Genomic DNA, 72,089 nt, shown 5'->3' with positions numbered 1-72,089 from the left:
CTTGCTGATCAAGAGAATACAGTTTTTGCTTTTACCGTTCAACGTTAAAAAAAACTAAGTTAAGGAAAGAAAAGTTAAGAAATAACAATAAAAATGGTTTTATTTCATTGTTATTATGATTAATATTATTAATTAATAAATTAATGTATGTAAATGTGTAAAATACACCCACATAAATGCAACCGCTATTTTATACTACTTGAGTGTATTTTAATTTTATATTTGAAATTACCTCTCAAACAGGGTGTACAACGAAAACTTTAGTGATTTTTAATCGAAATCTAGAGGGATTTTACTTTGGTCCTAAATGGGAAAACTCTGCAGGAGTTGGCATCACTGGATGAGATTTTAGTTGTGTGCCATATTGGTGGGACTTGAGAACAGTTTATACTTTTATCAGTCACATTGTGGTATGTAATTGTTGAGATATTACAATTTTCAGGCAATTCCTACTTTAAAAATTAATTACTTATTGCAATTAACTTATAAAATGTCACAAGCGATAAATGTAAATAGTAAAACTTAAAAAAGTGTGTAAAAGTGTGTGAAAAAAGGTATATGAATGTATACAAAAGTGTGTGCAAAAGTGTGTATGAGTGTGTATAAAAGTATGTGCAAATGTGTGTAAATATGTGTATGAATGAGTGTGTACAATAGTGTATATGAGTGTGTGCAAACGTATGTGCAAAAGTGTGTGCAAACATGTGTATGAGTGTGTACAATAGTGTGTATGAGTGTGTGCAAGTGTTTGCAAGTGTGTGCAAACGTTTGTGCCATCTGTTGCCTCTCCCGGTTCACCCATCACATACCCAGTAACTTCCCCTCATACGATCGGAATTTTCGTAACGCTCGAAAAATTGTTACCCCCTCAGCAAAGATGTTCCACTTCAGAAAGTTTTCATGGTTAGAATTATTATGTTATATTATTTTACGAAACCCAATTAATTAATACGTTGAAAAACTCATGTTCACAGTGTTGGCCATATGTCACGAAATATTCATTTGGTAGTCAACACAGTTGGTTACTAACACTACCAACAGATTTCGGTACACATCACGAAAATTTCACTGGCTGAAATTAACGGTACGATTTCAATTGTGAACCGATTTCGCACAAGTCGTGTAGCATGTCCTGCTGTGCACTCGCTTGTGATTATTTTTTTGAAGTGAATCTTCTAATGCGACTTCCAACCAGATTGCGTTGAACTTTAACGCTACCATGGAGGGGGTATGAAAGCAACGCTCCTGGGGAGGGGGAATAGAAAGAGACAGAGCGAGAGTGAATGCGTGGCACTCGAACGCATGCGCGTAGTATACCTGTTACAGGCCAGCGCGAGCGTTAGCAACGAGTAGCGTCCAATATTCCAAGCACATGCGCGTGGTATTCTTGCTATGCAGCAAAGTAAACAGTGTGAGCTTCGTGAAATTAGCTGAAATACGTACTTGTTGTTCTATTTTATTGTTCTATTTTAATTTATAATATTCATTATTTCATTTACTTGTTTCTTTAGTTTGATTTGATACGATATGATTTCACTAAAAATCAATTTCTACTCCTTCCTTTTTTCATTTCCACATTACGAAGTTTCACTTCTTCCTCACGGAGGGACTCCACGTACTTTTTTTTTAATAATGCACACGGCTTATTACGTGCAGGAGGAAGATCGTAGACGTATTGTAATCTACTTCCTTGCATTTCGGCACGTCACTGCGTGCAGGAGTCGTTCTAACTTGGTCTTCACGGTCTACAATGGCACGTAACCGGAGGCGGATCAACCGGAACATTTCGCAATCGCGTGTGCAGCTTCCACGATGCCCCTGAAGCGTAGCAGACTTCAAGCCATGAGATTGCATTTCAAGGTTACTAAATGTTAATTTAATTTATATCTGTACTAATAATTGAACTGTTCGAGACAAAAAGGCCGTACATTGGATGAAATGATTAGGAAAAAAATATTGGAAATTGCTATTTTCATTATTGAGAACTCAAAATTATAGTTTTAAAAAAAATTTCGATAAAATTATAATCCGTTCTTTAATGGGGGTGAAAACGGTGTAAGTCTTGATTAGTTAAAAATAAGTATCTCCGAATCTAGTTAAGTAAGGTGTGAATTTTTGAAAAAATAATAAACTATAAAATATTATTATTTAACTTATTTGCAGGTGAAGGGAAGTAGTATAAATTGGCAGATTCTGGTCTCATGTTATTGTTATGGGACTATGGCTTGGTGGCTTACCAATCGTGAGGACTCGGGCATGTTCGGACGTTTCCGCCGCTCGTTGACTATGATTTAATCCAGACCATCCTCTGTCTCCTGTAAATTCCTACACGTAATGCATGCCAATTTGCATCCCACATGAATTTGCCCAGGTTTTTTTTTTCCCCTGTGTCTATGCAGGTTTTACCTGGGCCCAACATATCTCTAGTTATAGTCTAGATTTAAGAGTGAGGGGAGTTAGTCATGGCGCCAATCGCTGCCATGGCTGGCCAATCCCCTCCTAGCACATGATGCATGCAACCCTCTTCCTGCATGGTTAATCCCAGCATGACTAGGCGTATAGGCTTCGGCCTGAGACGCACCTAGGTCCCTCCCTAACCCGGACCCAAACACACTTAGTTTTAGTTAGGTTAGAAAAAAAAATTAAAATAATCAGGACCTCGATGCTTATTGTTGACGACGCCACATCCGCCATATTGGAATCCACAAATTTTGAAAATTTGAAATGATTAAGCTAGAAATTCGGGAAAAAAAAGTTTCAAAAATCATTTTAAAAATTCGCTTATTAAAATAATTATTTATTCTATTGATTTCTATGCTTGTTGCGATCCTTGCTCGATGCAAAAAAAATTGTAATATCAGGTAAAAGTATATTTATTATTTAATGAAATATGGTGAAAAAATCCTAAAAGAGGTATACATTTCTCACCTACCAGCCTCCAACTAGTTCGATCGATTCGTGTTCTTGGTTCGATCCTTGCTTGATAAAAAAAATTCTAAAAAAAAACTTAATCAAAAAAATCGTGAAAACTCCTAAAAGCGACTTAAATTCCTCATCCACCAGCCGCCAGTAAGCTATCGATGCATCTTGGCCACCATCTTGGAAATTCGTAATTTTTTAGCTAGAAATTCGGAGAAAAATGTAAAAATCCTCAAAAAAAATCAACTGATTTAGCTACTGTTTTTTTTTTCTCGATGTATCCCTGTCCTATATTTTATCCGTGCTCATTGCAAAAAATATAAAATAAGGTAAATAATTTGAATTTTACATTGAGGTGACAGGTTCGAGAAATAAAATAACAAACCTACAAATAAAAATATATTATGTAATTTCTACAAGAACAAAAAAAAAACACAAGCGAATTACTACCGTTCCTCGATTTCTGAAATCTTCTTAGAGTACGAAGCAAGACCTTTACAGGCCTTGACGTGTGTTTTCAGGGCAGATCACGTCCAAACGGTGGCCAGTTGGTTTTCTAGAAACGTCAGATAGATTGGACAGACACAGACACACAGATGCGGTAGGAATTGTGTTTCCAAGTACCTAGTCTATATTTATTGCTGCTTTGCATGTATACTTTTGACTTGTTTCAGCAAAATCATCAAATAATTTACAAGAGAACAAAGTATGAAAGACAACTGAATGAAAACCGAAATACCTATATTAATGTTCAGTTTTGTTTTATCAAACACAATCATTTAATAGGTAGTAGGGGGTCTGCGAGTACTCGAAAATTTAGAATTTGAATCGATTAATTGTGTATTCTATTTGACTTTTGGAATCAAATAATTTTTTTTAAATTATTCCTTACTCTTAGATACACTAAAATAATCTATGTAAGTTCTATGAAAGTTTAGTTTCGTTAGCTGTCACACCTGTACAAAGATCGCATCATAAATCCTGGCCTTGCATGAAGTGAAAAGCCAAAAATAACTTTACTATAACTTTATTATAATATTTTTCACTTTTCTCTATGTCAAGGTCATATTATTGCGATCAATAATACCGGAAGTCTTGTTCACTAACGTCTGTCAGCCATCTTTCAATACAAGCAGTTTTACGAGAGATAAAAAGCATTTACACAACTGAAACTTTTAACATGCTACTTAATGTTTTTCCTTTACCAAAGTAGTACCTACCTACTACTCCTGTTTCAATTTATTTGTGCACTTAACCTCGTTTATCATTACATCTTCCAATATTTGACGTACATTGTAGGAATATAATTTTTTTAAAGTATAATTACATAAATATTTACTCAGCAACGCTTCTCTGCAAGGATTGTGATTGTTTCATGGTAAACGGACAGTAAACTTTTAACTCTGTGTGTCCTCAAACTCAACGATGGCGATTTGTACAAACACAAGTCAAAAGCTTTCATTCGTGTGCGGTTATATTACAACAATCAATATCTCGACCATATATCGACTAACTATATCTCGAGCCTCGGCATGAAACGACTGTTAATATCTCGGCGTTCTGCTTAGGGATGCAACATCGCTCTTAAAAACATCGATATCATGAACATCGATGTTCAAACGAAAAAGCATCGATGTCAAAAAACATCGTTCTGACAACCGATACATCGATGTTTTAACCGATGTTTTTAAATATCAGGAAAAACATGCCAAAATGATTTAAATTATAGTATGTAGCCAAAACCATACCTTCTGCAGGTTCCTGACCTCAATATCCACAAGATAGATGTGAAAGTTGAGCGGTGACCGTAACATTATATAGCGGAGAAATGAAGATAAAGGTGTACTGCACTGCCCTTAAGTGGTTTCAAGATTCAGTATCATGCCTAAAAATTACTCCGAAAACACGCCTTTTAGCCATTTTCACTCTACTAAAAACACAGTTTAAAAACTTATTCCGAATTTAAAAGTAACTTTCGGCATTCCGCGAAAAATTAATGCTTTTCGTAAACAGACCCCACTCTGATATCCTGAAGTTCTGTGCACCGTATGTGAGCCCGGGCATACTGCAGCCTTAAGACACAGGCTTACTTAAAATAAAATTACTTGTTTTTTATGTTTTTAGTTATTTCATGAATATATTGTAAATAGTACAGATCATGAGAGATCTATCTATCTAAAAACCATTGCGATACGACATTTAGTTTTCAAGAAACTTTTTATTTTATTTTCGATACTTATAAAACTTACATTTTTAAGTATAAATAAATGTTGTAAATGCTAAACCATTTTGATTGGTAACCTTATAATTTTTTCCCCAGTATTTTAAGAAGTCTATAATAATCATTAAAAAATAACTAGGTATTTTTTTACACAATTTATTTTTAATTGAAAAAAATAAGGAGAAAGCATGAAGTGTATGTGCAGGTTTAAAATGTAACATTAATTTTCTTGATAGAGCTAGCGAGAACGTAACGGTACCAATCAATAGCTTGTATGTACAACAAGCTAAGAAATTGTTCGTAAAGTCTCGCTGCTTTTCCCCTATATTTTTCAAAATTTAAAAGAAAATTCTTTTATAAACAAATTTTTTTAACGGTATTTATTTTTTCCAAATGATTTTACACATCTTAAAGTACAGGAAAAAATTTGATACTGAAATCAACCAAATAGTTCAGTATTTACAACATTTTGTATACCTACTTAAAAATGTAGGTTTTTATAGTAAGTACTAGCTGACCCGGCAAACGTTGTTTTGCCATATAAATTATTTCTAAGAAATTTCTAGTGTAGAAAAAAAACTTATTGTAAGTGTGTAAGGATGTGGTATATGAGGATGTGGTGAAAGAGGCATGGAGCGCTATGAACGATGAGGGAATATAAAAATAATAAAACACCAAAAAATAATTTTTATAACTTATTTCAATTTACTATTTAAAATCATATATAATTAATTAATTACGATAGTAACAGTAACAATCAATATCAATCTTTTAATACTATAGCATGAACAATATTTTTTGCTAGCCCATCTTTAGCTAACAAACAAACTGGATGGTTTACCCACTCGAGAGCATGCACGTATAATTGTCCGTGAGTAAAACATGTTGTGCTCAAACCTAAGCCAATAAATATAGTTTAAAAAATAAAGAAACATGCTTTTAAAGATTATCAAACTAAAAAGTAAAAAATAATTTTAAAATTAAATTTATGACAATAGTATATAAGCAATACTAGTAATGAGAAAAAAGCTTGAGGCGCTTTGTGCCATATTTTTTGAATATTAAGCGCCCCATGCTTTTTTCTCATTTATACTAGTATTGCTTATATACTATTGTCATAAATTTAATTTTAAAATTATTTTTTACTTTTTAGTTTGATAATCTTTAAAAGCATGTTTCTTTAGTTTTTTAAACTATATTTATTTTTAACTTTTTAGTTTGATATTCTTTAAAAGCATGTTTTTTAGTTTTTTAAACTATATTTATGTATAATTATCATAGGGAAATGAGTTACCGACACTACCTATTACCATCTGAGATAACTATTTGGAGTTGCAACGTCACAAAGAAATGGTAAAGTCTCTACGAATCATTTGCAGTTAGATGTATGGATATAATATTAGAATTTACCGGGGAAAAAAAAAAACATTTTTGTTTTTCGGCGTGGCCGGGAGTAGAACCCACGATCGCTGAATCCGAAAGCTGACATCACAAAAGTCGCGCGCCTTAGACCGCTCGGCTAACAAACGTAATGGGTGAGACATTTTACATTGATGAGTCACTCACTCTTAGTCGAAAGAGTTACAGACGGACAGACAGAGTTACAGACGGACAGACAAACATACAGGTGAAGCTAATATAAAGCATGTAAAAATAGACATCGTTTGGCCTTGGGACTTATTGATAGTCATTTCAAATGCAAATCTAATCAGAAACTGAACACTTTAAATTTAATTCGCACATCTGTAGGTATAATAGGGATTTGTGGTATTAATATATTTTCACCTCGGAACTTGCCATTTAAAATGCTGGCTTCGATAACGTTTTTCATTAATATTTTAATGTCTAATCGTGTACCGTTGCACAGCCGTGGTGGGTTCAAGTTACGAAGTAAAATAATCGGAGATCCGACCTTCAATTGTAAATTATAGGTGGCATTCCTGGCAAATCCGGTGAGTTCAAAAACTCTGTTGGAAAATTTACAGCTTCATTGGTATCGCAAACTGTATCAATAGATTTGTATGATACCAAGTTACCTGGCAACAACTGTTGTATCTTTAGATTTAAATCGTCAACGTCCACATTTTTTGTCGCTAAAATTGCTCTTTCTGCAGGCCACTCATGATTTATGTACTGTGTGTGTACATCAGGAAATATTTGTTCAATGAGAGCATCTTGAGAATCAATAATTGTGCAAAATCGGTCGGTAATTTTACGCATCCAGTAACTTTTCCATCGCCGATATCTAAGAGTTGTTTTGAGAAAGTTTCAGCGGATGGATCTTGAAGCATTTGAACGCCCATATTTACTTTCAGCTGTAGTTTTTCAACATTACGCCACAATGGTGATGATTTTAAGCAAGCGTTGATCTCATCAGCGAATGTTGAACGTGGAATGACGGGAAGTGTTTGTCTGAAATCACCTGAAAGGACTAACAGAGTGCCGCCAAATAGTTTGTCGTTTTTAATATCTTTCAATGTCCTGTTCAACGCCTCAAGCGAATGTTTGTGTGCCATAGTACATTCATCCCAGATGATAATTTTACACTGTTTCAGCACTGTAGCCATGGACGATTGTTTTTTTTTTATGTTGCACACTGCGTCAGGGTAATTTTGAATATTTAGTGGCAGCTTAAATACTGAATGAGCTGTTCTGCCTCCATCCAATAAAATAGGAATAAATAATTATAGTCCAGCAAATTAATAATAAATTTACTTGAGAATATAGTTAATATGAGAGTTACACTGAGATAGTAAAATTATAATTGTAAACATTACTACTACGCTTGATGCATAAACAATAATAATGGCCGAAAACTGTGGAGGGAGTGAGAGAAAGCTTATTGTGTGAGAGAAACAGGAGACCGGCTTCGGTCTCATCCCTACTCCGTGCTGTTTACGGGGTGAGAAGTGACATGGGTAGACCCCTGGCGGGGAATGTTGATCAAGTGTTAATTGATCAGCTATCGACCGGGGTTGAAAAATATAAAATTCTGTTAAAAATAGGGGTTGGTAATGAAGGGTGAAAAATTAGTGTTGTATGTATTTTTTAATGCTACATTATAAAAAAATTAAAATAAAAATTTTTCCAAAAAATTAGAAGTGGACAACCCTTATCACTTAGGGGTATAAAAATTAGATAGTAGCCGATTCTCAGACCTACTGAATATGCATACAAAATTTCATAAAAATCGGTCAAGCCGTTTCGGAGGAGTATGGTAAAACATCGATGTTTTGAAAACATCGATGTTTTGAAAACATCGATGTATCGTTTGCATCCCTAGTTCTGCTTCATTGAACATAGAGGTGGGTTGGGACAGTAATTTTCGGTATCAGTCCCAACCTGACACTGATACAGTAATGTACCTAGGTACAAGTCTCTGATACTTCTGTATCAGACGGTCCCAGGAGGCAACAAAGCTCCGCGTACGCAGACCGTGCGACCAGAAGGAGAATCTGATACATTATTTATCACGCCCGGTAATTCTCTACCTCTGATACTCTCATGACCGCCTGATACAACCAGTATCAATCAGTTCAACATTCACTGCAGTTCGTCCTGGCCGTGTATCACCATGTTGCGGGCTGTCATGCTTTGTAGTTAGTATCATTATAGTGAAATAAGGAATTGATAAGTGCACGAAAAAGACTTCATTTGTGTGGAATTTTTTCACGGAAAATAATGAGTTTGCTAATTGTAATTTGTGTAAACAAAAACTGAGTTATAAATCATCGACTAATCTGAAGAAACATTTGAAACGTAAACATTGATATAGTATGCTCACTAATATACCTATCTGTTTTTTATTTTTTATTTTTGATAAAATCGTGCATTTTTAATGTATAAAAACACTAGTTACTAATTGTTTTCGAAAAAAGAAAGTCCATATGTTGATTACATCTGTTATTAGTGTCAACTGAGAATTTATTTGCATTTTCATAGCTGTTAGGTGCACAAATATAAATATTATATCTTGTATTAATGTACTTTTTAATATTAAATTTTCATTAGTTTTATTATTGAACGAGACGGTGCACGCACTGCGCACTGAGCGTACTTTGAAGTAGGAGAATAAACAAAACGACTTGTAACGAGGGCTGCCACTCTGATATTCATGAAAAACCTAGATAACCTACAAAAAAACCCAGACACATGGGTAAAAAACCCAGATGCGTCTAAAATGCTATCGTTGAAAATGTTTGCGTACTAATTCAAAAATATAAACATAACTGGTTTTAATATAAAACAATTAATTACCTTACAAGACTGAAAACGGTTAAATACAACCAATACAAGAAAATTACACTGCAGCAAAATGGCTGTATAAGTAATTCTTGGACCAGTACATATCATAAAAAAACCTACAAATATATACATGACAAAACAAACACCATCACTGCATCCTTTAAACGTTTAAACCGGTAATTGTTTTTATAAAACTGCATCATGTACGTTAGTCTTTATTCAGAGTCTGATTCTACAAGATTGGTTTGAAGGTTAATTGTTGCATTGGTTTTGTGTTCTGCAAGCCTCTTTGAAGAATGTGTCTAATTTAATATTCGACTTAGCTTCTTGAAAACTAGTTTTGTGTTTATATGTATTTTTGTGTGTGAAACACATAGACTTGTTTGCATTTATCAAACAGATATTGCAACAGATACAGTAGCTACTACCTTTATTATTGTTTTAGGTATAAAAATAATTAAAATTATAAAAAACCTAGAATTGTTGGAATTCATTATTTAAAAACCCAGAAACCCAAACACCATTGTAAAAACCCAGATCTGGGTGGAAAAACCCATGAGTGGCAGCCCTGCTTGTAACAATATCGCTTTGCGCCTCTCCTTCAAGGCTTCAACGCCTTCCCCTGCGCTTCCTCCCCTACATTCTTTCCCTTCTTTATCCCTTATTCGTCGTTCCTGCTCCCTCCCCTTTCACAAGCTCCGCCCAAGTGACCGTCATCTGCGATCGGGTACTGTATTCATTGGCCGTGGTGTTGTTCCAGCTGAATTCTGAACTGATACTAAAGTCTCTGATACTTTTCAAGTGTACTCGTTTGCCGTTCCTGATACAGGCGCGTATCAGTGACAAAGTATCAGGTTGATACTTTTCGACCCACCTCTAATTGAACACGTTTTCATAATTGTTTACATGGTATCAGAGACCAAATAATTTGTATATCGTTATCATGGAAAGCGTTTTCAATTGAATGGCCTAAAGTATTATTATTATGACGGAATCAAAAACGTTAAAGAGAGAGCGCAGTTTGTTGTGGCAAGATTACGAAGAAGGCGATGGTTATGCAAAATGTTTGTATTGTCCACAGAAACTAAAAACACCAACAGGTTAGATAACTTAACCTCAAATTATGACTTATTTACGTTAATTCCGTTAGGGCTCTGTATATTTAATAAAAAATTTAATTGCTATTTAAATAAAAATTAACTCATTCGGTCCGCATAAAAAATAACGAATTTTATGTAATTTTACAAGGTGTGCTATGGGCGAGGTTAGTTACTACAGAATGCTTTTATACCATTTAGGCTCACCTTTGTGTTTTATTATACCAAATAATTAGGCTTAAGAGAGTATTTTTATTTTTATAGGCTCACCCATATTATTGAAACTCAAGTTGCTAAAAGATTTCTTTGATTTAGGGGTAACCACATCTCTGAAAAAACATATTTTCCATAACTACTTCACCCAGTACCAGGAGTTTTTGAAACAGACACAATGTTTCAGCCACCCCATCAACTTCAAATGCTGGAAAGCAACAAACTGTATCAACCTTCATGGAATTACCATGACAAGGTAAAGAAGCCAAAATCATAAATACAAAAATTGCCAAAATGATTGCAACGTGCCATCTCTCATACAGTTTTTGTAGAAGAAAAATGTTTTGTATAATTAGTAAATAACTTGAAAATAAGTTAATCAAATACCAGTAAGTCTGAAAGGCAAAAGTTATAGTTGGTACTCAAACACATGATGTGATAGAGGTAGCATCAGAGCATAACCCCATGAATGATTGCTCTCACAACTGATAACTAGTCATCAAGAGCAGGTGATGGTTACATTTTCACTACCCTGCCGTTATCTACATCACTTTGAGTACAAGGAAATTACTGTGCATGAATCTCACACAGGAGAGAATCTCCAGCGAGTGTTAGCTGACATGAGTATGTAAAGCCTAGCTAGCTTTGGAGCATTGGGATGGATGGCCAGAACCTGGCAAGGACTGGGGTTTACGTGAATGGAGCAGTTTAGGTAAGTAAGGTAAAAGGTATCAGGTACACAGACATTTTATTCAAACAACAAATCATAACATAAGGTTACTGATGAAGTTAAGTCAATACAAATTTAGGCAAGGTTAAATACAATAATCAAAAACAATGATTCTAGACAAAACGGGCTTCAAGGGTAAGCCGGCTACACCGTGTAAGCGTTCCCATTATACAACGCGCCGTTAAATCGAGTTAAAAGCAGTGCCAAGTATGCATTACAGTTCAAACTTATTTACTTTTACAAACTGCTGCAAGGTGCAGTTACAATTACGGAAAAGCGTTACATTGACAAAACTACTGCAAAGTGCAGTTACATTTAAAGAAAATGTTACATTATAAAGAAAAGATCAAATACGTGCGACGACGTCTCAGGGGAAGATAGTTACCAATAAAAATACTAAGTTTCCAGTTAAGTTACGTTAAAACATTAATCCAAACAGAATGATTTTCAAGGTTACGGCCGAAAGGGAATTTAGACAAACCAATTTACAAATATATGACTCTACATTAAGACAAGGGCTACCGCCTCACAGACAACTCAAACCAACTTACATTTTTCCCCTGAGGTCGCACACACACATGTAGTTCTAAGTGAACCTAATCGACTACATGCTCGTAGATTACAACGCTGACAACCGAGCCTGACAAAAATCAAGAAAGAACGAGGCTCCTGACCAATTTACAACTCTTTATATAACATCGCGCCGCAGCGCGTGCATGCGCCAATCCACGAGGGAGGGGTGAACGAGTAGACATAGAACCACTAGGAGGGGAGGGGAGGGAGGGAGGAGGATGCGGCGCGCGCAGTTCAAATCGCTACAAGTAGAAGCTAGTGCTTACCAGCATCTACTGAGCCAAGTCCTATAAAAATATTCATAGTTACAGACAATGCCACCAGCATGAAAGCTACCATTAATGGGACAAATTATAATCACGGGTTCTGTTTTGCCCACACGTTACAGCTTGCAATCTCTGATGCTAAGGCTTCAACAACCAACATAGTACAGCTTGTATTGAAAGCACGTAAAATAGTGGGTCATTTATAACAGGAGTTCAGCAGTCAGACCTAGGTTGCACAAAGTTCAGGAAAACATGCAACTTCCTGATTTGAAACTTATTCAGGATGTTGAAACCAGAGTAAGCCTTGTTCGAGCAGTTATTAGTTTTGAGAGAAGCTATTGCTATAGATCTTAGCTCGTCAGATACAAACATTGAGTCTCTATCATCAACGGAATGAAGACTGTATGAAGGCATGGTAAACGTTTTAAGACCTTTCACAGAAACGACTAACGAGTCCAGTGGTAACCATTACCCGACAGTGTCAATGGTGATACCTAGATGATTCACTGTCTTAAAGCAGCAGCAGAAAATTATGTCAAGAGAAATATTTGTGAACATGGTACAGTTTGTCCCTATTGCAAGAAATCTTTTGAAGGCACTCAGTGGTAGGTTTCCACTATTCAAGGTGGATGATGCAAATTGTCCATCGAAGAAGTTGCAGTCAATTAATTATCTTGCTCTGCCTTCAACGCAGGTAGCGAGTAGGTTTTTTCAACAGCCAGAAACATAGTTACCTGTCAAAGAGAGCTATTCTTACCTCTCACCATATAGATGAACTTACCTTCCTTCACGATAGTTCTGGGTGGGAATTATTTGAAGAAGTTCCGGATTGTGTTATTTAAAGTTTATAATTGTATATCAAACAAATAATTTTGTTGCCATCCTAATTTGTAATTATTTTAAAATTATTTTTACTGATAGTAAGTGTTTAATGTAGTTCATGTTTTGGTAAGTAATTTTCATTGTTATTTTGAAGAACATCAAGTGGGACTCATAAAGAGTTAATTTAAAAACTGTAACATATATTAAGCAAAGAAAATTAATTTACATTTTGATTTGTTTTACATATACATAGCTATGTAAGTTTTCATGGTTAATAACCAGTTTTATAACTTAAAATTGTATTTGTTCAGGTATTTAATTTTATTGTATTTTACACCACACTATTATGGTTCATATAAATATAAGATTTTTCCAGTTTTTCAGTACAAATCTAGCTTTCTTTTAATTGTGTTTGCTATCAATTTTTTTTGGACTCCTTAGATTTGCAAAAAAAAAAAAAATTGTGAATTTGATTCGAAAAATATTTGTTATTTGTGAATAATTTGATATTCGATTCACTAGCCACTATCAAGGGCGTCGCCAGCCGATGGCCTGGGGGGGGGGGGGGGGGGCAAGTTGTGGGAAATGTATTTTTTTTTTTGCATTATTTTACATTTTTTTGAATCTCTAGGGCTCTAGGGAGAGGGGGCAACTGCCCCTCTACCCCCCCAGGGGACGCCCTTGGCCACTAACCTGTTTTGATAACAAAACTGCCGAGTGGAGAAGAACCAGGCCGTACAATGGACTGCATGAGCAAGACCACAAAGTCCTGGACATGGCCCGATGAAAAGGATCTTCTTGTTTACGAATGGACTGACTGACATCAAGGGATAAAATCAACCCTCCCAAGCTAATGAAACTAGGACACTTGCCGAGATGGTTGGTTATTATTTAGATTGAATATTTAAGCATTGACCAAGTGGTAAGAACTAAGGACATGCTTTGAGGAATTTTTTTTATTACTACAGTTGGTTTATCATGTTTCAATATGATAATAAAAACTTATTTTTTTTAGCTAATTTGCAGTTTTAATTCATTAGCAGATCCTTAAGGTAGGGGTTACAACCATCCAACATATGAAAACAAGTGAAGCAGGGGCTATTTCGGTCCAAAACTTAAAAATGGTAAATAATTTAATAAAAGGGAAAAAATATATATATTTTAAAAATACAGATTACTTCTTTATATTATTTTTTTAATAACAATAATGTTAGTGAACACATGAAAAAGTGGCCCAAAGTAGCAGTCGCTGACAGAAGTTCTAAGCTGTGTGTTTCAAAAGTTATAAGTTTCTAAGCATAATGATCACACCCCATATACACTGTAAGTCTGGCAAATACTCAACGTTGCAGTAGAAATCGCGTGGTTGTGTAGTTCTAAGCGGTGTGTCTGGAAGTTACAAGATCCTAAGCACATGACCACACCCCCTATACACTGTAAGTCTGATAAATACTAAACGTTTGCAGTCGAAGTCGCGTGGTTGTGTAGTTCTGAGCGGTGTGTCTGGAAGTTACAAGTTCCTAAGCGTATGACCACACCCCCTATACACTCTAAGTCTGACAAATACTCAACGTTTTCAGTCGAAGTCAGGTGGTTGTGTAGTTCTGAGCTGTGTGTCTGGAAGTTACAAGTTCCTAAGCATACGACCACACCCATGTACAGTGAGTCTGGCAACTACTCGACGTGGTGTGTGTCTGGAAGCACATGACCTCACCCCCTGGCGCCGCGTGTCCCAGGTGTGTCTGCGCGAGGGCTGGTCGGGCGCGCCCGGGGGGCAGTCGGCGGCGGAGGGGCCGGCCCCCAGGAGACGCTGCTCGCTGGTCGAGCTGACGGTCAGCCGGCACGCGCGCCGCGAGTCGGCGCTGCGCCACGCCAGCTCCTTCGACCACGCCGGCGGGCCCCGCCCCACGGGCGCACAGGGTGAGTCCCGTTCCCCGCGCCCCCCCGCTTCAGCTCGGGGTGCGAGCGTGTGTTGGAGCGTGAACAATCGATGCTTACTTAAGGGCCGAATTCAGAGAGATCTTTCGATGGTCATCCACACACCGAAAGGCTTTTCCATTGAAGCTGCTCGGCAGAGACGTTTTTCAGTGGTTGGTTGACTGCTGGATAAGGAGAGCCAACCACTTGAAAGTGAATGTGGTCTGAAGCTCATTCGAATGCCTGTTCAGTTGAAAATCGGCGGAGCAGTTGATGGTTTTAATATATAATTCCCACATAAAAATGTGTTCATGTATGTTTGTAATTGTTTAAAACATTTTTGTCATATGGCAGATATGTAAAATATGTTCTGATTAAATATGCGTTTTTAAAGAAATCGTTTCGCCCGCAAAGTGTGCATCAGACACGTGTTTTGTAGCGATAGAAGATTTGGATGAATTTCCAAATCACATTGACGAGGTTTTTGAATTTTTTGATGATCTTAAAAATGAAAATCCAGTTCCGTGAAGGTATATAAGAAATTTAGCAGACCCGTTTGATTTTTGTTGGGATCAAGAGTTCGAAACACAAATTTTTTTTCTCTGTAAGAAACTGCGTCTGTTTTTTTTTTGTTTTGTTTTCGATTACGGTTTTGTGCTTTCTCACGAGATCAAAAATAATCGCCTTTTCATCTCGAGAAAACACTATAATTTTAGGCAACGTATCCATCTTAAGAAAATTTCTCAACCTCGTGTAGGGTTACCAGACGTCCGGCAAAAGGAGGACATGTCCTCCTTTTTATGTATTTTTTTGCGTCCGGCCGGATTTTCCTTAATGCTCCAAAATGTCCGGCTTTTTTATAAAGTGAGATAATTCCTGCAGTTACACTCTGGGCAAAGCGCGCGCTGTCCGCAGAGTCATCCCACTAGTAAGTAGTACTATGACAGCTTGACAGGTAGCAGCACATGCAGAAGCACGTGTTTTTAATATGCTGTATATGCGTAGTTTGTTTGATTCTTTATACTGAAACTGTATTAAATGCCAAAACATTGTAAAATATCGTACTCCATTGTAATTAATTCATGGCTTTTTTAAAAAAATATATATTGTCCTCCTTTTTAGTGAAATGTCCTCCTTTTGCGAGATGAATGTCGTCCTTTTTTATTATCAGTGTCTGGTAACTCTAACCTCATGTCCAATCCAAACAAAATATTATTTTCAGCGGGAGAGCAAACAAAAGACATTCAAAATGAAATAGGGCGCTTTTCCACACACACTCCAAGTACTTGATCTAAGAAAATTTTTGTGCCAGATTGCCAGATCTTCACTGAAAGTGGATGGGAACAAGCTTTCAGCTGGCAGTCATTCGAAAGGCGTTTTTGAAGTATGAGAGGTGGAGAGTCTGCCAGATGAATGAGAGTTGGATGCGCTTTCGAAGGTCAACTCTGAATTCGGGCCTAAATCATCTCGAGTGAAAACTGGTCACCCAAAAAAAAAAAAAAATGCGAAGGAACATCGGATTATAGGTACCTATAAGTACGGTAAAACTCCTGTATTAATATGGACTGTCTCCGGGTAAAAGGTAACGCGTCTCATTTTGGTGATTTTTTGTTTATTTCAGCAATATATATATACTATACTGTATACTTAGAATATGTTATGCATTTTTAATCATTGGCAACTATGTTGGTAAATATATTGGTAAATAAAAGAATAATGCAAGAAAAATTTAAGTATTTAAATTCAATTTTTATCTAAATGTTTTTTTTTTTTTGTTTCTCCTGCAAAAAGTGAATTCTAGCTTGTTGGAAGCTGCCTGTTGTTCGCGCGCAGAGCACTGCTCACCCAGTTAATCTTCGTCATCGGCCGAGACTGTTACCTTTTACCCGGAGACCGTCCATATTATTCAGTGTCTTTTACTTATATATTCCGTTGAGCCTTTCATTATGGCAGGTGCCATAAAGCTGTGGAACATTTCAATTCTATGTGAATCATTGTAGTATTTACAGTTTATATACATATCCAAAAGCACATTAAAATCGAAGTGAGGCGTTGATGGCGTTGATAAACTGAATTGTACGTTAGTAACAAAATAAATATGTACATGTCTTTTAGAGATAACACGTTTAGAAATTTTTTTACATTTGGTTTGTAAAAAAATTGAACAATTGAACTACCCTCCGGCTGACATGTCAAGTTGGTTATTTTATATTCTTGTCGTTCCATAGCACAGTTAAACCTCGTATATCCGGACTTACTGAGACCAAAGTCAATCTGGACAAACAAAAATCCAGATAATCCGGGTAATATGGGTAGGGGCATGCAGATTTCGCGAAAAGATTTCGAGACTAGCTGAAAGTTAAAACACTGTAGCATCGTCTGTATTTTGTGATTGGGTGGGTTTCTCCCAGATACATATTGATTGTAACAACACCAATCACAGTAATTCAGTGTGAAAGTAACCGCGTCCTCAGTGGCTCGGTCAAATAAGGCAACGACTTCTCTGGCAGATGGCCGCCAATCACATGGAAGAAACCACAGGTTCGGGTATACCTTGTTGCAGTCTATTAAGCGTTCAGATATTTTCGCGAAAAACGCCTGCCCCTAAATATGGGTAATGAGCAAAACAAAATCCTTAAATAATCAAATTATTACGATAAAAAAACTAAAGTTTTGTTACAAAAATATATATAGTTTACCTACCCTATATTGTTTACAGGACATTAAAAAATATATAAAAATAACTTTCCACGTCATTTCTTATATCTTAACAACGAATGCATCCACTTTCTTCTGTTTTGAACATGCACGGCAGTTGAACAAAGCACGATCACGTAAATGCTGGAGTGGTGTCGGGCTGATACCCCAGTAGGTACGCCATGAGGTGTGTCATCTGGTGAGTGTTCTTAAACTCAACAAAAAGCATTGTGAGACCATAAGTCTACCATCCATGCAGAAACTGTACATTGAATCAAACTAAAAAGTGAATATTTGGCGTATGTATAGTTACGATCTTGCTAACGTAGTTAAATATTTTTATGTGAACATTAAATAAAATGTCTACAAATCTCATCCAGATTCAATGAGGGCTGGATAAAAAAGTTTTACTGTATATATTTAAATAGTACTTATATTATAGTGTTTTAAGTCCATGTTTAGCATGCATAATATAAAACAGACAAGAGTGTCCTAATAAAATAATTTTTAAATATGTAGGCCTGCAATCTAAATGTAAAAAGTTCTGAAACCAGTTGTCTCTTTATGAAATTATGTTTTATTTTATCAATGCCTCACTATGATTTTAGTGTGCTTTTGGATAAGTAAACTTTAAATATTTACAAGGATTCATGTACAAATGTCATGTTTCATAACTTCATGGTACCTACCATATTTAATAAACATTATTTTCAAGCTATAAAATGTCACGCAAATATCATACATGTATAAAGAAACACTTGCGTGACTTTTTATCGCTAGTATATAATATTTAGTAAATATGTAATTAGAAAATTTGACACAGAATATAAAAGTGAAAGAGAGCTATAGTGAATAATTAACAGCAAGAGCCCTCAATAATTGCAATGATGAAAAAATGAAATAACCTATGTGGTGGGTGAAGTGTATCGACATCGGAATCATTAGTGATGAGGGGTTACGAGATTGGAGCACTGACTGGAATGAATGAAAACCAAACAATTCACGGAAACATACTCCACGTTTCTTACACGCGAAAAATCTGTGCCGAGAATTGAACTGGGATCTCCATGGTAGGAAGCGATCAGACCATTCAACCACTGTGGTCGAAGCAGACGCCGAGGTCTTTAGAGACGGTAACACTAACACACACCAGGAAAATTGGTGAAGCGATCTGCAATGGGTTGAACTAAGAAACCAAACAAAAATACAGTAGTGTCTCCATTAACCGAGTTAATAAGGATCACAGCAACCTTGATAAGCAATACGTCGGCTAACACGGATAGAATAAGAAAATTGTCTTGGTTTAAAGTCAGCCCAAAGGTATCCTATTTCGAGTTGATGTTTTTCCAGCTTTTCTTCAGTGTAGATGTTTTCAAGTCACTCCATGATTCTCCCAACAAGTAAATGTCATCTCTGACGATAATTTGCTATAGGCTTTCGACAAGTGAAAGTTTCAACAGTTTTTGCAGATAACTGCGATTCACATTGACTCGGACAGTACGGAAACTTTTTTAATCGAAGCTAGGTTGATAGACACACTACTGTAGAATGAAATATTATTTAATAAAATTTATGAACACATCATTGTATGCAAATGAAAGTAAGGGATATTGTTTTAACTTTAAATAAATGTTCCAAGTATTGATTCACCTTGTAAGACAACAGCATTGCCCCACCACAACCCCCCTCCCCCTGCCCATGCCTAGAGCACTGCTGTTATCCCCAGCACGGCGACCGGGATGAAAGGTTCGCAGACAGTGCTAGTCAGTTAAACCTCGTTTGTCAGGACTAACTGGGACCAAAAGCAACCCTGGACAATTAAAAATCTGGCTAATCCAGGTAATATGGGTAATAAGCAAAATAAAAATTTATTTTAAGTAAGCGGACTTAACGTTTACTATGACAAAAACAAAAACCATGTTTTGCATACATTGCTTTTATTTGTTGCTTTTTAGTATACATTGCTTTTATTGTTTACAAGTTAATTAAAAACTATAATTCTAACTTTTCACATTGTTTCTTAGCTAAGTATTTGTCGACTTTCTTCTGTTTTAAACATGTATGGTGTTTGAATAAAGCACTTTCAGGTACATTATTGCGTTGTTTGCATAGATGTAGAATACCATTGTCATGTTTATGGGAACACAAGCTGGAGTACCTGGCATTGCCCAGGTTTTAAACACATCGTAATATAAGGAACATAACTACCAAGTCTCAAGTCTGTAGGGCGTACACTTGAAAAACGGGAAATTTTGATTTGAAAGCCCCATTGATTGCACAATTTCAGTTCACCAAGGCTATGCACGAGCAAATCTTCAGATTCATTTTGGGAAGCAAGGTAATCCCCAAGGCAAGACGTGATGGATGCACAAAACGATAGCGCGTTACAAATTTAAGGCCTTCAGTTCGTTACTTTGAATATATATACTGTATAGAAGTCGCGAGTGGATAGGATTTACTCTACGTTTTTCAGAAGCGTATGATGAGAAGCTTGGGAACTTCACCGCTGCAGTGCGATGCTGTAACGCCCTGTATCGTCTTAGTTGTTATTTACACGTTAGAGCGAAGCACTGTCGCCCGCTGTCATTCCCCGCACCCCCCACCAATCATTAACTGCAGATCAAGGTCGTTCAACGGGAGGGGGAAGGGGTGTTTGAAGAGTTCGACACTTGTCCGCTAGGGACCACCACAAGTCGATGCCCTAGAGATGGTGGCAATTGCGGCGGTGAATTAACCAACTACCTCAAAACCGTATTAGAAATTTTAACCTGGGCTGGCGACTTCTATACAGTAAATATATTCAAAGGTTCGTTAGCAGCCGCGAGCTTAACTAAGCTGAAGGGGTTTTCGCCAAGGAGAAGGGATAGGAGGTTGCCAGACCTTAATATTATGACTGTGTGGCGGACATGAGAGAAATGACACACACTAACATCCCATGCTTTTCTATTATGAAAGTGAATTTATCCTCTTTTTCTTTTGCTTCTTTGGGGATGGAATTTCACCCACCGGCCCATAAACAATCTTGTCGATCCATCGCTCCGTTCCTGCAGGAAAGTAGGACCGACGGACAGACACGCTTTCACCGTTGTAGTGTTAAGGACCGCGTGAAGGGGTGTGTGTATGCGTGTGGTCCGGACCGAGGTACTGCCGCAGGTCCCCGGCCCGTGCCGCTGCTGAGACGCAGCTCCTTCCCCGCGCACCAGTCGGCGCGGCCCGAGACGCCTGCGTCGCGCCGCACGTCCGTGGACGCCAGCGAGGGGGACTCCTCCCCCGACACGGCGCGCCGGCGCGTGCGCATCATCCGCAGGCACTGACGGTAATCCCGTGCGAGGGCAAGCCAGGGGCCCCCGCGTGGCCGGTGCTACCGTCGCTACGGCAACGGGGCCCGCGAGTCCGGGGGGCCCCGCGAAGGGAAAGTAGAAACAAATCGAAACTAAAAAAAAAGTAGATAATTTTAAAATAAATCATAGAAAACAATAAAAACAATCAGGCCTGATTTCAGTTACCGACGAAACATCACACCAGAGAGTAATATGATTCGGAATATGCTGTGGCGTACGGAACGTGTCTGAATAATCTACAACTGTAACAAAACCGTCCAACATCCGACGTGACACCATGTTACACTCGTTTACTTGCTGTTATTCAACATAAATTTACGTTGACAATCTAAACACTTGACTTAAAGCTAGTTTCAATGTGTGTTTGAAAAATAATTGTGATTAAGGTTGAGAATTTATGCAACTTAAACAATACACATAGAAGCCAAAAAAATTTTAAAATCTTTTTAGTATAAAAAAATGGGGGGGGGGGGGGGGGGATCATCATGACCTCTAGCAACGGGGCCCACAAACTGATGTGGGGGGCCTGGGGCAAGCACATCCACCTTCCACTGCTTCCAAGTTACCATCGCGGGAACATTGGGACGTGTGGAAAGCTGGAATCGCAGTGACGCGAAAATGGCTATGCCGCAGCAAAATAATTGCGTCGTTGTGAACGTACGGTTTTCACCCACGCAATAAAACAAAAAAAAAGTTTAATTATGTTTGCAGGCTCTCACGGCCATTGTCTGAAACAGCTTGGCTTCTGGGTTGTAGCCCTGTCCTTGGCGAATAATTCACCAACGTTTCGGTTGACATTGCAGTCACCATCATCAGGGAGCAGTAGGTAACTGCTCCCTGATGATGGCGACTGCAATGTCGACCGAAATGTCGGTGAATTAGGTAACTGCTCCCTGATGATGGCGACTCAATGTCGACCGAAACGTCGGTGAATTATTTGCCAAGGACACTGCTACAACCCAGAAGCCAAGTTATGAAAAAAAAATAAACGATTGTATTTAAAAATCTTCTGGCTGTCACATACGCATCGAACATACGTGATAGCAGGTGTTTGAGAGAGTAATTTTTTTTTTAATTCATATTTAAAACTCAATTGTAAACATCATTTCGGAGACTTCAAAATAAAATTAGTATACAAAAAATTGACTGCACCAGTCAAACCATCTTTCGAAAGCAAAATTCTGACACACCTTACAGTAACGCCATGCTAGCGACATGGCGGAAATAGAAAATATTTATAATCAGGAATTCTGTTGCATCTGCCATTTTTGTCGCACTGACATAAGATGTGTCGAAAGTGATTGGCTAGAAACGTTCTCGTCACCGCAACTGCAACAGTCCATCGCCAAAAAATTTAATTTGTCCGCCTGTCAAAACTTTGGTCACTTAAAATTTTTTAAGGACGGATGGGTAAAATTATAACCTCAAAAAGTCTGCAACGTATTTATGCACGTCAAATCTTATTACATAAGGAACGTTTTTAAGTTTGTAAAAATTGTTAAGCGCTGGCATGATTCTTTTTAACATATGTTTGAAAACTTTTGAAAGGAAATTTTTTTTTAATTTTCATATTCATAGAAGTGATATTATTTACACATGGTAACACAGGACATGTTTAAAATACATACTGGAGTATGAAAAAAAATTGATTTTAATGAGTAATAAATTAATAATTTGCATGAATGTCAAACTATCTAATTATATAAAATAAATAACATACAATATTTAAGTTTTCTCAACAGTTGGCAACGTTAAAACTGAATGAATATAATGGCGGAGGAGCCAAGTGTTGTAAATCGCCTGGTGGCTGGAGGACGTACGAACACTCGAACTGGTGACAGGCTGTTGTAGTCCCAGCCTAGATCTCAAATAGGAGTTATCCTGTCTACATTTGCTTTTACGAACAAATCATGGATAAATGTTATGCAGGCATCTGTGTCATTTGAGGCAACAGGGCAGTCAGTGGTACTGACTGACATTGCGGCCCTAAGTTACTTTAAAAATTGGTGCAAGTCAACTGGAAGCCAAAGTAAACCAATTTTTTTTCCCTATTCATAAATATAGATACCTATGCACATACACATACTACATATACACACACACATACATAATAAACATTTATGCTTTTCGTTCCCAAAAAAAAAGTTGTGTTATGAGGCTTTTTCAAACACATAAATTTGACAAAGTTATAAATTGCTTGATCACTTGGGACTTCAAACAATTAGGGTAGTACCATTTTGAATGTGCACACACTTGATTAGGCCGATTTAGACTTGCGTCAGAAAATAATCTGTGTCGGCAAAATATGGGCCAGTGTTAATTTCCTACCATTATAATACCAACCACTCACCCAGATGTTGGGAACAAAAATTAAAATAAAACACAATATTCAGCACATTCACTGCTTAATAAGTTTAAAAAAGTTAAAAATTATTTTCTCTGAACATTTTTTTCAGGTTCTAATTTTTTTACATGTATTTGCTAACTGATGTAAATAGTATTCAGTCGCATTAAAGAAATTAAACAATAGCTACCTGCATCCCTACTTAAGAGTAATGAAAATTAACTATAAAATTTCCTCACTCATCGTAACAATTAAAAACTTTTATGGTTTCTTCCTAACCACATAATGCCAGTTATAATGTAAGAAGTTAAGCCACTTAAAACTTTTTCATATTTTTTTTAATGAATATGCGTCTGCAAACACAAGCATAAGTATGCATAACTACTAGGGACAACATTATATGGTGAATTGCAACAACACTGAAAATTGTGAAACGTGTCACTACACCATATAACACCACAATTCAAGTTAGTGCACCACAAACCACCAAAATGTTATGAAAATCGTGAAACTAATCCGAATTTTCAATCGAAAATTAACTCTAATGACAAATACATAATCTTTTAAATATTAAATTCACTAAAAGTAATTTATTCAGCAAGACGTTTGTAACACAATTTAATAAAAAGCAGACTGGGAAAAGTTTACTCCACCATTAAAGAACTAAAAGCCACTATGTGTAACATCTAACCACAGTTAACGAGTACATTCACCCGTTCTGATGTTGCATATACACTTACACTTTCACAGACTTACAGACAAGCGGATGGGAGGTTGTTTACACATATGTGGGGAATACAATTTGTGATAATCAGTGGAAACCTGGAAACTAATGACAAAAAGAGCTATTCACAGTTATAAACCGTTCGTGACTTTTGGCCCATTATGTATAATACGAAACTCAAACAAAATATAACGTAGAATTCTCTTTATAATAATAATAAATAAAGGGATTGTGCACTAATAATGTAAATGTTAGAAGTTATACATTTATGGCATTTAGGAAGAAATCATACTCTTTTAATTGTTACAATGTGTGAGGAAATTTTATAGTTAATTTTCATTTCTCCTAAGTAGGGATGCAGGTGCATATTATTTAATTTCTTTAATGCGACTGAATATTTACATCAGTTGGCAAATTCGTGTAAAACAAATTAGAACCTGAAAAAAATATATTTAGTTTGTATAGTTTTTGCTTAAAACAACTGAAATCAGTCTGTAAATACTTCCCTACAAACAAACCGTAACCTTAGTGAGCCGATTTAAGATGTATCAGTAACATTACCATCAAAAAATTCTTACATTTTTCATTGGCATTGAATATAAGTTGGATAACAATTTGTTGTGTGTCTGCAGTACGATGAAAAGTTAACTAAGGGTTGTCAGAATTGTAAGCGTATTTTATTATTTCTTCTTATGACTAGGTATAAATTATAACCTAAAGTGTTAAAAGTATTGTTGTACTATTAAAATGTTTTATTATTTAGCGCACATGCACGGAGTAAATTCTGCGATGGTCAGGAAAGCAATGAATGTGGATGAAACATGTGGGTCCGCCATCTTTTCAAGATTTCTGAGACTTCCACAGATGACAGAACCAGTGGCGTAGCCAGGATTTGTGTATAGGGGGTATTAGGAAGCATGCCCCCCTCCCCCCCCCCCCCCTGTATTAAAGCAGGGGGTCCGGGGGTCCTACCCCGGGAAAATTTGGATTTTAAGGTGTAAAATAGTGCTATTTTAGCAGTTTTCGGTACTTAAATTTAAATATTGGAATGGTAAAAATTTTATTAATTTTTAATATGAAATTGTTTGAGTGATGAATAAGAAATTTAATTAAAGATTTGGTGCTGGGGGGGGGGGGGGGGGAGGTTTCCAACCCCTAACCCCACCTACGCCCCTGGACAGGAACCATTGTGACACACTTCCGTTCCATTCATGAAGTTGCTCCTGCCAAGAGCTAAGATGTTAAACATCAGTGACTGGGTATCTTCAGTGAAGGGCCAACTGCCTAGGATCGGGTGACCGACCAAGAGAACCACTGGCTTGTCGCAGGTCCGGCCATCACTGCACGGGAGGGAAACGAGAGGTCACCATTGGCCAGCCACTTGACGAGCACCTGCTGTCAGAACCCGACTCTTCCGAGAAGGAGTCTCTCCTCTCATCCCCCGCGCCCTGGCGGAGACCGGGAACCCAGTTGATGAGTGTCACGTGAGATGCGTCTGTGCCTGGATATTGTTCACGTCACAGTAGCTTCATTTTAAAATTGACGATTGGCTGTGATTAGGGACAAGATTTTATGGTTTTATTGTTTAGGCCAATTGCCTTTCTGAAACACGAAATTTCGATGTTTTTTTTTTTATGAATCTTTTTTATTCATAAATATAGCATATTATTACATAAATATGACACGTAAATGTTTCTTGATGCTTATTTCACCAGACAGTGTCATTTTGACTGGTGCATTATGAACTTTTACATTAATTTTTAATAAGCATGTCTAACTTAATGGAATAGAAAGTATTTGTGTTCGTTTCGAAAAATGTACCAACGCAATGGGAAAATGAGTTAGTAATGTAATAACAGCTGCAAATTGAAAAAAAATATATACAATCAATCAATTTAGTTAATACATTCTGGTACAAACTTCATGCTAAATGAATTTCATTCATTGAGTTTCATACGTTAATAATTTTGTTGTGGTTTCATTTAAAATGCTACTAGTGTTTTATGATTTTAGTTGCGTGTCGGTGCTTTGCGGTGAATTAACTTACATTGACATTCTTTTCTATGTTATTTTGATTTTATCGCAATTCACCATACAATCTTGTCCCTAGCTACGATGTAAAGTTTCTGTGGCCAATTTTGGCTTTATTGTAATGTGTCCAAGCTAATATGAACAGTTTGAAATACTTTCTATGACCAGTGGTGGATGGTAGGTGAAGTGATATCAATGTTGTGAAGTGCTAAGGAAAAGGGGGAATAGTTGGTATTTCTATTAATATAGCAGGGGTTCCTTCCCCCGAGAAAATTTAGTATTTACAACTTTTAATTTATTGAAAGTTTGAGTAAAATAAACATAATCATTGAAAGCCTAGAAATTGTTTTTTTTTTTTTCCTCTACAGTTATACAACCAATTATCTTTATTTGATGGTCAAAACATTGCTTGATTTCTGTTGAATTTCAAATCCTTACTATTCGGCTTCAAAATAGTGTCGGTGAAACATCAAAATGTAAATGTTTAAACTAAAATTGGCAAACAATCGAGCTCTGGCCAATACAGGTTAAAAAAAATTCACTACAAATACTGTTAGAATAACAGCTAAAGTATTATCAGAGGATACACTGCATAACTAAATAGTCGCAATTGTGCATTTAACTTTAATAGACTCTAAAACTGACTATCATGAATGCCTAAATTTTAAATCGGTAACGTGTTGATTGCTTACCACATAATCCTACCAAAATGGGGCATTAAATTCAGTTTGCACATGGCTGATACGGTGATAAACCGCATGTCACTGTCACGTGACAGTCACTCAGGCACTTGTAAACTACTGCGGGAGTTATTTCGAGTGACCTGCGTCAAAAGGGACAGGAAGCCAACAAACGGCGAACAACATGCATCCTGCCCAGAAAGTGCAGTACTGCACAGCATAAGGATGTGAGAATAAGGCATGGTGGGGACGCCTATAAGGGCCACTTTCCTGCATCACCCCGCTGCTGCTGGCAAACCTAACAGACAGAGCACCGAGGCGTGCTACAGAGGAGCGAGGAAATTCTCTAGGGAGGCGGAAACCACTTCTAACGAACGCTAGTTCCATTCATGTGTAGAAACAGTGTACTCTTGATACAACAGCTGGGGTAATGTTTGACTTAGTACAGATAATAATCAAGGAGATAAAACTTACACAGTGCTCCCAACTGCCCGGCACACCCATCCGTAATCACATTCATTCACACAACATAATGGGTGTAAAACGAAAGCGATGAAGTTGACGCCAAATATTAGACTCTCAAAATAACACTATTTATTACACAGTAACTAGCAAAGTAATCCACTCAATAGTTTAAAAAAAAATCATACACTTTTACAAACTATTTAATGTTAAAAATGCTATTATAAGTTTCAGATTTGAATAATTTAAAAATACAGGTTTGCAAACCGCTAAAATAAGTTCCAGGATTTCAATTTATGTTTATTACTCAACAAAAAATTTACCTTCCTGTTACAGGAGCCAGATTTATTGTACGATACGCTGATATACACAGCATTTCAGGCGTATCGTTAGTTTTTTTTTTTTCTGTTTCAATGATAAATAAATAATACTCCGTAATTTCGTCACTGGGTGACAAAATCAGTAAAGATTACGTATAAAAAAAAATTTAAAACTTGGCAGCACTGCATGGAAATCAAGCACGAGAGCACAGCATTACGCATCACCACTGATGACTGGAGATAAAGACTTCTCGTTCGAATGCAGGCATATGTTGCACTGCAGACGTGTCTGTGAGCTTGATCGCTAAAAGAATAATACACTTTGTCACCTTTGTCAATGTTTCATGTGGCAGTACTTTATCAGCTCAGTTACCACCCTTGAAGGCCAAATCAACCTCACAGTCAGTCAATCGTCACTTGCACGACTCTTTCTTGCAAGCAAATGTCTGGAGTGCGGACATTTGGATGTTTTGCTGTGTGCAGGTGTGATTGTCAGAAGCGGATTTACAAACTGTTCAGTTTAGCTGAAGGCACAACACAAATTAAGCAGTAGTGATAAGTATCATGACTTCTTGCAAATCAGAAATGAAAGATGATTCAAAAAAGGAAGCAAATTAATCTGAATGGGTCAGTCAGTGTCTTTATGTGATGTGTTAATCAAAAATAAAAAATTATATTTGTGCCAGTTGTAAATATACTAGATAAATTCCAGGTAAATATGTTTATAATGACTTATCTCATTATGGAATAAATTTCAACTAATTAAGGATGTAGATTGAGTGTTTTATGGGGTTTTTCCCCTATGCTACTATCTGTACCTAGAAAATTGGCTCGTCAAAATATTTTGTATCCTTTGGGAGCCATTAATTTTTTACTCAGGAATTATTTAATACAATACTTTGCCCAATACACTTGCAAATTATATAAACCCACCTTCCCCCCCCCCCCCTTTTTTTTTTGCTATCTTCTAATAGTGTAGTTATTATCCTGTGGTATTGAAACTTCTGTATCACTTCCGACAAAAACACATTCACTAAGTTATTTTTGGTGATAACTATATATTCTGGCCTAAACTACTAAGCTCTGCAGTATGTCTCTAACTTATTTGAGTCAATTAGCCCCATGTTTATTCCACTTTTACAACTGAATTTGTTTTTTTGCATTGTGTAAAATCAAACATGTTAACGGCATAAATATTTAATTAATGTATTAAATTAGGTGGTTCTCAACTTTTTGTATTAGTGGCTGATAGTTAATATTGCCAACATAATTCTAACACATGAGGTGCTGTATTTGTGATCACTTGATATAGTTCATGTGTATAAGTTTTTATTACTGATCTTGGCATGTTGGTACTCCATGACTTTTAGAATTAAAAAAGGACAAAGAAAATCAAGTAACAGTTTCAATGTTTCTTGGTTGCCGTGTTTAAAAATTTGGCTTTGCATTACACAGTAATTGGATGTGCACAACATATTGGCATACCGACTAATACATTGATGAATATGTGAGTTTCATCAGAACAAATCTCAATGGATTTTCTCTGCAGAGAGTAAATAAGACTAAATGATCATTTAGTGATGTGTAATGTAAAAATAAATAGAATAATTTACAAAAAGGGTATTGTTATAGTAACCGCTTTAAAAAAAAAAACTACTACTACTACTACTACTACTACTACTACACTAGTTGAAGAACTACAAAGTTTCTGCTATTTAATTAAAAATGAAACATTGATGTGTATATAAAAGTTTCTAAATATAGATGTATGGTTTTATAATCCTATATTTCCATGCAAATTATATGAAAGACTTTGTATTTATTATAAGAAGATTTAAAGTATTGAATGGATGTTACAAACTTTCATCTCAGTGATAATCTTTGTACATAATACGTACTTTTTTAATCATCTTTGTTATGTACTTTTATTCCAACCGAAATAGTCCTGCTTGGAAATATTTTGCTTCTTAGAATTTTTAAAATATATATTTATGTATCTTGATAATCAAATCAAAGTGTTACCTTTTAAAAATTTGTGATAGCATAAGATTGAGCAGACAGTGTGTTGGAGTAACATGCCATGACATAGCAAAAACTACAAACAAGATAATAGTCAAATATTTATTATGCCTTTATTCTATATACATAACTTTTAAAATTGGGAGTCATATTTTGTCTGGCATTGATAACATTAACCAATTCATGACTAATTTGTCATTACATTACTAATTTGCATTTACATAGTAAATAAATTATTTGAATGCTTTCAGTATTAAGTTCCACAAATAGAAAATAGGTTGAGTGAGTTTTGAATTTGTAAATCTTTGCGAGTTTTCTAGAATTAAGTGATGTGAACGTGATTTTGAAAATCTTCCCTTGTACCCAACGTAGTAAAGATTTTGAGCTCAAAAAAGACTTTGAAGCATGTAAAAGAAAGCCAAATAAATTTTCATGCAAGTATTTTTATCACTTATGTGTGTGCTGGAAAATGTCAATATTAAAAATATCTCTAATCTATATCTTTATCTGTGATGTTAAAGGCATAAATTAAACTGTGTTATTTATTGATGTAAATATTGATATGGACCAATATTGTACATACTTTATACATAACATTACTGTAGTTAACTTTTAAAGATGTTTATCAATGTTCTCAAGTCCACAATAAATTATTGATATATGACTGTCATTTGTACATTAAATGTTGTAATATATTTTTATATGTTAAATGTATTCAAATAAATATTTTAATATATTTAATTACTTTGGGTGGTTGGTCGGTCGGTCTATAGCAGTTTGTCACACAGCAACAGTACACAGGATGCAAATGTTAACGAAAACCTTGTAAAGTTTATTATAAATATATATATGTGTGTGTGTGTATGTATTATAAAATTAAATTAAACTGTAATCACTCCAGCATTTAAACATGTGTCTATATATAAATAAATATTAAATACAGTAAGTCCTCTATTTACGTCGTACCGATTTACGTCGTTTCGGATTAACGTCGCTAATGTTTGAGTACTCATGTTTCAATTTAAGTTGTCGCCGATTCACAATAACGTCGTTTACAATGACCGTAAATCTTTATTTTAACCAAAAAACCGTATATAATTCGTTTATAATTCTTTGTTTCCTTCGGTAGTTAATTTATGCTATGTAGCGTAAGCTACACGTTCACCGCTTTATCTTATCATACATCATGAGGGACGCTTCCTGCTCTCCGCTGCTCTCCGCGCGGTGATGCAATACTACCAGCCCGCCCGCTACCACTTTTCGTCCAACTCCTTGGCACTTCAGTAGAGGTGTAAAAGTAACTAAAAAAAGTGTACCCGTATGTATTCGTTACTATAACAATTAGTACTCATTACTTTCGTATCGTTACTCGTTACTTCTGATACCGCATAACATGCTATGTTATGTAACAGCAACGAATCGAGTCGTATTTCGTACGCGTACAGTATGACGTCGCGTAAATAATAATAAATCGAATATAAACAATTAAAAGTATTTGATAATTAACAGCTTTTGTTAACCAAGAAACAATAAAATCTCATTAGAGCAGCTTTATTATAATATCTCTTTTAAGATAAGAACAAAAAACGTGAAAATACGCGATAATAAAAAACAAAAACATACATATTTATAATTTGTAAAAAATACTTTCTTGCGTTGTTTCTGTTCCAATCTCAAACTTTGTCTACACACACAATACCTTTAATAAACAGTAAAAAACTTGGACGACGAATTTCCAAATTATACTTTTCTTAATAAACAAACATCGTTCTTTGTAACGAATCAGCGCGCGCATGCGTAAAACATACGAAAAATGCGAGTAACGAAATGCATTCGTGTGTAACGTTTCGTTACTCGTTACTAGATGCCGCACCCGTTACTCAGTAACGAATACATACGGTTTGCTACAGCTCTACACTTCAGTCGCTATGATATCATTGAGTTGGCCGGAGTTTTAAACGTGCCGTTGTTAACTTTATCGTGATTAAATGCGTTTGTAGTAGGCCTACAGTATCAGCTCACTGCAATTTATGATTTTTTCTTCATAAGATGTCTTCCAAACGACTATATATCTGCTTTTATATTTCAATCAATAAAGGTAATAAAGCAGCTGGTTAAATAACCATTCTATAAAGCTGAGAAGTACTAGTTGGACTTGTTTCCCACGCTGTCGGTTGTAAATTGCTGATAAAATTGCCCGTTGTCACGTCTGTATTAGTGATGCACCGATAAGGCTTTACCGATTACCGAAACGATACAGATAACCAACATAAACATCGGCCGATACCGATTCAAACCGATTACCGATTATTTTATCACATTTTCATTTTCCAACAGCTAAATTAAACAAATAATAATATATCAAGCAATACTAAGAATTAAAATATCTTCACAGGCGCCATTGTTTAAAACAGTCTCGTTTTAATAAATACGCATTCGCAATAATAAACATTTACGTTTAAAAACACAACACCTTCGGAATACTTCCATAGATTATATGATGTCAACAAAGACGCCAATAACAGGAAAGTTAGCCAACACTGAAGTTCGCAAACATTTGGTGCTAAAGCAACCGCTCTCTCCTTCCGGACGTTTTCATTATTTCTCACTATGATTGCTAGCGCTGCTAAACCTGATCGTAATCGTAACCACTTTAATGCTGTCTTATTCTAAAGTTGGCAGTACAACTTTGATCTGTATGCAGGTATCTATGGTTCTTAGTTGCGTGTTTACAAAATAAATAGCGGCGGGAATGAATACTAAATTAAAATAGTGAGTGTGCGCCTAATTTTTTTTATTTAAAATCTGGCGTAAGATATGCGGCGAAATATGTCTACGAAATCTGACGAGAAAATAAAGGATGCGTAAAATACAACTTACATCGGTATCGGTATTTAAATAATCGGTGATAACGATTAATCGGTAAAATGTAATTATCGGCGATTATCGTTAATCGGTATCGGAATCGGTGCATCACTAGTCTGTATGCCAGCGCTTCCGGCCGACCTTGGGCCGTGGTCGGCCGGTGGCATGAAACATGGCTCATTTTGCGTCGTTTCTATTTACGTCGCGGTTTTCAGGAACGTAACCCCGACGTAAACCGAGGACTTACTGTAATACACTGCTTTCAGATAACCAAACACAAGAAAAAAAATTACAAAATAACTTATGTGTGTGAGTATATATATATAAAATAGGAAGATCTTGGTTAAATTACATTTTATTACTTTATTCAGTGAAAATACAGTGTTCATTAAAACTGATTAAAAGTACAATCTAAAAAATAAAAACCAATATTTATTCAATTTATTTTTGGAAGTGAAACTGTATTTGTGCACTTAAGAACATAACAGTCGACTAATAATTTGAATTGGCACCAACACAGTTAGAAAAAGTGTTTATTATCGGGCCTAAAAAAATGTATATCATCATTATAAAATGCAGAGAATTTTAAATAGGTATAGCAGAAGAAGCAATTCATGTTAATGACCAACAAAATAGCCTAATCTTGTTATAAATTGCTAGCTAACATGCTATACTTTCAAACACAAACAGAGATATCGTATTTTCCCGCAAATACCTGGCGCCCTGAAAACAAAGTGTGTGTCCTACATACCGAAATTTTGGAAAGAAAATAGGTCCCACAGGATAATGTTGTTATATGAGTGTAATTTTTTTTTTATTTCCTGCATGAGTCAACACTATTCTGCATAAAATAATAGTCACATACAAATTGAAAGTGCACATTATCAGGGTGTTTACAAATACCAGATGAACAAATTTCACACATTTTAATAAAATTTTCTTTATACTATTTTTCAATAACGGGGTAATTTTATGTATATATATAATAAGAATAAGACTCTCAAACACAAATCGAAACAGGCCAACTATTTGCAGGAACGTGCAGATTTTTTTTTTAGGTAGAAAACCAAAACCTTTTCAGGAATAGTTTGCACATGATTTAAACGGACGGAGTCCAAATATTTTTATTTAATGTGCGACTATAAACTAAAATGTGACCCAAAAAAATGCATCCAAGCTAGCAAAGTGCTGCTGGAAATGGAAGTTTACCGACTTCCAGCACAGTCACTGTTTATTTCAGGTCCTTTTTGGTTAGTTTTCGCGACTTTCCTGATTTGGAGTCACCGTTACTCCAAGTCAGAAAGAATAAAGACAAGATCATAGCTTCATTACAGTTGAAGCTTTATAAACGGATTCTAAGCAAATGTGCAATGTGACACAGGTGCATGATGTGCATTCACAATTTATTTGGCAATAGCAATGAGGGTCATAATGCCAAAGAATATGTAACTTCTAAGATACATATACACATTATGTCCCAGTTTCAATCGTATAACAGTTGATTCAGACTATTAAAAAAAAAAAAAAAAAAAAAAAAAACATACATCAAATTGAAGGTAAACTAACCTAGTTTTTCTTACAAGTTATACAGCACACAATCCAACCTCAAGTTCAATTTTCCCACACTTTGGTTACCACGTCCGGAGTAATGGAAGCAATAGCCTCTTCAATTCTGTGTCTCAACTCTGGCAAATCATTAGGTAATGGCAGAACGTAGACACAATCTTTTACAAAGCCCCAAAGGAAAAAAAAATTGCAGGGTGCTACGTCAGTTGAACATGGAGGCCAGAAAATAAAGAGGTCAGTTGTCTCGAATGGCCTATACCATCGGCGGATAGAGGATCACCATTAAACTTTAAACGAAAAGCACACTGAACTGAAATAACAGAATTCACTCTTAGAAAATTGCAGAACACAAAACGCTTTATGCTCAGGTGTTGCCATTTTGCGTGGGTGGTGCTACAAGCGAGGAAACAACAAAGCAGTACTCGCGCATGCGCTTATGTAAAACTGTTTGAGTTACTCTTTAATTGTTACCTCGTACCAAGACTACAATACTTACAGTCATTGCTATTGAAATTTATAACTGGGACTTTCTTTTATCTACTGTAGAAATTCACTATAAAATATTTCACTTTGAAGTACCGTATTTACTCGTGTATAGCGCGCCCTCGTGTATAGCGCGCACCACGATTTTTGCAACAAATTCCAAAGAAAAAATTTTTTTTCCCCATAAATAAATTTTACTAACATTTTGTGGTACCTGTACGTGTGAAACAAATGATAATTTAAATTGATGTGTGGTGATGCGTCAGGAAAATACTTAAACTCTGCTGTGTAGACGGAAGATAATGAAGCGCTGTATCGTCACAACTGGTACTTGGGCGGAGGGAGGGAGGCAGGCAGTAACAGAGACGCGCGGAGGATTAGATGACTCACCGGTAGCAGCTGGGACGAGGAAGCGAAGGAAGTGGGAGGGGGAATGGCGACAACATTCTTTCTCTCTCTTTTATTTTACTAGCTGCGTTGGCTTTGTGTAGAGGGGGAGGTCTAAAAATAAACAAGAGACGTGCGAGCTTGCGCGCGCACGTGTGTACGTGTGTGTGTGTGTGTGTGTGTGTGTGTGTGTGCGTGTGTGTGTACGTGTGTGTGTACGTGTGTGTGTACGTGTGTGTGTACGTGTGTGTGTGTGTGTGTGTGTGTGTGTGTGTGTGTGTGTGTGTGTGTGTGTGAAAGAGAGGCCTTGTTGCTTGTGCGTATGTGTGGGGGGCTGGCCAGAAACGTCAACAATCACCTGGCAGTTAACGACTTCCACTCCTCCCTTCCCCACCCCCCTTTTTTTTTTCCGTGTATAGCGCGCATCCTTATTTTTTTCCCTTACTTGAGGGGAAAAAAGGGCGCGCTATACACGAGTATATACGGTATTTATTTTTTCAGATCCTACAAGATGTAAATTATAAGATTCTTTCATTATTAAGTATCAAAATTCTGGGTTTTTCTCAAGTACGTTGCAAAACTGTAATGAGATTTCATGGCCGTTGTATGATGGTAGAAAAACTTTATTTTCATTGCAATTTAAGGTCAAGTTCAAAGTACTAATTTTACAATCCTAAACATTCAGTTCCTTTGTACAAACTATTAAAATATTTTATAAGGTTTCTTAAAAAAAAATCTATGTGCAATTAGCTTCAGTATGACACATACTCAAATTCCTAGTTGACTACACATTAGAGTTAAGGGCTATGTGACGTACACTTGTAGCATCAACACAAAGATACAGTATTCCAAAAGTTACTTGGCGGCAATAAATTTCATGTACATGTTTTTTATTGTTTTAAAATTGATTATTTTATGACGAGTGGTGATACAGAAATTAAATGATATGTAATTTGTGCAGTGTTTAGTTTGACTATGGATGTTAACAGAGTGTTAAGTGAATTTTCATGTTTATGCTGATCTAAAGCAATTTTAATATGCTAAAATAAAACCCAAATAACTAACAGTAAGTTTCATGGTAGTTATTTTACCAATGTCTTTCCAACTATCTGCTATGTCCCCAGAATTTGTTTGTGCATTTGTAATTGCTACCAAAAACTCACTACAGTGTTTTAAAATGTGTTTCTGTATGATGAATTTGATTTATTAATAGTAAAAACTATTTATTAAAAAAACCTGTACTAAATGTCTGTACGCATTTCGTAAAGACATTTGTTTTGCATTATTTTAAATATCTACAATTTAAAATCAACTAGTTGTTAAAATATGCTAAATATTAAAAAAAACTGTATTTCATGTGTAGTTTTACCACGGCCTTCATTAATTCTAAACAGCCATTGTTGCTTGTGATAAGTTTCAGGCTTGTTCGAAGCAGATTACCCAACTAACACACTCGTCCTCAAAATTTTTTCATTAAATTTTTTAGGAAAATTACATTGAAGCGTGATGGTAATATGCTGTTTGTACACAATTTTTCGCTATACTTCATCTGCACACATTAGCGTTGTGTTTACAACAGCATGAACATGACCCCAAAAATGTTAATATATGGCAAAATTCTGGCCTAATGAATACACAAAAATTAGCATTCTCCAAAATGAAACTTCCATAAATATTAAGACAAGCCAGAAGGCTGGCTAACTATTGTAAATATTTTACATGTAAAATGTGTTAAGGTGTAATGAAAACTTGTCGTTCTTAAGAAAAATTCACATACAGTTGTGTACTTGTTGTAAATGGCTATTGACGTGATTTTAATGACTTTACCGTGTTATATTTCCTGTACTGGAACATTCGAAATTGTCCTTACTACAACTACTGTTGAAATAAAATATGTGCATGAAATGAAACCGACTTATTTATTTATTTATTTATTAAATTTGTGGCATGCCCACCAACAGTTTTGCAACTTTTGAGGTGGGGTCGAACATACACAAATACACAAAGAAAGCAGTCCTTGCCCTTGTCAAGGCACCGCAAGCATGTCTGCACCACGCAAGGTGGGCTCCGCCCGCAAGGAGAACAATCCGTGCGGGCAGCCACCACACTCGCAGGTAGATGCGACATAACCCACCAGCACCGCACACATGAAGGCGCCACAACACAACGAAAGACAGAAGAATACAAACACACAAACAAGGATGTTAAAACTCACACTCTGAACGAGACAGTAAGAACAAAACACAAATACCAAATTACAAACAGATAAGCAAAACATAGCTCTGCGCAAAATTAAAAAGCCAATAAAGCTATTTCTGAATGCGTGACGCCCCGCTGACCTGGACAACTGTCCCCTGGGACCGAGACGTGAAGAATCCAAACAGAGGATTGGAACTGGCGAGCGGCCAAAGTCAAGTCTCCTGTATTCGACAAAGCGACGACGAGGGTGTGTGCACGCACTCACGTCGCAGTCACGGCAGGTAGCGACCGAACCTACCGGAAGAGCCACTGCGTGGTGGGCGAGTGACTACTAGAGACAAGAGTTTATGGTTTTATTTCCAGGCCAATTTCTTTTTTGAAATAGGTAGGGATGGGTTGAATCCTGATTTCCTCGAATCCGAACCCTAACTCAAATTCTAGACTGGAATTGCCGAATCTCGAACCCAAACCCGAATCTTTTTAAACAGATGATGTCCACATGTCTAATGTAAGTGAGATGTATTCTGCTTGCACTAAAAGTCCCTTGACTTTATCACATGTAGTTTGGTACATTTCTGGTATAAGTGTATATAAAGACAAAAAATTTTTCTTGAGAAATTTCAGGTTTAGTACAGATTAGCGGTTACGATTTTTTCTATAAATAACTAGAGGTCTGCGAGCCTAAGAATTTTACTTCGAGCCGAGCTCGAGCTTTTGTGGTACAGTTACACTTTTGGGAAATTATATTTATTTTAAACTTAGTACGTATAATGTTTGAATAAAGTATTCAAATGAAGTGGGCTTATTAATTTTGGGTAACTATTTACAGAGTGTGTTTACATTTTGCACTGCTAGAAAAAAAATAACATTTTTTTCCATTGAATCTTACCTGTTTCCATTGGTTCATTATTATCCAACTAACATAACCAAGTATATGTTTGTGTAAATGTAACATATCTTTGGAAAAATTTCATCCTTGTCAATTTTTCTGGAGTCCTTACTGAGCTTCAACAAACTTAGCACCAAAAATCATGTTGTTTGAAAAGTACATTCACATTGTTTCAACATTTCCACTTTCCCTCACAATAATTCTGAGAGAGATTGTCACAGAGTATTAAATTCTGTTCTTTAATCTATCATGCAGAACAATAATTTGTTCTGCACGTTCAGGAGTTAAATTAGCTCTACGATTGGAGATAGTGTTTCCAGCAGAAAAGCATCTCTCACTGGCAACCTGCGTGGCTGGAATGCTTTAGTAAAATTGCTTAACCTGTAATGCTGTATTGCTTATCTGTAACTGGTCATTAAAGTTTAATCAATTGAAAGTAATAAAAATAAAATCAATTTACTTAATTCAATTTACACTTGCAAAAAAAACATACAATAAACCTACATGGAAATTAAAGTCTTTTTCAATATCCTGAAATCTGAAATATGTTTACTCATGTCATCAAATGTAGAGCTGTACTGAAGAAGCCGATTTTGCCAATATTTAGTTGAATCTGCATTTCTGCCGACTTCCGATACAGTACGCTTGTTACTTTTCGGCCGATATTACTGAAAAACAAAAGAGACTGCCATAACCTAAAAATCCATGAGTACCATTTTCACTTTTCGTAGTGGTACTGCATTCTTTCAGATCACATTATTTCTTAGAAACATGTGCCAACCGTACATATCAAAGTTTAACATCCTTTTTTTTCCAACAATGTTCTTTAATTTAATATGTCATAAATAAATAATACATTACTATCACGGGAAATATACATCTCCATTGTTACGGTAACTATAGTGCAAATAAGGTAGCTATCATGCTTCTGTAGTAATTATGGTATTCTACAAAGAATCTTGTTCTTTTTATGGTAATTATCTTAAAATAACTATTGGGTTTGTACTGTAGTTATGGTACATCATCCATATTTCTTCGTATGCTGTTGTTCATTTGTCTTTTCTTCATATTTACGTGTGCCATTATTTGAGACAGGAAGTTTCAGAAAAAATTTTAACGGACTTTATATCACATTTTTAATGGCGTAAATGATGAGACCTCGGGCAATTTAAACGCTTTATACAGAAAAACCTACCATGCGGGACCTCGTAGGCGAGTTTTACTGTATTTTTTTTCCGTAAATAGTAAAAAACCGAATCCTTTGACGAATCCTATATCAGACCTGCCGAAGCTTCGAATCCCCAGGATTCGGCGGATATTGGATTTGGTCGCCCCATCCCTAGAAATAGGAGACTTTGTCGACTTTGGTTTTTTTTTATGAAATCTGTTTATAAAAATGAATAGCATATTCCTTGATACTATAATTTTTCATAAATAGTTTTATTTTGACTACACGATGCACTTTTACAATATAATTATTTGTAATAAATAAGCTCTTCTAACTATTCAGAACAAATAAAATAAATCTGTTAAGTATTTTTTGTGTTTGAAATATCTACACATACTAACATCGTAATGTAATAATGAATAACTAATTAAAAAGCAGTAAAATCTTTCCAATTTTTTTTGTGCAAAATGTGGTACAAACTTCATGCTTAATAAATTACTGTCACTGAATTTAATATTTAAAAGATTACGTATTTTGATTAAATTTCATGTTTTTAATTTCATTCTGTGCTTTTTTTGGTGTATTAGGGATCGTCTATTAATCACGTGAGGCTCGAAAAGGGGAGGGGGGGGGGGGTTTCGGGAAAAATCACGAAATATCACAAGGGGTGGGGGGGTGTAGAGAGATATCACGTGTATTAATTTTTTCGCGCGATTTTTACTAAACCGAAAAGCGACGCGTGACCTTGACTCGCCGTAGCCAGGCAACAATATCCCAGCCCGCCGCAACATGAACCACCCGGCTCGGCTTGCCGGTTCCAGTAAGACTGTGATTTTGGCACCGAATACATGCGTAAATCACATATAAGCCTTTCCTTTATTATTTTTATGCCAATGAGAATAAAATAAACCCGCAACCTTAATGTGTGTCTGGACATTTTTATCACTGTGCTTAATTTTCCAGAATTAAATTAGATAATACCTATATTTAAAGATAATATTCGGAAATATTTAAAAATATTTTGTACCAAAAAAAATACACGTGATTTATTTGGTGTTGGGGGGGGGGGGGGGGGGGGGTAGTCTGAAACCTCACCACAAATCACTAGGGGGGAGGGGGGTTAAAAATTTGCTAAAAAAAAACATCACGTGATTAATGGACGACCCCTTAACTTCAATTTCTGTGTTACATGGTGTACTCACTTGCTTTTCTGAGCTATTTCCATTTCACCGCAATTCACCAAATAATCTTGTCCCTAGTAATCACCAATTAAAATCACACTTGCACATTATTTGCACAGCTGTAAATGTAAACAGATAAACAAATATCATTTTTTAAAAAATCATTACACAGATTTTTTTTAATATGGTTGCTTAGCAAAAAATTACATATAACTTAACATTTTCTGTAACTTTACAGCTAGGCCTATACTGGCCTAACTCTATCTAAAGTTACTAAAATGTTAGTTAGGTGGTATTGTTAGCTAAGCAACAATTTATACACACACTCAAAACCTCAATAATAATACAAACATGAAGGGACTATAATTGTCCCTTTTACAATAACGAGGTTTGTATTAATCAATATTATGAAAATTAATCAAAATTTTTATATAATTACTAAACCAAATTGACAATTTTATACAGCACAAAAAGTACTTTTTGTAAGGATAGTAAAATACAAATTAAGGCCGGCTACACATGTGGCTCAAAAATTATTGAAGTTATACTTCTAATGCGACTTCCAACAAGGTTGCGTTAAACGTTTAACGCAACCATGGAGAATTATTTGCATGCAATTAAAAATTATTTTTAATGATGCCAAAGAAGTATAACTTCTCATGCGCGTACCTAAGTACACGCACCCATTTTTTTCCACTGCATCACACTTAAAAGAACTTAAGAGAGAACAATGAAGTAAAGGTTTAGAAATTACTTCAAAATGACATAGTACTACCGTAATTTTGGGAAAAAATTATTTTCACCCTCTTTTCCCCAACCTACAATGAACCAAAGCTGACATCAGTATTATTTTAGTATAAAATTCACATTGTTTCTTTAATTTATTCTATTTGTACTAACCATCCTTTACTATGTGTAATTGTTTACCCTTGGAACAAAAACCACTTTGTATTGAATACTAACCATACATTTGTACCAAACAAATTACTTAATAATGTTATTTATAGGGACTATGAAAACACTTTGTATTAATAAGTGGTATTAACAGGTATTTTATTAACAAAGTTTCACTGTACTACATGTATGTGTACGGTATTTTTACCATCATTGTTTTAATGATTGAAATATTTTAAGTACCCATATTTATAACTGCAATAGTGCAAAAAAAATTGTTCTCGGAATTGTGAGTGGTGCTCTGAGTTTTTAAATTAGGTTGTGTTATTTAGTGCACATATCTGCAATTGTGGAGAACATTTGAATCACAATACATGTGAATAAAAAAAAATGGTTCACTATCTGATGGTGTCAGTATTCAATCAGAAGAGCTTATGTGAAATGGAATTAGAACAAAGGAAAATAAACCATCACCACTAAATGATAAAAGATTAGAAGTATTTTTTTATTTAATGATTAAATTAAACAGAAAAATTAATTTTTGATGATTAAATTAATTCATAATTTTTTTTAAATTGTTGATCTCAAATCTCATGACTGTACATATATATCTTTTTAAATTAATTATTAAATTAACTAGAACCTAAAGTAAATTTCTAATGATTAGGGACAAGATGATAAGGTGAATTGCGATAAAGTAGAAATAACACGGAAAAGCATGTAACATTAAAATCAAAGTTAATACAACATAATGCACCGAAATGCAAGAAAAAATCATGAAATTAATCAGCATATTTATCTCAGATTACAAATAATAATGTATGTACTATGTAAATACATTCAAAATAATTTTGCTTTTTAGGAAGATTTCGAAAAAAAATACTACCTATTGTAACCGTTACCATGTGCAACTTCTAGAAAATTTTTATATTGTTTTTTGTTTCATGGTCCATATATATATAAAATAATTTTGTGAACACGATAACTGTCACAATTTTTCACAAATCTCTTCCAAACTGATACATAAAATCTAATTGGTAGAAATAGGTTTTTTTAAAAAAAAAAACAGAAAAATCGCTGTAACAGCCATAGTATGGAAAATATCACATCAGTTTGTCTAAAACCATTTTTGATATGACCAGCCATAACTGCAAGGGGTGGGAAAAACAAGGATTGGAAGACAAAAAAAAAATTATTACTCCCTTAGTAAGGCCACAATGTAATCCGTTCAAATTGTTTGTAAATGTTATCATTTTTATCTAAAAATTTTGGCTGAATAAAATTTTTATAAGATGAACCATTGTTGCAAGGCATTCAAAAAAAAGGGTAGAATTTTAAAAAATTCATAATTTCCATACCATGCACACTATCAAATTCGTTCTAATTTATTGTAAAACCTTGAATTATTATCTACAACTTTTGTCTGAAAAATTTTTTATACAACCTACAATGACTGCAAGGGGTGTAATAAACAGGATTTGAATGGAAAAAAATTTATAACTCCCTTATTAGGCACAGTATAAAATCTGTTTAAATTGTTTGTAAAATTATAATTTTGATCTAAAACTTTTGACTAACAATTAATGATAAAACAAACCATTATTACAAGGGATTGAAAAAACCTGGGTTTGGAATAAGAAAATAAATTGAACTTCCTTACCAAGTCATTTTCTATTATCTTAGATAGACATCTGCGTGGAGTGGTTTTTCAAGTTGCGTCAAGTTCAAATTGAGTAACAACCCGCAAGTTCAGAGTCGAGTCAAGCAAGTTGCATTTTTCATACATTCATTAAAAAACTTAGTAAACCAAAAAATATTAAATTTTTTTATAACAGTAAAATAAAACCCTTTCAAGAAAATCCTACTTAAGAATATTTCCTGCATAAGTATGAAGAAATTAGAACTGGCATTGTAAATGCATACCATTTGAGGACTTTACTCTTTTAATAAAATTTTCCTGCTAACGAGTCTAAATTTCTAATAACCGTAAGAATTTACTTAACATGGATTTACTGTATATTATAGTAATGCAACAAAACAATTTGTAAAACTGCATTAAATAATAAATAATGTACAAACTGTAGTCATAATAGTTTTTACAGAATAAAAAAATTCAAACCTGTTCATTATATAATAATGTAAAATATAGAAATATTTTATACAAAATTAGTTTAACAATTTTGGTTACGTAAAAGTCTCTCATGCAACTGCTGGGGGAAAAAAAATATTGATCTGGTAGTTAGTCATTGTAGAGATATTCCAAAGAAAGTTCCAAAAATTCTTTCAAAACGTTTTTCAAAATGTTTTTCAAAACGATTGTTTAAGTTTAAGAATTGTAAATGTTAAAAAACGCTTCCGGTGCAAGTTACAATGTTTGGACATTCAGTGCTGCCAACTATTTGTCTAAAATATTTCTAATGTGGTAAAACTAGTATCACCAAACATACAGAAAAAAACCATATTTATTTATTTTAATTAAGGCCCAGTAATCCACTGTTTATTAATGTAAAAACTATATATACAACCTATTCCATTCATATAGATAAAAGTTTAAAGGGCGAACTTCATTTTGGGGTTCATGCCACCAATATTTTGGTTCATGGATGTACGGTTTACTGTGGCACGTCACATAAAAAAAGTAGATTGTTTACAATGGCAAGCGAAGATGCCGTGACAACAGATAGTAACGTATAATAAACACACTATTCACTTTCAACTTTCATTGTTCAGTCTAAAGTTTTCTGATGGTTTTCTATTCAATGTAGTGCTGTTGCAATGTAAACTACGGAAAATGCTTTTACATAAAGCGGGAAAATAATGCATTAATACTATAGGGAAATGACTAAGCATATAAAAAACGTTAATCACGGGAATACGTAAATCCCATAATGTAAAACTGAAGTTCTACTGTATTTATGTACATATTTAGATCATGTTATGTTTTAAAGTAAAGGATACTAGGGTTGTGACTTTTATTCTGAATTAATGAAAGAGTCGTAAATTTTCTAAAGGTACGGAACAAGAAATGAAGCTCACTCAAATTTTAGGTTTCTGAAAAGCAACAAGCTCGAATAATTCAAGTAATACAAAAAAAAAAAACTGGACTCAAATTTTGAGTACGCGCAGTTATCAAATCTTAGAATATTTCTTCCTGCACACAAACAAATCAGCAGCAAGTCTAAGGATGGAATCAACAACCAGCTTCGGGTGCTTGTAGAATCCCTACAAAAAAAAAACTATATATATTTAAGAACACCTTCACCATAAAACCTTCTGAGCAAAATAAAAATTAAACCTCAAACTGTTTCTACAACACATTCAGGGGTGACTACAATATTAATTTCGGGGGCGGGAATTTATTGGATCATGTTACCCACTCAAAAGTGTGTAACTTTTTTTTTTGTGAAACATAATATAGCAGAAAATAATTATACATAGTTCTAATAGCCAACATATTATTTAAAAAATATATAACTATGTATAATTCTTTTTTGCTATATCATGTTACCCACTCAAACGTGTGCAACATTAATTTTGTTTAATATACGTAATATAGCAGAGAAGAATTATACATAGTTCTAATAGCCAACAATTTATTTTATACATATGTATATAACTTTATATAATTCTTTTTTTGCTATACATTAACCACTCAAAAGTGTGTAACATTTTTCTCTGAAACATAATATAGCAGAAAGGAATTATACATAGTTCTAACAGCCAAAATTTTATTCTAAATACAGTGGAACCTCGATGCATGAATCCCGCATCTAACATTTTCGTTTGTTTATAATGGTCCCTTCAATAAGCCCATATAAACAACATTAAATAATTCAGTTTGTGTCGTTTTTGAATGTTTGTTTTTCTCGTATTGATCGCTCAAAATGTTGGAACGGGCCCTTTGTTTTTCTTGTATCGATCGTTGAACAACTAAGATGGCGGCTAATGTACTTCTACAATCGATAGTTGCGCTTTTACCTCATCGCTCGGGCGGTCTTTTTGTCTTGTTGGTAAAACTACGCACTTTTTTTTTTATGTATCTCGTGATCTTTGGTCTAATTCATTTCTGTTTTGTTTTATGTATGTACCTGTAAACATTTTTTGGCACGTGGTCACGTGAAAATACGGTGCATTTGAAAGTATTCAGCAGCTACATTAAATATATTTTAACATTTTTATTGTGACCCTGGTGATGGCCCGACCGAAAAAAGTAAGAACACTAGACGAGAGGTTAAAGATCGAAGAAGTGGAGAAGAATCCTGGCGAGAAGAGAGTGGATGTTGCTAAATGTCTCGAGATTCCCCCTTCTACACAAAATTCTGTCTTCAACAAATGTGAAGAAATACGTGCGCAGTTCAGCAAATACGGCCTATCAAGTAAAAAAAGAAAGACTGGTAGGGAATCTAATTTCAGTGAAGTTGAAGACGTACTGTTTAAGTGGTACCAGCAAGCAAGGGCTTCGCATATTCCCGTTGATGGAACAATAATAAAAGAGAAAGCGATGCAAATCGCACTGCGATTAGGCATCAAAAATTTTTCCGCATCAAATGGATGGTCTACAAGGTTTAAGGAACGTCATGGCCTAGTCTCCAAGAAGGTCTGCGGGGAAAGTGCATCAGTAGATGAACAGGTCAGTGGTCGTTGGTTTGACGATCTTCCGAAGATACTTGAAGGTTATGAACCTCGCGATATATATAACGCTGATGAAACAGGCCTGTTCTATAACTGTTTGCCTGAGAGAACACTTGCAGTGAAAGGAGAAAATTGTTATGGGGTAAGCATTCTAAAGACAGACTAACAGTGTTGTTGTGTACCAACAGTGACGGTTCCAATAAGTTACAGCCAGTTGTAATTGGGAAATCGAAAAATCCTAGGTGTTTTAAGAATGTGAAAAAGCTTCCAGTAAAGTATGAATCAATGGATGGATGGATGCATGGATGACTGCAGATACATTCACTTCATTTTTGAGGGCTTTGGATTGCAAAATGGGTTCTCGTTGCAGGAAGATTCTGCTCTTTATTGATAACTGTGCTGCACATCCACTAGACGTTAGTTTTTTGAGAAATGTGATGGTTGTCTTCTACCCTCCAAATTGCACTAGTATTTGCCTGCCACTGGACATGGGTGTTATAAAATGTTTTAAACACCATCATAGGAGAATGCTAGTCCAGAAAGTTGTGTGCCTGCTGGACATGGCCACTGAAGGCAGCACTGTGGGACTCAAGTAGAATGTGCTGCAAGCTATCCACTATATTGCTGCAGCATGGAAGAAGGTGACCCCCACAACTACCACAAACTGCTTTGCCAAGTGTGGTGTTGCATGTGGTGCTCTAGCTTCCTCAAGTGATGTTCAGGAAGAAAATGGTGAAGATTTTCATGGTGATGTCGAGAAACTGGACACACAGAATGTTGGCTTCGACACATATGCAAGAATTGACGAAGAAGTTGCTACATGTGGTCCTATTCGAAGTGTACAGGCCTTGTGTGAAACAACTCGAGCTCTCCAGGACAGCAGTAGTGAGGACTCTGACACTGAACCAACACAGACTGAGGTGGTCCCGTCATTTGCTCAAGCACATGCTGCTTTTGAAACAGTGAAAGCATTCTGCTATTCTTGCAAAGTTAGTGACACGGATCAGGACACTATTTTGCGAATGGAATCAGTGATGTTCCATTTGAAAAAAAAAAATACCAACACCAAACAAACTTCAATAAAGTATTTTTTAAAGAAACATTAATACATATCTACATATACACTATTTGCAGAGCAAAACATTTTTCTGTGAATGTGCATTTTTTAGGTGGTGACTTTCTGGGCTAGGATTAGTACTATGCAATATTTTTGTGCTTTAATATATGTACATAGCTACATACATACATTTGAGATATGTAAAGTAAACTGTAATATATATTATGGAACTTGCAAGACGTATACATAAAGTGAAATATCAGAAATTCTTAATTTTTTAAAATCTGTTTGTTGTTACTATTTTGTTCTGTTCAATTTGTGAATTGTGTTAATTGATGTACATATGTATTTTAAAATTAGTGATCTGCTTAATTTAAAGTAAAACTGATTTAACAAATGATTACTATTATTTAAATTTTTTATAATGAATTTATTTATAATAAGCTCGGAAACCATTGCTTATGCATACATTTACCGAGGTCTGTAAACAAATCCCACATCTATTGTTTTCCTGCATGCATTGTTTTTTTCTGCTGGTCCTTTGTAAAACGATGGATAGAGGTTTCACTGTATAGATAACTACTTACGTAGACCAGGGCGAGACACCGCTACCTTTCCCGATGCATTTCTCTGGCATCTGCACCGCAGTCGCATGTGACAGTTCGTGTGAGCAGCGCGCCACGAACCACCGCAATGGGACGGAATAGTAGCAGTGCCTCATTCCCGTAATTTTAAAAACTGTACATGATATTGTAAACCTTTTCTTTTTCCGGTCCCAAGTGTTTTGTGTTTCAGCTGGCTAACGTAGAGAGACAAGTTTAATTGATTTAAGTGAATTAGGTAACCTGAAACAGAGACGGAGCAGAGCCGTCCCGAAGCAGACCTGAACAAGGCCTAAGCAGTCACTACTTTTGAATATTAAATTACTTTTTTTCTTTGAGTTCTGAAGGTGTCAGAGGATGCGCCTCAATTGTCAAAGTGCATTGTGTGTTTTTCCACTAATAACTCGCTTTCGTTTTCATTCTCGGGGCTTTCCTTGGTCGGCAGTCTGTTTAACTAAATAATATTCACCCCACTCTAGGGTTATTTCAAACTGACTACAGTGAAACCTCATTATTAAACACCCTGTTAATACAAAACTCTTATTAATACAAAGTGTTTTCACAATCTCTTCAAATTACCTACTTAGGAGTTTTTGTGCTAAGTAATTTTCTTAAATACAAAAGTATGATAATTATGTATTACAAAGATATTATGCAGTTACTTGTAGTAAAGGATGGTTAATATAAATTCCCCAGAATAATATAAAGAATCAATGTGAAGTTTCATTTATAATAATACTGATACCATTGCTTTTTTGGCTCATTGTAGGTTATGCAAAAATGATTGGAAATTTTATTCTTCAAAAATTTTGGAGGTAATTTGTAAACCTTTGCTTTATTCTTATTTCAAACATCCTTTTAAGTTTGATAACAGTAGAAAATCTTTTCTTTGAGCCACAGGTGTAGTCACTCTAAAATCCCAAAATTTATTTTACAATCCCTAAAAAAAAAAAAAAAAAAAAAAATTGTTTCGTATAAAATGTGAGCAAGGGTCATTCACTCTTTCCGCATGAAATCAACAAACTAAAATAAAAAAATATACTTGAACACCTCAGAATTTGATGAAATTTGGTATGAAGGTAATCCTCATAGAAATTTAAAAATATTTTTTTTTTTTTTTTTAATATTTTAAACTGTTTCAAAATCACGGTCATGTAAAGTTTCCCCAAACTCCGCCAAAAAAACGTAACCAACATATTTTGAAATCACCATACCTTTTCTCCTAATTCAGCTAGAGATGGGAGGGTGTCATTATACTCATTTTTAAATGCTCTTTCTTTTGATTGATGCACAGCACAACATACTTTCTTATAAAAAGGGTCTTTAAGAAATCAAATTCAAAAATTTTATTTTGATTTTCTCAAGAAGAGAATTTTTTCAAAATTTTCACAAAATTCCTACAAATAGTTTATACTTTTGGTAAGAGATTCTCAACCAGAGATAACCCAAAATTTCCCAACTTCGTGCATGTACCCGTTTTATACACAAAAACACTTAACGGCATTATCGGGAGTAAGGATAATACTACTCAGCCCCAATAGGAGTTTATGGCCCAATGTTCTAAGTACAGTTCCACATGCACCGTGGCACAAAACAGTAAAATGTCAAACTCCACAACTCTGGCAGTATTTCCTCATACAAGGCAAATTAATTATTAATATCACGGTGAAGTTTATTTACTGGCTTTACTACCCAAAAGTTTTCTAGGGTAAAGTGCCTCGAGCAAAACAGGTGAACTCAACCTAGTAAAAACTCGGCCTGAGGAACATTAGATAAGCCACAGCTCCGTAATACGAGTCGAAAGGGGGCGAAACAACTAGGCCTTGCCTCTCGTGCCTAAATGGGCTGTAAGGTGTTGGGTGCCTATAGCAACAGTACTTCTAGAACGGTTATATTGCACTCACTAAATTCCTTGGGGCCCACACTCGTGAAAGTTAGTTTCAAACGAAAGCACAGCCAGGTGCGATGCTACGCCTAGAGCAGACGCTGCCAATGACTTACTTTCATTTGCGGCGCTGAGGAAATCGTGTTGGCCCGCACTCCGACAGTGTGGACCTCGGCAGATATCTCAGTTGCAGCCCAAGTCCACCTCGCTGTCCTGGGAGGCCGAAAACCTCGGTGCTCGACACCTCATTGCAGGCGACCTCTCCACTCCAGTCAAGATTTTCAAGTCCCTCTTCCGAGGCACATCACGGCCGTCCATCTTGCCGCGACGCCAGCGCTCCCGCGGACGTCTCAGCCGACACAAAAAGCAGACGTGCCAACATACTGCACCAAAATTGTCCGCGGCCAGTTGCCACCAGCGTCGCCAGACGTGCCTTTGTAAAACTTAAATAAAAAAGGCTAAAACAATAGAAGGTATCGAAACAGTAAAATAAACCAGTAACAAAATAAGCGAGCAAATATAATGATATTAACCTTTAACTAGCTTTAAACTAAGTCTGGGCCAAATAACTAACATTACAAGTATAATTACAGAATGGAAAATAACAAGTTATTAAAAATTAACCAAAACAAACATTATCAACAAGTTACGGACTAAATTCTTGTGGCACCAAATTAACACAGCGTGACGCCATACACTATCATTCGTAACGAAAACCAAATTCTCAGGCTTACAACACTATGTATGATTCTTTTTTGCTATATTGTGTGCAACTACACATCTTAAAATTCTACCCTATGGTACCCATAGGTACCTTTGATAGTGAGTGAATACTTCCCCATACGTTGAACTGCTACAGAGAATTTCCATGGCGAGATTATGTCATTAGTAGTAATAACACAGAAATAACCCCAAACTGGAAGTACAATACAACACATGATAAAATTAAAAACATAACACGAAATGCAAGAAAATTAATCTGAATGACCTAGTACAATATGGAAAACTTCAGAACATACAAAAATGTTTTTGACATGGGCTTAAATTCTAGGAAGGGGAGGGGGGCTGGAATTAATAAGCCCCTCACTGAGGAAGTCGCTTGCACTTGTAAAAGCACGGCTATGAAATGGGACTGACTGATAAACGTAAACTTCTAAACCATGTTTTATGGAAACTTTCTGTATATTTTAAGTTTTCTGCTTATTGCATGCATATAAGCCAAAAGAAGGGAAGTATACAACATACAAGCAACCTATTCAGAGATTATTTGTGTCTGTTAAGCCCTCCCCTACTCAGTGAATTTTTGCGGGCCCACGTACAAACCCTACACACATGCACCCCTCGTTTTTAAGGTAATTTATTTCCCCCTAAAAAATACCGAAATATTTGAAGGTAAATTGCTTTTGTTCGCATTTTAAAAGTTTAATAAAATTTAGGTATAAATAAAAGTATTAACTTCACAAATGCTAAATACAGTAATTTTAAAATTTATTTGTCAATTAACAGATTGTATACATTAAAAAGGAATATTTTTATCATTTTTATCATAGTCAAAAATTGTTTGTAATGTGTATATATCAGATATTTATTATGTTGCAGGAAAAAAATCTTAATTTCTCATTCTTTTTGGCTTCATACATGTAACACTCTTACATTTCAAATTTTTTTTGTCAATGAGTCCCACTTGTTGAATCTATTGGTAAAAAAATTAATAAGAAATATTATTCAATTTGAAAATCTGAGTCAAACATCAAATTATCCATTAATACAAAATATTTTTTTGGAATAATTGCAGACCCCTAGCATGTATGATGGCACAGAAGCAATACTACAGACCAGTTAAACAAATAGTGACGTCTTCTTAAAACCATGCTGGCTCACGATACAACACTACTTTCCTGTATGCTCGTAAGCGGAACAGTGAGTGTACAAGTATTTTTCTTTATAAAGAAATATTATACTTGAACGTTATGTAGGTACTAGGCTTCACCCATGATTGCTCTTATTGACGCCAACCTAAATTTAAAAAAGTTTTTTTTTTTAAATATAAAAAATGTATTTTCAAAGCATGCATGACATTCTGATATATCACAATGTTGTTACAATTGCACATCTGATATTTATTTAATCTTATTTTCTAATTTGGTATGCCTTAGGTAGGTTTGCATTAACTAGTAGAACTATTTTCTCGTTTCCCAACTAAAAAAAAAAAAAAAACATTTAGGGAAACATTTACAGAAGTAATCATGGGTCGAGTAGAACGTTTCTTCAAATTTGAATCTTGAATTTGGTTCTTGAAAGAGTGTCTCGAATTTGAATCTAGATGCAAGTTCCTGCAGCATTTGGCCGGGTGGTCGCCACGGCAATTGCGGCAGGCCGCAGGCTGGGACGCAGGCCGAAGGCATTGCAGCGAACACAACGTGGAGACTCGTCGCAGTTGTGGGAGGCGTGCCCGAACTCCTGGCAGCGGAAACACCGAACCAGCTCCCCACCACCCAGGAACGGCTCAGCCACAACAACCGACATCGCACAGGTTGGTCAGCTGAAGGGCCGAGTGGAGAGAAGAAGTACCCTGAAGCACCACAAGAAAGAGGGGCAGCGGCTCTGGAGACTCCTGACGAGACTGCAAGCGGACAACAGAAGAATGGAGTATGCCGTGCTCCGTGAGGGCCTCAGCAATATCCTCAGTGGGGGTGTCGATATGCAGGCGCCCAAGGACGATCCTCAGCGCACGTCCAGGAGAGGAACCACACACACGAAGATGCTGGACCACGCGGAAGTGGTCCTCGCGATTCGCCGCCTGGTAAGTGGAAGTGCGGATGTAGTGCGTCGCCTTGAGGTCGGCCGTGAACAGTGTGCGCAGCGCAGCCATGTCCTTAATTGGCGACGGAGAGAGCCCCCCTTTGCACACTATCAGTGGCGGTTTCCTCGGCTGAGCCTGCGTGAGCGGCGTAGCCGCAGACGGCTGAGGTGGTGCGGCAGGCGGCGTGTGTGAGGGCCAGCAGACTGGGGAGCGACGGCCACCGCGCCGCGGGACAGAACCCACGAGACCGGGACGACGCAGAGCGAGCGGGAGAAGCAGATTCATCACCAGACCGCAACGACGAGGACTGAGAGGCCCCAGAGGACTTCACACGCTGGTGTCTGGGATGCGCGCCATCCGTCCAGTCATCAGAGTCATCGCACCACGCGGTGGCCACCGCACGCTTGCCGACACGTCCCTCGGTGGCCTCCATAAGATCAGCAGAACCGTCCGCCACGCCACCGGGGGCGGAGCCATGGCAGCCGCAGACGAAGCAGACGGCACCACCACGGGAGCTGGAGCCGCGGCGACAGCAGCAGGGCAGGCAGCCGGGCGAGGAGGCGACAGGCACGGCAACGGCGCCACAGACAAGGCAGGAGAGGCGCCAGTCGGGGTCAACAAGGACAGACTAGGACCAGACGAGGCGAGGGGCACGGCCGGCAGGTGAGGCGAGGCGGGGGCAGCACCGAGCAGCGACGGACCGGGCCCAGAAGCAGCAGCAGAGGCCGACATGCGCGACGAGCACACAGTCGTGGTGGCAGCGCAGGTCGTCAGCGTGATGGTCGGCGAGGAGGCGGGAAGAGCGACCACGGCAGGCGGATCCCCCAGCACGGAGCACGAGGCACCCGCAGACTCGTCCAGGGAGGAAGAGGAGCCACCAAAGGCATGGTCCGGAGAGCCGCCAGAAGCACGACTGGCCGTCGAACGAGGCAGCGGCGGCCCTGGCTAGCTGCGGCGAAAGAGTCCAGATCAGAGCGCACCTCTTGCGAGCGCGACAGCCCGCGGCCTCGGCGAGCAGCGCGCGAGCGCCGCGAGTTGGGCCGCGACAGTGAATCGTCGTCAGAAAGCCCCGCAAACCTGGTAGGCAGCAAAAACGAGGCATCAGAGTCGGGAATCGACTCAGGCACACGAACAGCAGGAGAAAAGGTGCGGCGGCGTTCAGCCATAACGAAGCAGCAAAAAGGTCAGGCGAACAGCACACAGTAACAAGCGCGAAAACAGAGCAGCAACAAACAAGGCAAAAAAGGGACGAAAATCACAAGCAAAAACAGCAATCATGAAAATCGCACAAAGCCAGGCACGAAAAACCAGAAACAGACAGCAAAGACAGTCCAAAGCACCGGAATAACAGCACAAAGAATGAGACCAGAAAATCCGCAGCAAAAAACCAAAACAGCTAACGACAGAGACAGCAAAAACATCAGAAATACAGCAAAAGAAGCAGCAAAACCGACCGACGAGAAAACTCGCAGACAGCAGGCGAAACAGCGCTCAGGCAGGCCAGCACAGTCGGCGGGCAGTGTGATGGAGGAGGTCATTGGTGAGGATCGTGGTCACCGCAAGTTCACGCAGCCGGGGTGAGGCAGGGACTGACTGACGATCCACTGGAGGGGGCCGTATTTACAGTCCTTTGGGCCCCGACCGATCACACCGAAGAACAGTCCGGAAGCCCGCTGCGTAAGTTCGGCTCGTCTGTAGTTCCAGCGCCGAGCCCGCGAAGCCGATCTGAGTCGAAAGGACCCGAGCGGGCCCGATGGCTTGCTGCCAGGCATGCAGAATTCGAACAGTGCGCGCCCCTGTGCTGCGGTTGGTATCCAGGTGACAGGCAGGGGAGCAGTCTTGAAATTCATCAAAGTTACGCAGTGCGAAACTGCGTAACAGCTGAACTTATTCAACACCATCTGAAGAAAAAAAATTCAAAGTCTGGGTAATGACATACTGGTGCATGACACATTTCCCCTCAAATTACTATCACTGAGGATTGTCCATGACTTTACCATGTTTTGAAGTAAGTTCCCTGACTTTTCCTGACCAATTTCAACTTTCCTGGCTTTCCCCTGATAGTCCCTGACTTCCCAGTATGCAGGCATCCTGTGAACAAATAAACCCCGAGCATTGTACCTGGTGGCAAATACTAAATAATTTCTTAATAGCTTCTTTAGAGATGATAATGTAGTATTATCAACCAAATAGCTGCTAGTTAATGATTTGATGAACTTCACTTCCTAAAATATTTCTCATTGAATCTTTTTCCTCAAATAACAAAGCTTTCAGATATTAAATAATGTTATTTTAATATTTAAGGATTTGGTTGACCCATCCCTTTAAACAAGACATTAAGAAAGAAAGTTTATTTTTCAAATGTACCAAAATGTACTAAAGTACCCTGACAGTTAAAAGGCCCAGAGTCCAACTTATTTGAAAATGGTTTTTTGTACCGTTTCCCGATTGGTCTAAAAAAAAAAACACACATTTTATGACATAATGAAGTCTTAAATCCAATACAGCGATGAGTTATACTGAAATTTATATTGACCCAAACTCCAGTTTGAAATTGTTTTCCTTATTTCCTATAAAATATAGTTTTTTTGGAGATAGGGCTTTCTATGTTATGGGGTACACTAGTAAATTATAACAAACTATGAATATCAAGTTAAGAGGTCAGGATAAATCTGCCGTGCTTCATAAGTTCCAAGTGTGATATCTGGCCAAGTAGTGAATTTTCCATGCGTTAAGAAATTGCCTCATGCTGGAATTATGATAGCATGACGGATGCGATGCATTGAGGGTAAACATTTTTCTAACCAATCCCGTTTTGCCGCATCCATGACATTAGTGGATATGATAGACTTCCCGAATATTAATATTTTCAATTTCCATCGCGTCGCGGCCGCCACGTTATTGCAGAAATCATCAGAACTTTGTTCCGAAAGAAGGTAAGGCTGGTGAATTGGTAATACAATTATTATTTGCGTATTGTTTAAGTTTTGTTTAGTACATATATCTGTGAAAACTCTGAAATTTGTTCACGCGCACTGATTTCTTTCCAACACAATATTAAAAGTACTTCTCTCAAACATGTTGATTTAATAAAAAAACCTGCTAGCACTGATGGTTGTTGTATGTTTGGTAATTACTTGAGGACAAAAAAAAAATTTTTTATTGGAAGGTTTATCTTTGTTGGTAAAAAAAACCACACGTTCACATTACTTAACGTGATATTCATCTTTCACGTCGGGTCCTTATTGCACCCGTCGTATTATCGTGATTCCAGCATCACTTGGTTTGAAGATGAAGTGTCCTACCTCACGCCAACTCTAAGGACATGCTTCGTGGACCACAGGAGGGAACGGCAAACCATCGCAGGATCATCTGACCAAGCCCGCCGCGTGCTCAATGCAGAAACCTCGGAGAAGGATGAGGGGCGACTCGTAACAAACCTGTAACAAACCTGAAACTTACCCTTTTGCACATTAACCACCGCACACATATTACATGTATCTGCTGTTGTGTGCTTTCGGGCAAGACTTAATTTTAAAAAAAACCTTAGAATCATTCACACAAGTAGGGTTTCGTGCCTAGCTTTCCTTACAAGACCTGCAAAAATAGGTATATCTTTTTTAAACACCTTTCCAAAAAAAAATTGTTTATGTCTAAGTTCTGATCCCGCTGGGCCGTTCCAAATTTTTTATTCCAGTGACGTATCAGGAATCCAAACATCATCTCAACCATACACTTGTTTTACAATTTTTAAAGTTTTTAAAAAAAAAATTACGCCTTTTTTTATGTAAATGGTTTATAAAATGTAATCAGATTAAGTACATTCAGGTAATTTATCAATGAATGTTATTTAATATACTAAGCAAGTCTTTTCATGTTCTTAAAACTTGCAAAACTTACCTAACTATATTGTACTTAATAAAAAAAAGTTTCTGCGATATTTTGTGCAAAAACATTTTTGTTCGATCTTCATTAATTTGAACATTAAGTATAGGAACAAACCTATTTGTCAGTATATTAAATAATAAATAATAAAAAAGATAACCTTAATATGTAAGAGAACTTTTTGCATTAACTTCCATGGGCCTACTAGCTGGCCAAATTAATCAATAATGAATTTATGTGTTTTTGTTAAGCCCATACATTAAAAAAAATATATCCTGCCTGGAGTAAGCTTTCTATGACAGAATCAACATAAAAAGCTTGTTCTGTGATAAACCCTGAGGGCTAAGATATCAGCGGATAACGCATATACATGTATCAAAAACCCAATCTGACAGATTCACTCAACTTTCCGTTTAACACCAACTAAAGAATTTTCCATTCGTTTTTTTTATTCAAATGGAGGCAGTTTAAAACAAAACCCGAACTAAATGTTTGACTACATTTGTTGAAAGAAAGAAAAAATTGTCAGTTTAGTTTTAACAGTTTTCTGCAAATAAAGGCTGTAGATTATATGCAAAGATGTACATTATTGATAACTAATAATTCACATTAAAAATCTAAATGTCGTAAATTGCTAAGTTACAAACTGGTAGGTACGTTAAGTAACTGACTGATATTCTTCACTCAAAAGATTTAACACTTCCCACCACATTGTCAAACATCATAATATACATATTACAATGAAGCATGACTAAATCTAAGAGAACACACGAGTGAGTGAAACCAATAAGAAGTTAGATCATGGATGAACCACTTTGGATGTTATTTCTGAACAAGTAAGGTTCAAATTTCACTGACAATTCTATAGCAGAATAACATTTAGGTAAAAAAATATATACAGGCTGTATCAAAATTCATGTTACAACGCTTGAGGGTAGAAAGCTCTTATTATTTGCAACCATTTTTACCAATAAACATGTTGCCGGAAATGCGTAGTTAAGCCCCTGTAGCCCCAGAAAGAGTCAGCGTAGGCAACCCGTTGGGCTTTGTGCGAGACAGACGATGCTGTGGTGTATTACGTGTTTACGACGCCGGGCAGCGCTCGAGAGGACTGTACGATGTCGAATGCTGACCCCTGCCCCTTTTTACTTGCATTGGTGGCGCCCTCACATCTTTTCTTCCGTTCGTGCCGTGCCATAGCACTGCGCAGCGTGACATCGCAGTGTCGCAGTGTGTTTTGATATCACTGGTGGTCTGTCGTTGACTGTTCTGTCGTACAAGCAAACTCGTGGTGTCATTTCTTTCGCTGTGGTTCTGAAAAGGGCAACGTTTTAGTGGAGCTCAATGGAGTACACGTTTAGTGAGTACACGGACATGCTGCTAGTTTATGGGGAAGCTAGACAAAATGAATGAGCCGCCCGTCGTCTGTACGTAGAACGATATCCGGGTCGTAGGATTCCAGCTCACACCATGTTTGCAAGACTTCCTCAGCGAATGCATGATACTGGTGCATGTGCCGTCACAAGACTAAATGCTGGTGCTCCACGCATGGTTCGTACTCCCAGTTTTGAAGAAGATGTACTTCAGAGATTTGAGGAGAGTCCGGATACAAGCAAGGGTAGAAGGTTCCGATATGGACGCTGACAAAATGGCTGTTTGGCGAGTTCTTCATGAGCAACTCTTGTACCCGTACCACCTTCAAAAGATGCAACACATGGGTCCGGCGGACTATCCTCTTCGCATGATCTTTTCTCGTTGGTACATTCGAAGAGTATTGAGGAACCCCGAGTTAGCGGTTTTATTCAGCGATGAAGCCAAGTTCACTCAAAACGCTATTCTCAATTCGCACAACAGTCATGTTTGGAATGATGTCAATCCGCATGCAACGTGTGTTACAGCTCGCCAGGAACGTTTTTCAGTTAATGTGTGGGCCGGTATTGTTGACGGCGTACTCATCGGGCCTTTTTTTCTTCCACCACGACTTACCGTCGCCGGATACCTCCACTTCCTTCAGAACGAACTACCAGGTCTTCTTGAAGAGGTTCCATTGCATGTCCGACGTGTGATGTGGTACGAACATGACGGGGCACCACCTAATTTTTCCCTGCAAGTGCGAGAGTACTTAAACCAAACATTTCCAAACCGATGGATTGGACGAGCGGGCCCTGTCACATGGCCGCCAAGGTCACCGGACCTAACCCCGTTAGATTTCTTTCTGTGGGGTTACGTAAAAGGGCTTATCTACGCTACGCCAGTAGAAACGGTAGAAGAGCTTACACAGCGAATCATTGAAGCGTTCGAAATCATAAGGTCGACTCCACACATGCTCCAGCATATCCGTGAAAACATGATTCGCCGTTGCCACCTCTGTGTCGCTCAAGGTGGGCGTGTTTTTAGCCGTTGCTTTAGGCTGTCACGTTGTTAAAACGTATGCAACAATTTCAATGTTGTGAAACAAACCCGAAGCTGTGATTGATTTCAGAGTGAAATTAAAATCTCTGCCACGATTAAAAAGGTTATTTCTCTACTCGAACGCCCGCACATCCACAACATAAAACTCTACAACGGGTTGCCTACACTGACTCTTTCTGGGGATACAGGGGCAACATGTTTATTGGCAAAAATGGTTGCAAATAATAAGAGCTTTCTACTCTCAAGCATTGTAACATGAATTTTGATACATCCTGTATATATCAATTTTCTTTTTTTCCTGGCATGTATTTAATTTATTCATTAAGAAGGCCTTCAAGATTATTCAAGTAGTTTACAATTACCTTAATATTTTACAAGAAGTTATGTTAGCTATATTAAAAAGTGTTAATGGTTGTTTAGGTTAGATTGGCTACAATTAATGTACTGTAACACTGGGTTGACAGTGGGTTAGATTTTGTTAGCAAAAATAATTATAAAAGCTTACATAACCTAACCAACAATTCACACCATGTTACAATGTGTGGTATGTATTCTGTATCATGTATTCAAGTTTATCCCTTCATTCTGAAGGCATGATTATGTATACGTTGATACTGTAGTACATATGCTTGCTGTTTTAATTCAGTATGCTAAAAGATATTGGACGTAACAATAAAACTTGAATCTCACAATACAAACAAATTAATTCAGGTTTTGTGAAAATATTTTCTTTTGTATACATTTTATGGTCACAATTCCTCGTTATATCACAAGTTTTTGTTATTTATAGGATCTTTCTATATGCTTCATTAAAACAGCAACGCATCACGTTCCACAGGATCAATGTATAAAGGATCAAGAGATTAACTAGGATAAGTGATATGGAACTTTTACCCAGTGTTTTAAGTAAATGTTGCTAAAATAACCTAACCAACCGTCCACACATGTTTTATAGTAGGCTAGTATCACTATACCCTTCTACAGAATGATTGGAAAACATGAACGGTATTATGTAAATGAATGATTGCATTATCTTTTTTTTTTTTTTTTTTTTTTTTTTTTAAAAAAAAGTAGTTACTCTGCTACAGAATTACCGTTCAAACTTTAATAACATTTCTGTAAGCACCTTAGGTTTCATAGCTCTCATCCCAGAAACTAAAATTTAATTTCATGTAGAGTCTTGATCTCTGAGCATTTTTAACCAATTCTGATTGTTTAAAATTAGATATTTTTTGAACATCTCAACAAATTTTCCTTTTTTATTTCGTTGCCATTCAAAATAACTAATTTTAACGAGATTAAAACCATCGTCAAAGTAGTTAAACATTATAACTTTCACATTTCCAACTTACAAAAGTGTTACTTAAAGCTACTTATTATTGCATACCGTTTTCTCTTCGCATGTTTCTTTAAAAAATTTAAGAAAATAAAAACCACAATTTACAAATAAAACTATTCAAATTCGTGATAACAAACAATCTCACAAACCATATACAAAACGTTAGCATTTTTGTTGGCAACACTTGTAGGTCCTTGTTTGCATTGCTATCTAGCGAGTTCTTTTGTACTACGATTGTAGTATAAAATTATTTATTATGTTACACATTTTGGCCGTATATTTTAATATTTCTTCATATTGAGAACAGATATTTTATAATAAAGTGTAAAGTAAATTAAGATATATACATTTTTATGGTAATAAATTTATTATACTTCTTTTAAAGCAAATTTAACAGTATTTTAAATTTTTATACACGGATGTTTTATCTTAAATATTTTACATATATATACATTAATTTCATCACTTATATACAACGGAGGTCCGGAGTCCCAGACGGCAATCCTCAGTTATAAGCTCTATGGTACCGAAACAATTTGCTATGCATCTACGTTTCCTGAAGGGGCGAATTTGACTTCCGTTTTGTTTCTGTAACTTTTATTATTAATTTATTACAGGCTTTTTTTTTTACCGCTATATCACCTGCACTGAAAAACTCAGATTACTTTAGACTTTCATAACACTTGTTAAAAAAATTTGTAATTTTCAATAAGGATCGTCTAAATTTGTTTAGTGGTAAACGTAAAAGTTTGACCATAAAGAGTGGTGTGTCCACAGCAGACGTTAGACACGTAAAGCTAACCAGTCATACACTAATTGCAAAGTAAATGGAAAATTACTCAAAATGTCAATACACATTTATGAAGTTACTGAGTTTACATTCAAACAAATTTTTGGTCGTTTTTCTGATTTATTATTTTAACTTTTAGCAGAGGAGAAAAAGTTACAACATGCAATTGTTTTTTTTAGTAGGGGAAAAAAAAATAGTTCTACTAGTTAATGCAAACCAACCTAAGGCACACCAAATTAGAAAATGAGATTAAATAAATATCACATGCGCAATTGTAACAACATTCTGGTAGATCAGAATGTGATACATGCTTTTAAAATGCATTTTTATATTTAAAAAAAAAGCAATCATGGGCGAAGCCTAGTACATAACTTTCAAGTATAATATTTCTTTATAAAGGAAAAGAGCAACCAATCAATTATTTATTTATTTCAGATGGATTTCAAAGACATTTTAGCCGTTACCATGGTGCGGCCCTCAGAAACGTTTTGACGTGACGTCTAATAAATCGATGAACGCCGGCTGCACGCACGAAAAAGTGTCCAGTAACGCACATTGTCCCGTTACGCTCATTGTACGCTTGCGCTGTATCTATCTCTCTTCCACTCAATTGGAACAACCATCGATTTGACTTTTTCGAGGCACATTAAACTTGAAACACTCCCATTCGTTTCCTACTTTTTCTATCATCGTCCTATCCTTAACAAAATAACACAGATTGGATTGGAAGAAGTTAAATAGCATACATGTATAAAAGTTATACATAGTTAAAATAATCTGTTCGTTAAAGTAATAAACATATTTGAATTAATGACTGCAAATAAAAGTAAATTTATCAATTAAATTGTAGATTTCATTTCACTCCTTTGTATCGATACAAAATAGTGATAATTTAATAAAAATGATTCAATTTTATTCATAAAAGTATGCAATCATGTCATCAATGTTTTGTTATGACGTCACGTTAAACTATCGTCCGTAAACCGACTTTACAGACTACCAATTTTTATTTAGTTTTTCGTTTCATGGTGCATAGACCCAAAAACCATCGTCAACTCAAAAGTTCATATATATATGTATGTATGTATGTATGTGTATGTGTGTATATGTATGTGTATATATATATATATATATATATATATATATATATATATATACCTTTTTTGGACACGATAACTTTCGCAATTTTTCACAAATCATTTTCAAAATGATACATAAAATCAAGTATTGGAAAATCTCGGTCGAGTTCGTTAAAGGGCAATTTCCGATCAAAGGGGTAGAAATGGGAATGGTTTTATTTTAAAAACAGAAAAACCGCTATAACTGTCATAATATGTAAAATACTACATCCGCTTGAACGTATTATAACTCGTACGAATAATATCAAAATGTTTTGTCTAAATAAGTTTTCGATACGACCAACCATAACTGCAAGGGGTTGAAATAACAAGGGTTGGAAGACAAAAAAATCATAACTCTCTTTGTAGGCACTATATTAAAACGTACAAATTAGATATTAATCTTGTAATTTTTATCTAAAACTTTTGTCTGAAACGATTTTTGATTAGACGAATCATTGTTGCAAGGGGTTGAAAACCTGAGGGATGAAAATCAGGAAAACAAATCATAGCTCCCTTCGTAGATACTTTATAAGCTCCGTTGAAATTGTCTGTAAGTCTTGTAAATTTTTTATCTAAAACTTTTACTGAAACAATTTTTGATAAGATGAACTATAGTTGCAGGGGGTTTCAAAAAATAAAGGGTTAGGATTTTTTAAAAAAAAATCATAATCTATGTACCATGTACACTATTAAATCCGTCCTGTTTGATTATAAAAACTTTAATTATTATCTACAACTTTCGTCTGAATGAATTTTTTATACGACCATCTATTACTGCAAGGGGTAAAATGAGTACAAAAAAATCATAACGCCCTTCGCGGAAACACCATCAATATAATAATGTTTGTCTAAAACTTTTTGATAAGGCGAGCCAATGCTGCAAGTAGTTGAAAAAATGAGGGGTAGAATATGAAAAAAAAAATTCAAAACACTTCATTATGTACACTATCAAATCGGTTCAAATTGTTTGAAATATTATAATTTTTACCTAAAACTATTGTCTCAACATTTTTTGAAAATAAAAACCATTACTGAAGGGGGTTGAAATAAGAAAATAAATAAAACTTCCCCACCGTGCACTCTATCGAATTATGGTGTATTTTTGTTTAATTTTTATCAATATTGTTGAAAACTTTTGTCTAATATTATTTTATGTCACAAATCATTGCTGCAGGTAGTGGAAATATTACTAGAGTAGAAACAAAATGTCATTAGGTACTTTTTTTATAGAAATACTATCGAAACCTTTGTAATTTATCGTAAAACTTTTAAACTTTATCTATTTATCTTTGGTTGAAACAATTTTCGATTATACAAACTATTACCTAAAAACAGGGATTGAAATTTAAAAAAAAATATTAAAACCTTCTTAGTATCAAATTCGTCTGAATATATTACCTTAAACCTTTGCAAAAAAAAAAAATTGTACGTATTAGTGCAAGGGATGAATAATAGTGTTTGGAGATCAAAAATAATTGCATTAACTACAATAGTACGCATAATATTAAATTCTTTAAAGAATTCAATGCTGGATCATCAAGTTAAAAACTTTCTCAATATTTACGCTACATGTAATATGAGAAAATGTTAAATCTATATTTTTCTAATATTGACGAACATGTAGGATGTTATGTAGGCCACGTTAATGTTCTGAAAATGTTCCAGGAGTTTATACAAGTTTCTAAAATATTTCCAGGGCCGAAAGGGATTTTTTTGACGTGACAACGTCTAATAAATCTATGAACGCCGGCTGCACGCACGAAAAGTGTCCCGTTACGCACATTATCCCGTTACGCTGTGTCCCGTTGCGCACATTGTCCCGATACGCTGTGTCCCGTTACGCACATTGTGCCGTTACGCTGTGTCGCTCTCATTGTACGCTTGCGCCGCATCTATCTCTCCTCCACTCGATTGGAACAGCCATCGATTTGACTTTTTCGAGGCACATTAAACTTGAAACACTCCCATTCGTTTCCTAGTTTTCCTATCATCGTCCTATCCTTAGCAGAATAACACAGATTGTAAGAAGTTAAATAGCAAACATGTACAAAAGTTAAAGTTAAAATAATCTGTTCGTTAAAGTATTAATTATATTTGAATTAATGAGTGCAAATAAAAGTAAATTTATCAATTAAATTGTAGATTTCATTTCACTCCTTCTTTGCATCCATACAAAATAGTGATAATTCAATAAAAATTAATCAATTTTATTCATAAAACTTTGCAATAATTTCATCAATGTTTTGTTATGACGTCACGTTTAACTATCGTCCGTAAACCGACTTTACAGACAACCTTTTTTTTTGATCTGGTTATATATTTCTCGACAACTGACCAGTCACGTGTGGCTTTGATGCATTAATATAGGTTTCAATAAGTTATTAGTTAACAGTTCTGACTTGAATAATCCTTTGATTTTTATTTATTTGGTCTACTTCTTTCGTTAGTAACTTCCATCAGAAAATTACATGACTTACTGACGAAGTAGACTGGCTTCTGGGTTGTAGCCGCGTCCTTGGCGAATAATTCACCAACGTTTCGGTTGACATTGCAGTCGCCATCATCAGGGAGCAGTAGCAGGTAAATGCTCCCTGATGATGGCGACTGCAATGTCGACCGAAACGTCGGTGAATTATGCGCCAAGGACGCAGCTACAACCCAGAAGCCAAGCTACTTCAGACAATGGCCGTGAAAGCCTGCGAACATTATTACTTACTGGCATGATTCATTTAAAAAGAAGGAATTGCGTGAGTAATATAATTTCGAGAGCATTTCTTTCCACTGTGATGGATAAATATTGATTTATTAACGGTTCCTGGCTCCCGTCGAAATGCCATCCTACAATGCTCTCATTGGCTGTCGCTCCACGCGTCCGCATTGGCCGGTCTACAACCTGTGGGCGGTCCGTGCCCTGTCCTAATGTGGATGACGTCACATGTCGCCCGGAAACCTGCCGTGTCTACAATTGCGACGTCCGATTCTCCTGATTTCCTAAAGTAGTCACCAGAACGCAATTAATATAGTGTAAAAATAAGTGTTTTTTGATTGTTTTTGTTTATCGTTTCCGTGCATTGTACACAGGGGCGTAACTAGACCAGTTTCCACCCGGGGTGAGAACTCATATCGACTCCCCTTTTCCTTCAAAACTAAATAAACTAAAATCTTTCCCGAAAACCCCTCATATCGCCATCGCAAATTAATTAAACTATTCCAGATATTACTGATTCAAGTTAGATTTATTTGCAGTAATTTCATTTTTAATACATCACAAGTTAGATCGTACGCGAAAAATACCAGGTTTTTTTTTACGTTATACATGTCTGTATCTTTCAATACAAGTAATTCAGTTCATCGAACCTGCATCTGTGTTCTAACAGGGTCTTCTTATCCTATATTTAAAAAAAATGTTTAAGCATTTTAAGTCAGAATTTAAGTTATAAAAATCTAAATATGCGATATTCAAGTAAATATCTATAGTAAGCATTACTCTGTCAGTACAAACACCCCCCCCCCCCCCCAACCCCCTCAGCGCAAACTTGTGGTTACGTCACTGATTGTAAACGAGTACATAGCTAATTTTTGAATGTCTACTTAACTTGTGAAAGTTGTGGGTGTTCAACAATATTTATGTGTTCGGTAAGGCTAAAAAGAATGCTACATACCTACTTAAATGAATTCTAGTCACACTGACGAAAATGAATTCATGTGTGCAGCCTTGTGGTTTTTTTTTTTTTTTTTTTTTGCTATATTTCTGTTTCTTCAGAAGCCAACGATACATAAGAACACGTTTTTTTAAAACCGGAAACTGGAAACCGCTAACATCAAGAGTATTATATTATTGACCGTCACACACAATTAGTGACATGCTATTTTAGAGGGCCTTAACAGGAATATAATAATGAATTCTCCCGTGCAGACGACCATGCTATGCGTAGTTGTGAATCAGGAGGTTAATAAATATGGCGGTTAAATTTTACACTCGACTCTGTGTTACTGTTGTGTCGCCGAGCGGGCTGATCCCCTTATTGGTTGTGTAGGTTCTTGGGCTAGCTCAGTTGGGGGTGGGTTTCGGGCCGCGTGGCAGTTAAGAGGATCTAGCCGGCTAATAATGAAACTACATAGGGTTTCGTGGCACTCACTCTTTTTATTGGCCACTATTTGCACTGGCACGGGGCTACCGCAGTTCCCGCCTACGACCGTTCTTAGGTGAGGCCTGACTACACGAGAATTTCCCCTTACACTGCCGCCTATGTGGGAAGTAGTAGGTGCCGGCGTCGCGGCGCTAACCGATGGCGTTTGTCCCAAACCGGCAAGGCTTTGATTTCCTGTGCTATAGCGACTTCAGGCAAGCACTACCTGCGGACACAGTTTCCGAATTGTCCCATTAATATGGCGAGGTCTCGTCCATGACACAAAGGTACTATTTTATCCTAGGCAATGCACGACTATACAAGCGAATAAAGATATATATATACATACATACGAGAGGAAAGGAAAAAAATTAAGAAACGCTAATAAAAAAAAAACTAAACTATCTACGATAAGGCGACCCCTTGGCAATAGTTGACATACTAATCTCCATAGTTCCGAACTGCCTGACACGACTCGAAGACTGTTGCTGATCTATTCCCCGCGTCACTCTGGTTAAGCCCGGAGGTCTCTATGCTCACCCGTTTCACTCGTCTTGGCGAGAGCTCGCGGCCTTCACGTCTCTCCCCCGCGGTTCTCCAGACACGACTAGTGATGGGTCGTTCGTTAACGATTCGTTCAAAAAGAACGAATCTTTGAGAGAACGAAATCTTGCGATTCGTTCGCGATGTAAAGAACCGGCTCTTTGAGAGCCGGTACCTTGAAAGATTCGGTAGAACGAAAATGCGGAGAGAACGAGAGAACCAACCGGCTTTTTGAGAGCCGGTACCTTGAAAGATTCGGAAGAACGAAAACGCGGAGAGAACGAGATGAGAGAACCGGCCACGCGCCAGGTCTGATTCGTTCGTGAAATGATTCATGACGTCAGGAGTCTGAAGAATTAGTAATCACAGCGTGAGCATGTTCATAAGAGCAAACGATAACTGATCAAATAAAATAGGGTAACATGAAAAGTATCTATACCTGAAAATGTCAACTGTTAAGTAGTGGTTTAAAATTGCGTTTTCACATTCACATACACAAATTTGGGGGAAAAAAAAAAAAAAAAAAACATGAATTAAAAATAACAGGGAAAGTAACTACAATTGTTCACACTTACCATTTAGGTGTTAATTAATGTACCTACTTCATTTTTCTCTCTTCATACTGAATCGCAGTACTTAGTAGTATTCAATTTTTGTCTTTTTTTCTCTAAATGTGTTGGTCTACATGTAAACACTTTACTCTCTCTAGAGTGTAAATAGCCTGTATATTAATATTTGTAACTTAAAAAGTAATACAATATACATAATCTTGTTTCATATACGCAACTGTGATTCACTGGCTACGAAAAGCAATGTTCAAGTACTAGCTATAATAGTGCGATTACAAATTAAAGTTAAGAAAGATCACTTTCGTACCTAACATTCTTAGATTTAATGCTCCCGTATTATATAGAATCACTGCATGAAGCATTTGCAGCGATCAACAGTCAATAATTTTATAACAGTCAGTATACAACTAGACGTTTGAAATTTCATTTACCCATGCAGAGTAGATAAAGATAACCACCCACGCGATCCAGCCTCCTCTCGTTATCGGGTCACGCGATAACGAGGGGAGGCTGGAAGCAAACACGTAGCCAATACTCTAAAGGATGAACGAGTTACGACACCTGATAAAAGAGCCAGATCCTATTCACAGAAAAGAACGAAATGACCGAGATGAACGAATCGTTCTGAACGAATCTTTCACGGAACTGATCCGAAAGTACCGGTTCGGTCAAAAGAACCGTTCTGCCCATCACTAGACACGACTGCCGACTCTCCTCGCGCCGACCCCCTCCCCGCGCGCGTCTCGCCCCGCCCCTCACGTCCTCGTGGACGGGAACCCGCGACTGGTTCACCCCGTGCAAAATAAAATACATGTTATTTACCCTTATAATTTAAATTATACATGATGGACGATATTATAGTTTTTACAATAAAAATTATGTCCTGCTGAAAGAAAAGAAAATATACATAAAAAACTACGTCGGAGGGACACTGGTTTATTGAAGGTGGCACCACTGGCTCCCGCACACGCCCGCGCACAGAAGAAGGCGGTGACGCGTCATAACGGCCTGCAGGAGCTAGGATGGCCTCTGGGTCGACGTCAATACATTAATAAAAACTTTAGTAAGCTCTAACACAAGAAACTCGTTTTTTATCGGGGAAAAATATTGTATTTTAAAGAAATAACTAAACAGTAAACATGTACTTACATAATATTTATTTTCGCATACGTGCAGTGAATATTATTTTGCAGTGATAAATTAATATTTTATTAACATGGCTAGATCTAAAAAAAGTTTATACAAAATTTTAAAAATATTTACTACCTATACTTTTCAGAAGTAAGGTTGGTTTGTAAATTCTCCTTCAGGAGCATTATACAACACAGTGCATTAAATTGCATTTCAAGTCACATAAAAAAAAAAATGGGTGGAAGTAAAATAAAAATACCACGAACAAATGATTATACGTACTATTTTATCATCTTTATAATTTCCAAATAATGAGGGCCCAGTAACTTTGAGTTAAGTTGGTGTATAAAACTAGCGAAAAACAGTTCTCTGTATTCTAGAGTTGTTTGAAGAGTTTATTTAACATGCACAAAATCTTTCAATGTAAAAAAAGCCACAATCATCCTACCATAGTATGTGACATTTTTGACAGTTCGTACAACGAAATTTGTGACTTTGACATATGCATTATGTGGAGCATTAAGAATTTGTGAAGCAATAAACAAAACTAACACATATTCATGTAGTGCAAGACTAGCTAATCATGTATTAATATTTTTTGTTTATTTTACAGTAAAATATTCAGCGGCCAAAGACTTTAAGCCGTTGCAATAAATGTAATCTAAAGCCATCTTAAGTGAAACAAACTGTGGCTAAATGAGACCCAGTAATTTTGAGCGAAATTGTAATCGTGCAAGTTCCCATGTACCACAGCTGTATTTACCTTATATTATATCTATGTATATGCATAATAAATTTAAATATTACTTAACAACTTTAAAAAAAAAAAAACAGAGTACAATATAAATTTCAAAGAATTATTTCATTCTAAATATCAGTATATAAAACTCTTCCATTGCGTATAAAAATTTTGTAACTTTTACTTCCGTACATTCATAACGATACGAAACATGCACAATGCCATCTAATGACATATAACAAAACTATTGTGTTATTGTCCCTAGGTATTTGTTACGTATACGTTTTATACGTTAAGTAGTAAAATAATCTCATTAGTAAGTACTATTTTTTTTACAACATTAACTAATGTAAAATATTTCATTGTCGAGCTTTAGCAAACGACTTACACACATGCCAAGGTAAGTAAAATAGGAGGTAGGCCATTCCGAGCTCGCGCGCTTTTATTTCCCCTCCGCCGCCGCACGCCGTGACGTCACTTGGGGGACACGAGACTCGCCGCTTTAGCGATCAACAATCAGCAATATAGCAGTTGTTAGTTCGTTATGACTTTTGGTCAGTGACGTAGACGTTATTGTGTTGTGAATAGTTTTCCATACTATTTTCTAAAACACTTAACGATATTTTATTTAATATCTTTCATCCTTTTCGTAAGCTTGTGTAGCTATTTATCCGTGAATATTTTGCATCGTTTTCGAACATGTTTGACGGTTCGTAAACGAAATTTGTGTGAGTGTTGGGAAATGTTTCCTGAACTTTTCACAGTATTTCCTAGAAATAATTTTATTTTTAGTTATCCTGTTCAACAATGAGTAAAAGCAATCACAACTGTGCAATAGCAAGCTGCAGTAACTATGGACGCAAGACTTCAGACATTATTTACCATCGTTTTCCTACAAATTTCGAACTTCAAAAGGTGTTGGTATCACGATGCAAGCGGGAAGATAAATTTAATATCAGCAATGCTCGCGTGTTTTCAGTCCACTTTCTTTCAGAAGACTATGAGCGAGACGTAAGGAACGAGCTTTTGGGCTTACCAGTAAGGAAGAAGTTGCAACCGAATGCAATTCCTTCCCAACAAATATCCAATTGGCATGCACAACAAACAGTGTCAACAAAGGACCCATCGGAAGAGCAGGTAGTTTACGTTATTGTTTAGTTAATTCTAACTTTATAATTTGGCGTTATTTGTTATAGTAAACTAGTCTTCAAAACCTTCTTCATTCTCTTGACCTTATGTATGACTTTAGCTCAATAATGTATGTAGATTTTTTATCAGGTACGCCATTCCCTCAAATGTTAGAAATTTTAACTACTAACTTTTTATTGAGAATTAAATAGAGAAATAATTATTTATTAAAAACTTATTTTAATATACCAATTAAAACTGCTATATGGTCTTTTTTTCATTATGACAGATGGCAGGTCAAGTTTATGTAGGGAGGAGGGTCGCAGGCTTTAAAATAAAACATAGTGACTTCAATTTATTAAGTGACACGTCGGTAAACAAGTGGTTGGAGTATTTTACAATATTCGAGTCTCGCCGCTGTAAACACGTTAAAGATTAATTTTTAAAATAATAGGATCAATTTTATGACCTAGATGCAGTTAAATAAGTAGCTGGATACATAGCATTCAAATGCCGATCTATTGACCCATGTTTAGGATTAACAAGTGAAAATTGTGCTATGACCAGTCCACCCCGAGATTGGCTTTCAATAATATCAAGAGGAAGACTCACGATACCTTCACCCGAGTGGTTGGATAAAGTAATGCAGTTCGAAGTCGTGTTTGCTGCTGTTCACAGCCAAGGGAAAACCATTCAGGTTAGATTTCAAGCTGTGTACCTGGCGGGGAACGCGGGGCCAGAGTACCCACGACCCAACATCAACGGCATAGCAGCCCGCTAGCCTGGCGTCCCTCTGGACAACAAGAGCATCGCGACGCCCGTAGCGCCCGTCAGGTACCCCCCGGACCTTTCACAGAGGTCGGGTGACGGCATCTTTGGAAAGGATGGACGCTGTATTTACAGCGGCACGAATATTGTAAATATTCTTTATTGATCTCATTTTATTGTACATATTTATTTTTTATCATTGAAGTGTTTATGTTTTGTACTGTTGCCATTATTCATTGGGCGACTACGTCACACTGGTCTGCGACACGTCAGGGTCTTCGCGGGACGCGGGGAGGGGGCAGGATGAGGAGCTGCGCGCCGGTCCGGAGCGCGAGGGAGTAAAGCTGGTTTTACGATTGATTTCCTTAAGAATTATAACGTAACATCGAGCACACGATTAAGTCAAAACTACATTTTCCAGTTTATGATTGACATAGAAGTCGTTAATTCTTACCAATCACAGCACAAAACACATGGTCGGCCATTGTTCGAAAAAGAAGCAGGTTTGAAATAGGTTATTGACAAATGGGATATATATTTTTCGAAATGGATGATTATTACAAATGACAAATATACGATTTCTAACCCAAAATACTGCCTCGCTCGGTCCAATAATAAGACATAAACTTCCGGTTGAAAGGTTCCGGTTTGTTGTGATTGGTCGCTTCCCTTAAGTCTTAACGAAAAATATAAAATATAACCATTTCTGTTAAGTCTTAAGTCATCATATGGTTCGCACACGACCCGTCAAAATTCACATACGACAATCATAAACCATTCCACTAGTTTACATAGAGTCATATGGTAAGTACACGACTATGTCTTAAGTCTTAATTCTTAATTTTCAATCGTAAACCCAGCTTTAGTCGTCGCCAGGCGGGCACGAGAAGCAGTCATGTGACGAGACGGTCGCCGAGCCGTGAGCCAACGAGTCAGTAAGTGGACGTCGGCGTCGCGACACGAGCATAGCGACAGCATACAGTCATAGCACGAGTCTCATCTTGTTCCTATATATGTGGCTAGGACTGGGGCATTTACGTTTGTGCATAGTAGCTTGTAGCATAGTATGTCAGTGTTGCGCCACACTTCCGGATGTTGCCGAACTATATGACATAGCGCTACAAGGCACCGGTAGCGCGAGCCCTGTTCAGTGTGTATGTGGGCGTATCGGATTGTAGTATCCGCATTTGTACATAGTGGTTTGCAACCTAGTTTGCGTATCGTGCCTCATCTCCGGACATTGCCGGGGCATGCGACGTAGAGTCACTGAAACCAGAGGGGCGTTAGGACATGTATTGCGCG

At 36.6% G+C, this 72,089-nt stretch overlaps 1 long non-coding RNA gene across 4 annotated transcripts; it reads right to left on the bottom strand.

The window, feature by feature from the left end:
* Positions 1-19,639: 19,639 nt before the first annotated feature.
* LOC134540533 (uncharacterized) lies at positions 19,640-60,023 on the bottom strand. 4 transcript variants are annotated; one of them, XR_010076454.1, is made up of 5 exons: positions 59,917-60,023; positions 55,538-55,672; positions 49,546-54,323; positions 40,381-40,433; positions 19,640-21,133 (listed from the first exon to the last, which is right to left on the bottom strand). It is a non-coding gene; the product is annotated as an uncharacterized LOC134540533 (long non-coding RNA). The 4 variants fall into 4 exon arrangements; XR_010076451.1 differs by lacking the exon at positions 19,640-21,133 and having other exon boundaries at positions 40,288-40,433; positions 49,546-54,133; positions 54,230-54,323; XR_010076453.1 differs by lacking the exon at positions 19,640-21,133 and having other exon boundaries at positions 40,288-40,433.
* Positions 60,024-72,089: the final 12,066 nt, after the last annotated feature.

This window comes from Bacillus rossius, chromosome 17 (genome assembly GCF_032445375.1).
Source record: "Bacillus rossius redtenbacheri isolate Brsri chromosome 17, Brsri_v3, whole genome shotgun sequence".
NCBI lineage: Eukaryota > Metazoa > Arthropoda > Insecta > Phasmatodea > Bacillidae > Bacillus > Bacillus rossius.
The sequence above is the reverse complement of the archived record's forward strand: the minus strand, read 5'-3'. Positions and strand labels throughout refer to the sequence as shown.